Source organism: Glycine max, chromosome 4 (genome assembly GCF_000004515.6).
Source record: "Glycine max cultivar Williams 82 chromosome 4, Glycine_max_v4.0, whole genome shotgun sequence".
Classification (NCBI taxonomy): domain Eukaryota; kingdom Viridiplantae; phylum Streptophyta; class Magnoliopsida; order Fabales; family Fabaceae; genus Glycine; species Glycine max.
The window spans coordinates 5,495,843-5,567,245 of record NC_016091.4 but is presented as its reverse complement, the minus strand read 5'-3'; the positions used below and the strand labels follow the sequence as shown (position 1 = coordinate 5,567,245).

The following is a 71,403-nucleotide window of genomic DNA, read 5'->3' as shown; positions in this document are numbered from 1 at the left end:
TTCTTATATCCAGCACACCTAAACTTTTTGGTTGCATAAAAGACCACACTTTGACTTGGGAGAGTAATTAATAGCTACAAATGTCTGTGCATTTTTTTTATACAATAATCAATCATTCTTAATTACAGGTATTTATAAGAACACACAAGACATAGACAGAACCCAGGACCGTGCACGGCCATAGGCAAATGAGCCAAGACAAATAGCCTAATAATGCTCCCATGTCACCTATGGCCACAAGAAAAATTTATACCTTTAATAAGTTTTGCTAATTATTAATTTAAGTTATTGAGTAATAAATTTTATTAAAGCTGATTTTGCATTCAGTTTTCTTTTGTTATTTTAAAATTAATTTATCATCAACATAACTATCTATTTAATGAGATTTTGAAATTTAAGAAAATGCCAGATGAGCAAAATTCAGAAGAGGGGCAATTTGGTTCATATATTTAAAAACAAGGGAGATATTCAGAGTTGTGTAAACTATGGTATGGAGGAATAAAACTTATGAGTCGCACCATCAAATTATAGGAAAAGGTGATTGAGCGATAATTTAAGAGAAAAGATACGATTTTGGAGAATCAATTTGGTTTCATGTTAGGAAGGTATACAACAAGTCATTTATCTTTTCTGAGACTTGATAAAAATGTATCAAAACAAACAAAGAAAAGACTTAGATATGGTTTTTATTGATAGGAAAAAACATATGATGGAATGCCAAGAAAAGTGTCCGTTTCTTGACTTATGTTAAGGCTACACAAGACATGTATGATGGGGTAATTACTAGTGTTAGAACTCCTTGGAGGTGAGACAAAGGACTTTCCTATAAGGATAGGTTTATATTAGGGCTCAGCCTTGAGTGCTTTTTTAATCCAGTAGAAAAAAGAATATGCATTGCAATTTTATCAAAAAAGCAAGATGAAAATGACTTGGAAGGTAAAAATGAGAAAAGGCATCGGAGGTATATGTTAGGACTTTCCTATAAGGATAGGTTTATATTAGGACTTTCCTATAAGGATATGTTAAGGCACTATAATCGCTGCTACTGCTGAAAGAAACTTCTCAAAATTACAATTATTTAAATCCTATTTGAGATAATTTATCTACTAAGATGCATTAAATGAATTAGTCATATATTATATATTGAGAAGAAATATTAGAATTTCCTAAATAAAATAATTTTGCAATTCAGAAGGCTAGCAAAATGAGAATTGATGGGTTATATTAGACTGAATGTCAGATATAGATTTAGTCTAAAGCCCTAGAATTTCTACTCAGTTTCCTCAGACTATTGATGGAATGAAGTGGAAACCGTGAGAAAAGAGCTTCAATCATCAGTGATTGCTCTTTCCAAATTAGTTCAGAAGGATAAAAGATTGTTGTATGCTCTGATTATTTGAAACCACATAAATATGTGGGTGAGTCAATGTGTACACATCTGTGCATGTGTGCATCCCTCAACATAGTAACAGAAAATGCATTACATATGAATTTAAAAAAATAAGATAATAATTAGGCAGAGTACACATAGAGAGCTTGCATGCAATCACACAGACAGGTACACACACACAAACATATAGAAACTTACCTTTTTTAACTCCACCCTAGGAGGAGGAGGCTCCTGGTAGAAGCTTGGCATTGGAGTTGCTTTAAATCCTAGACTTTTTCGAAGCATCTTAATCTCAGCTTCTTGGGTCTCCTATAAAAAAGGTGAAAGGTTGGTGTGATTAAATGGCAATATCTGCAATTTACATTTCATCCTACATATCAAATATTATCACCTTGGTTTTTGCTTGCAGGTTACTCTCCTCCACTTCCTTAGCATGAATCTTTTCCTCAAGCTTAGTGTAGAACTGGCCACCAAAATAACATTTTTTTAAAACTGAGTTTATCCAAAAGAAACCCTCATGTAACACAAAAGGCAGAAGCAAGTAATAATTATTTACCTCTTTTCTTCTCTCAGCTCGCTCATCACACTTGAAACTGAATCCATATTTTGGAAGTGCTCCCACCCTGCGAGGTTTGGCATCTTCTGCGGTAGGACTTACAAGTGGATTAAGGATAAACCATAAATACACTGTGCCACTCTCAGTAACAAACTTATAATATAAATATAAATAAATCCATATTAGATCCCCATTGCCTCTCACCACAAGAAACAATGCTCAACCAGGAAAAAAAAAGGATACGAAGAAGATTCTGTTTCTCCTTGAAGATTATCAAGGGGCTCTTTCTTCAATAATCGTGGTCTAGACTTCTCCCTGTATCCAATAAATAAATTACAGCCCACGAGTCAAATAATTAAGATGAGGATTCTTTATACCCTATTGTTTCTTCAACTAATTTACGATGAAACATTCAAACACAAATGCTAAGCATAACATACATTGATTCTTCAGAAGTTGCTGCATTAGACTTTCCAGGGTGCTGAAAGTGTAAAATGTAAAAACAATCAGGGAATGCCAAAACTTAAATTTTTGCTACTCAAAACAAAAAGAAAAAAAGAAACAAAGGGAGCACAGCTATTTGAATGCCTGACCACCTATGTCAAATTTCATAAGCAAACAAAGATAACAACAAATTTAACCTTGGACAATCGAGCCTGCTTGTCACTCAATGATCTGTTTTTAATTGGCTGTCTTGGGTGAGAGTCTAAAGCAAAAGTACCATTTGAAACAGCAGATGCTACCTCTTCATCTTTTCCATCTTTGTTCTTTTTAACTGAACTTACATGACTGCCTCTGGGGCTTGGTGGCTTTGCATTCTTATTCTTGGCAGGACCTTTGCCTACTTTTAATTGCCCTGTCCGATCTATGATTTTTGCTTCCTCTTCCTAGAATTGAGAAAATACATGAGATGAGATACTCGATTTGAATAATATTAATAAATTAATTAAACCAATTCAAGGAAAATAAACCTCTCACCTTGGAAATGGTGACATTGTTAACATCTATGTTATCGTTTGATCCTTCCTTGGACGAGTAATCAGTTGCAGTGCTATCATACTGGATGAAATTTTCAAAATTTCCATTTGTAGCGGCAGTTTCTATAATTTTGGTAACACCAGGGTCTACATTGGAGGCAATATCATCCTTTCCAGAATTAGACAGTTCGTCATGAACACCATTTTGGTGGACTTCTTCAAGTCCATCAGCTGGCAAAAGGTTGCTTGGATCCATCATCAAGCTAAGCTACAATTTACATGGAACCAATGATCAGCAACTTAGATAATCTAACACGAGTGAAACAAAAATTTGTAATCTTACAGAACAAGTTTTACCCTTCATATGTTGTTTATTTGAAAATTTCATCTTTAGCCTTGTTAGCCAGAATGATTTAAAAAAATATCTAGAAAATCCTCATAATTTTCTTTACTATCCAAAGAACCAAAAGGGATTGTTTCCAATGTTTCTGAAAACAAAATTTTCCAGCCTTTGTATCTAACGGCAAGGCAACTTACCCACTTGAAGAAAGAAAGATGGGAGTGATATGTAAAAACAGCATACCAGTCAGGTGGTGTCATGAGTTTACATACCAGTCAAAATGGTGAAAGCAACATAACACAAGATGAAATGCAATATACAATAAAGATTATAAACAGGGCACATCAAAGTCATGGACATTAGGGAATAATGTGGAACACTCTAGGTAGATAAAAAAATGCATCTAATCTCCACTTGGTGGCCAAGTGCATGAAGACAAATTAGAAAGAGGGACCAAATTGACTTGCTTATAAAGCACTTCTTAGGTCTAACGTCTAAGCAACCAAATTGAAAAAAAAAAAATACTTAGCTATGAACTAACATCATCAAAATAGGAAGAGTGGAACTGAGCAAATCAAATCAGGGGATAGTGAAACAAGCAAGATTGGCATTCTCCACAGCACTACCATTTCCAAGAACAAAACTTTCATCCCAAAAGAGTGCCACCCAATGAGGAACAATTAAGAAAACTCCATTTTGCAGCAGAAAACAAATCAAGACCAACAACAACAACTACTTCACTACCATCTTAACTGAAGCCCAAGACTTGACACGGGGAGAGAAAGAAAAAAGAGATTTTGACGAGTTCCCAGAAATTGTCACCTGAGGTGTCACTGTCAAGAGCCGAATGGCATCGTGGGTTCAGAGATCTGAGGAATGGGGGATCCGAGTCCGACCAACAAGATCCGAAAGATTCAAACTGTGGTAGAAGATGTTGCTGATGCTGATGCTTTATCTATTATTTTTTATTCTTAAAAATGAAATAAAATATAAATAATAATAGGAAAACAGAGAGAAGGTTGAGACTTGAGAGAGTGTGAAGTGTGGTATTGGAGACAACGGTTTCATTTCAAATCCAAATGCTGAATTTCAATTTCCAGGTCAGGTCAAGTCGCTTTCTCTGCAGTACTCACATTTTACGGTTACATCAAGTTATAAGCTTATCACCAAAACACGTATTATTAGCTAAGTGCTAATCAAGAGCGTTTATACATCAAATCAACAGCGTTTAGGGTCAGTTTCTTTTAGAATAAAAAATTTAAAAAAATAAGTGATTTACATCTAGCATGTAAATCAATTAGTGGCAGAATTATTCTAATTTAATTATTAATTTTAAATTTAAGTCTTTTATATATATAGTTGTATTAAATAATTAAAAGATAAATTTTTATCATCTCACACGTGATCATATTCAATTTAAATAGGATTGTGTCTAGTTGCATGTAATATATATATTTTTTTAGTGTCTGATTATTTTGAAATTTTGCAACAAACACATAAAAATCTTTTTTTAACATATAAAAACCTTAATTATTTTTTACAATAAATGATTCTTTGATTAAAAAAACCTCAAACAACCTTTTTTTATGATATTAATATGAAATTGTTTTAGTAACTTATTTTTTTATCGAAAATCATAAATACACCCTTTGTATGTGTATATATATATGGACCCGTCAAGATTTAAACTTTTAATTCCTTTATTAAGATATGTAAGTATTATTATTTGTGTGAAACATTATTAATTAAACAATGTAGATAATGGTTTTTAGAAGTTTATAATTAGGTCCAAATTATTGAGAAAATATTTTTTATCGGATTCGTATTTAAACTTATGTCAAGATTTCGTTAAATAGGTCATCTTAATTGAAAATGTAAAAGTTGTTAGGTCCCGAAACATTTGAAATTTTATAATTGCGTACCTCTACTTAATTAACAAAAACTTGTTTCATCGTTAATATTTTTTATATGTTTTTTAAGTGAAAATTTTTAATCATTAATATTTGCTGTAATTGGAGAAGCATCATAAATTATTATAAAAGCAATTATATACAAAATAAATAATAAAAGGTGATGGGACAAATTTTCTTTCTCCTTCTAAAAAGGTATTTTAGAATACCTCTCTTGGTACCACTCATAGATTAGATGCTAGATGCCTCATCAAACTCACCTCTAATGGTTTTAGATGATGATATTTGCAAACCACAAAGCTGCAGGCTAGGGAAGTGAATATATTGCGTTTGAAAGAGAAAAAAAAAAAAAAAAGCTAATGTAGATCAATGATTATTTATTCCTTCAATATTTTCATTATATTTTTTTTTTCAATCAAATGTAGTAAAAAATATATGATTGAAAAGAAAACCCAACACAATTAAACAACAGGTCCTGCTTTAAAAAAAAAACTTTAGGTCCAAAATATCGTAAAATGTTTTTTGTTAGATTCCTAATTGAACTTATGTCAAAGTTTCAGTAAGTGCATGATCTTAATTAAAAATGGTGAGGGAACAGAGAATCAAGGACTTGGTCCCAAAATATTTGAAATTTTGCAATTATATACCTTTACTTAATTAACAGAACCCTCATTGACACTTGGTCATCATTAATATTATATATTTCTATATGTTTTTAAGTAATAATACCTAATTAATAATATTGTTGTAGTTGGAGATAGACCATGAGTTATGAATGAAATTATTTACAAATTAAATAATAAAAAAACCTTTGGGCGAAATCTTTATATTTCTCACTCCCTCCTCATTTTTCAAACTAGGTGTAAAATCTCTTGTTTAATTACTGACTGAATGATCGTTACCACTCTCAAACCTACGCTCTGATGGTTTTAGATTATGTTTATAAATCACAAAGTCATGGGTGAAAGTTGTGACACCCTGTATCCCTCACATATATACTAATAAGGAAAAATAAAATTCAAATATTAATTAAAAGTATTTTTAAAACATTTTTTTTACAAGTCTTTCAAAGGGGAAAAAGGCTCACATTCATTTTCTTCTACATCATATTCAAACTTGTCCAAATAAATAATAAAGTATTCTCGACTCAAACAAAGTCGTCTAAACTTCATACAATTAATATAGAACCTATATCATAATGTCACATCCTATCATAGGATTGTGTTCCCGTGTCTTCTAGCATGAGGTTCTTCATAGTCATCCACCTATTCATCTGCTCCCCCAAACACAAGTTTAAGATCATCACAGGATCCAAACACAACAACAAACAGGGGTGAGTTATCACATTCCTAGCTAATAGAGAAACAAGACAATTAAATATACATATTATATAAATGAGATATCACTTGCTTAAACATAGCTCGCGTAACTTCACCACTTCGTCATTCAAAATTCACTTTTCAATCATCAATCACATTACACAAGAATCTCACACTTCGATCAAGATATAATAACACATCAATTAGCAAGCATATGCAACAGTTATGCTAAGACTCAATCCTATATGCAATGTGGTACCATGTCAATGAAAAATCACCTTGGGGCGCTTAGGAGTACATAACAAGACATACCACACCATGGGTTTGCAGGTCACTCTCACTAAGTAAGATCATAGGGAGACCAGTCAGGGTCACGATGTTTTGCGAGAATGTTTCAACCATATGGGATCAACATAGGCTTAAAAAAGCACTCAAACCCGGTGACCCCCAAGGCCTACACTCCGAAGAGTCCGTCAGGGTCTCTCCCTCCTGATTCAGGTTCAACCCCTAACATAATTTTTGCATGCAGACACTGCTCATGAATTATACAATACCCACGACCTTACACTCGTGTTTTAAACACGTTCAACACAATTGCGCTACGATTTAACACTGGTTCCTAAATAGGAAACCTACATTTTCTCTTTAACACTGCGCATCAACGCTTTTCTCAAGATAACGCTGGTCGGGTTATTGTACAATTCATAGCTTACAACACAAGTGATTTCACATCAAGTGTTAACTGCACACTTATCCACAACTAGAACTCATTCACAATTTCACATCTCATATTGTCACAATCCACTATCACATGTTTACACGTATCTCACAAATTAACACATGTTCAACTTTACACTTATACTCAATTTCAATAACAATATTATAATCTCAAAGCAACATGTTATTCTACAATTCATCACATACTCACAATTTGAATCATCATTTCATATCCTCAATATAACAATTTATATAAAAGACTATCACAACATGAGGACTAAAACCCCTCAAATAATATTACACAATTATATCAAAATCATAGGTCGAAATATACAAATATCAAGAACACAATTTATCAAGCAATTTTCATTAGGACATCAATATTTTATTTATAATCATAAAGGAAAAATTGCAATTTAACAAACATCCCAAAATAAAATCCCAATTTAATTCTCTAAGGATCCCTACACATGTTCTCACTAATTCCCAACTGAATAACTCATCCCTTACCTCTAAGCGGACTCACGTGTCTTCCGATAGCGATAGCAGCATCTCTAGCAGTTCCCTAAGATTCCTCCAGTTTCTCCTCCGACTGCTCCGATAGAGTTCCCAAACGTCAAAGAAACGTAGAAGGAATTGAAGCCTCCATTTGGACTATCTTCATGCGATTCCTTTTTCTCTCTCCACGACCATCATCTTGCAAATCCCAACGGTCAAAGCGTGCGCAATTGAATTTCGAACAACATATCCAAATTTCACAACAATCCAACGGTTAATGAAACCGGGATCGTAGTTTTACCAAGACAGCTCTGGGTTTCTACGGGAAAGAAAAAGGCTACAATGTGAAGGGTATTTCTCTCAGTTCAGACATAATATCGAAATTACCAACGGTGATAATGCTCAGAATTGGGTTGCGAACGTGGTGCTCAAATTTCACGACGATCCAACGGTGAATGAGTCCGAGATCGTCGTTTTTCTGAGACAAGTTTGGTGGCCTACAGGAAAAAATAAAGGGTTTTGAGAGGAGAAAGGAAAAAACGGAAATGAGGGAAAGAAGAGACAACGTGAAAACTAACCTAACACTATTTATAGCTAGGTTTACTTTATATATTTATTATTTTATAAAAAATAAACTCTATTTTATTCTCTATCAAACAAATAAATAAAATACCCTTTTTATTTTCTCTCAAATCATTATTTTAATTAATAATTACATCTCCTTATTTATTTATTTATAGAATCTCGTCATTTTTCTAAAACTCTATTTATTTATAAATAAAAATTATTTTTTTAAATTAGCTTAAAAAAATGGGATGTTACAAAAGTGACAGTATTGTATTTGAAAACATTCTTAACATAAATAAATGTTTATTTATTCTACTACTATTTTCAAAATTTATTTTTATTTTCATTCAAATATAGTTAAAGATATATATTTAATTAAAATGGTTAGACAATTAAATTAAACAGGACTGATTGAACTAATTAATGGATAATATTATCAAGCAAATATCTTTTTATTTAGATGAATTAGATTGTTGCATATTAGATCAGCGTTAATTTGTTTTTGTTTTCACTTTAATCATATATCTTTTAAAAATTTTATTTTTTTATGTTTTTAAAATGGTTCAAAACAATTTTCCTGTTGTCAATGTAGATTTAACACCATTAATAATATAAACATATTATCACTACGTAAAATATATTTTTGTAAATAGCTTGGTACTATAATTAACAAAATAGTGACAATTTTTTTAACTGTCACTGTAATATTTTTAAATTAAAAAAAATGTTTTAACCCCCTAGAATCCAGAACATCCACAACCCAAAATAACATTGCAACCACCCACAAGAACATTCAGATATTTGCATTTAAACGAAATCCAAACACAAATACAAGAAAGAGGGAAACTAAATAAACATAAAAAAGGTGCAAATGAAGTTCAAGAAGATGCTTTTATGAACCTTGACTTTTTTTTCAATTTTATTTTACACAACTGAAGCAACAACTCTTAAAATCAGTTGAAGGCTTTTAAAGTGCATATCTTAACGAGCAAAACCTGAACACAATCTTAGTTTTTGGTTCAAAAAATTGAGAGAGTTTACAAGTCATATGTATTCGCGATTTTTGGAAAGAAAGAAACATTACAATTCATGCTTCAGTCTTCACCTACAACATTTTCCAAAACAACATCATTCACATAACATATGCAAACACAAAATTCAATTCAATTCTCATAGGGTCATTTGGGAAGAGATCGAGTGAAGCTGGAAATCCGAACATGACGAGTGATTGGCTGAGATATTTAGCGTAATGCTCCAAATTTCCCTGCACTGTCAATAGAAGCTACTAATAAAAAAAAAAGCAACACATCAAGTTTAATCAACCTATTTCCTTCTTGTTGCCGTTAGCATCGACCTCCTCCAATGGAGGCATGTTAGCATCAACATCCTATTGATCCTGTTTCCAAAGGTCAAGGCTAAAGCCATAATAAGTGAGAAGAATAGTCTCAAATAGCAAGAGCACAAGGTCCTTCACAAATTTGAATGGCAATGTTGGTTTTTAGATCTAAACTTTGAGCTATTAAGTTGTGCACAAATTTGAAAGAGGAATAAAATCTTGAATGAAGAGAGCTGAGAGACAAAAGAGAAAGTTTAAAATTAAAATAATCATTAACGGTTTAAATTTGTTTTTTATTTTTTTTTAAAAAAAGTATTTTAGAATACCTCATTTATTGATTGGTACTATTCATTCACTTGATGTCTCTCTCGAATTCACCTTCTTATGGTTTCAAATCATATCTGGAAACCATGAGTGAAAGTGACAATATTATATTTAAAGAAATTGTTAATATAAATTAATGATTATTTATTCCATCATTTTTATTATTTTCATTCAAATACAGTTAAAAGTGTCTATATTTAATTAAAATGAAAAGACAATTAAGTTAAAAAGGACACGTTGAACCAATTAATGGATAATATTAGGTAAAACAAATACCTTTTTTATTTAGATGAGCAATTAGATTATTGTGTGTTAGACTAATGTCAATTTTTTTATTTTCATTAATATATTTTATATTTAATCAATTAAATTAATTTATTCACATAATTAATGTTTTAATTTTGTAACTGACTACATGGTAATTTTTTTTTAGAGACAACTACATGATACGTTATGTTCAACATGTCATTGAATTGGGTAATTGTTATTCCACCAAAAAAAAAAAAGCTGGGTAATTGTTTTCCTTTTAAAAAAAAAAAATATACCGAGTGGGGCTACGTTCAAAAACCACACACAAATACTACGGGCCGAAGGCAGCCCCGTATCAACTAAATATCACTCAAGTTTAACTACAATTAAATTTGCATGGTATTCTTTTATTTAGTTAAATGAATCTGCAAGTTCTTAAACTATCTTAGAATTAGGTCCTTATTTTTTAAAAAGCTTATAATTAAGTCCAAAATATCATCAAGTGCTTTTTATTAAATTCGTAACTGAACTTATCTTAAAGTTCTAGTAAGCACATGATCTTAATTTAAAATATAAAAATTGGTAAGGGATAAGTGGTTCAAGGACTAGGTAACAAAATACTTGGCATTTTTGTAATTATATACCTTTACTTAATTAACAGATCCCTAACAGAAAATTATTCATAATTAGTATTAATTCCTCCGTTTCTAGTTATAAAACCATTTCAAATAATTCACCTTAAGAAAAAATAGTTAATTTAATTAATCACATTAAAATTGTCAATTATTTATACTAACATTATGAAATTATCTTTTTTTTATCTCTCTATCCATTTAATTATTTTTCATTAATATTTAGAGAGAGGATAATTAAGTAAGTATATATGGAAAAAAAATTAATGCATCTAAAAATTAAAAAAAGATCTTATAAAAAGACAAAAACAATTTTTATATGTTTCTTAAGTGATAATCCCTAGTCAATAATATTCCTTTTGTAATTGAACATGGCCATGAGTTATGAAAGGAATTCTTTATAAATAAATAATACAAATGCGTTCGGTTGTGTTTAAAACTTAAAAGAACTTTGCTCATACAAAAATTGTTCCATGTGTCACTCAAGCCTTCACACTTCAAATTTAAACGACTTTCGCATGGAGTTTATTGGCCCTGAATGCACATACTTCGTAGGTTGATTTTTTAAGGGGTAGTAGATCTTGATGTTCAAACATTTTAATAAAACACCCAAAACTTCATGGCAACTGTGCATAAACACTGTTAGAAAGTCAATAAAAATGCAAGTTGCCCCTTCAGTGGAAGTTGGAACATTCAACTCCTGAATTTATAAGCTATTCCACCCACACCAGAATTCACCAGCTTGACATACGCATTTTTGAAATCTTCAAAGAACAGATTCTCACTGTCTGCGTATTTTTTAATCCATCTGTTCAATCAATGGAACTCTCTTAAGTTATGCACACCAAGGAACATATAATTAGCAGAAACATGCACATGCGGTGCACCGGGATATGTAACATGCAATTGAATTTTTAGACATCAATAAGATATAATACAATGGTCCAGCTAAAAAGTTTTGTTAAATTTTTCCCCTCCTAAAGTACATGATTGATGGGAGTTTTTGATAGACAATACTGACTCAAGTTTACTTAAAAAGACAATATTCTTTTCAGCACGTCATTGTTTGCTTACATGGACAAAAAGAATCAAAATGAGTCCTCAGACCAACAAACAACTATAATACAAGCATTTGAACAGGAGCACGCGTTAGGCTCAGGATCATGACCTAAATGTTTAAAAATTGATGTTTCACTATTGTGTGTAAAGTGTAAGCTAGTACTCCAGAAACAAGGACATGGTTTACTATGGCAAGACACGTTGAATCACAAATGATAGTGTCAGACAAATCTAACGAACATAACTTATTCATTACCAATCGATATGCAGTTGTTACTTGTTTCCAATTGATGGATTATTTGCGTTACCTGTTATTTTATAGAATTCTGAAAAATAAGAAAACGATATGCTTCGTATTTTAATTGTTTTATCTGTTCAGATAACTTCAAATTATTTAAAGGATTTACCACTTTTGTACTAAAATTTTAGTGCTAGCTTAGCCAATAAATAAAAAAAGTGGGGGCCAATTTCATATCAAGAGTAGCATAAGAGAAAGAGATAAAGAACCTTAAGCATTCATCATCCTCAACAAGAGCGTGATCTGAAGGAAGGCCAATCATACTCGACATACCACCTGCATAAAAGAGAACCGGCAGATGAGAATTATACAAATTATTAAAAAAAGAAAGACAAAAACAAACCAATAATTATGTTGGGTCTATCCAGAAAAATGAGCATGCAACCAGAGTAGAGTTGTTGATTTGGCCCTAAGCCTATGCATTAACCCACTTGAGCCGCTATACCAGATATTAATGTCATTTATAGTAGTTTATTGGAAGGCACAACTGATGGCAAAGAAACTGAAAAACTTGATTGGAACATTAAGATCCAGAGCAGACTGGACATAAATTATGTGATAATCTAGTGGCTAAGCTTAACATAGTGACATGCATTCAACTCCTGCATTTCCTTTTTTTTTTTTTTTGGTATTCATTTCCTTGTTGTTTTTGTTCTAAGAGAACTGCTTCAGAAAACAATGATTGGCAGCAAGTTTACAAAAAATATAAAAACGATGTTTAGATGAAATAAGCTGTTAACTTACCTGAAGACGTCCAGGGCTTCTCCAAAAGAACCTTATAATATGAATTTTCAAAAGAAATTGAGCTTCCAAAACCTTTACTTCCAATAGTGTGGGCTCCAGACAAAGCCACAAGTTCTTGTGTTCTATAAAAGAAAAGCTCCAAATGATAAGGATGCATAAGCAAAACTAATTCAAGTAAAATACGTTGAAAATTTTAAACAATAACTAATAAGCTTATTACCAGTGATTTTTTGGTCAGTAAATCACAATATTTCTTGCCTTGTTAGTCTGGTTTAGAATCGGGACTTTATCACAATATTTCTTGCTTCTGTAATGTTAAGATTCTCATGTTAAGTTATGGACAATCAGACAGCTTCTAGATGATGTATAGCTGCACTAGTCTAAACTATAAAATAGGTGTTGTTCTCATACTCACAAAAAGCCTTTGCTCTGGAAACATTTCTTCAAACCAGAAGCATTGAGAGATTCCTCAGGAAGTCTCCCTTCTGGATCATGCACCCTATCATTAAAATGAATGCAAATAGCATCTGACTGAAGACAAAACCAGATTTCATGTGTTATGCGAAAACCAATGAGTTAAGTTCCCATGGAGGATTTTTTTTTTTCTCTGCAAAATGGTTGATCATTCATTAAACAACAGATTGGACAAAATTCAGTAATTGGTTAAAAAACATTTTCACAGAACCTAATGCACCAAAACTAACATATAACTGCTTGTTTGTCATCCTGTTAAGAAAAACCAGTTTCTTGTCACGTCATACGTACTAACTCGAGAACATGTCAACCAGAAACCAAGCATCTTACAATGTATCTAATCTACCCGGTGAAACTTGGATAGGTGGACCTCCACATACTTCAACTGCTTCAGCTCCAGCCACAGCAATATTCATGTCCGCCCAAGATACTAATAAAGATAAGCAAAAATTTGTTGGTCTGGACCAAATTATCGCTTACCATTAGCAGCAGTTACCAGATAGAAGAATATTTGGTTGGATAACATCTATCTGAGTCTTTGCTTGTTGCAGAACCTAAAAAATATGTGATACGTCCACTGAGATATTAGCTGGCAGTTAAAATGTAAGATATTTGTCTTAATGATCTTCAAATAGTACTAGAAAGAGAGGTGACAGAAGGGAAACGAGAAAATAGTGAGACAGAGCATGCCTTTACTGATTTTCAACCGTGATGATGTCAAACCATTTCAAACAATTGATTTACTTTCATTTTACAAGAGAGCCAAATTCCATTGGCTTTTGCTAGAAAGGCAGAAGGACTGTGAAAATTGAAAAAAAACAGAAACTTGGAGTCCCTCAGATGAGATAAAAGTATTATACCTGTACTGTCATCGATGTCAAAGGTTCCGGCATCGAGGAAAACCAATCGAAGCACGCCAGCAGCCTTTCCCTTTGACAAGACCTTCCTCACCTCTTCTTTAATGAGAAGATATTCCTTTGTACCTGGCCTTCAATCACCACAATGTATGTATGTATGTATTCAAGACATGAATGAATGTAATAGTACTACTACTAGGTATATAATATATGGTTGTGATTCTGAATATTTTTATTCTATACGTATTAGCCCTCCCACTAATTTCGTTATTTTAATATAAGAAATTTCAAATTATACTTGATTATTGATAGATACAATTTTTTTTTTTAAAAATAATCTTTTATTTTTATATATAAACATTTTTAAAATTAAATAAAATAGTTTTCTATCATCATATTTTTATATTCACAAATCATTTTATTTTCTTTTATAAATCATAAACTTAACTTGCAACCTTCTTTTATTCATGCCATTGCTTTTATTTATACAGATAGATAGACAGCAAATCTGCATAAAGCTTTAAATATATTATATTATAATTTGTTTTTGAAAAATACAAATTTTCCAAGATTAGAATGACAAAATGATATTTTAAATGGGAAATAGGCTGCAAGTGTACTTTTTTTAATAAAACATAGTATGTATTTGCTTTTGTGAATGGATATAGTTGGTCCACATTATTTACTTTTTTTTTCTACTTCCTGTTCATTCAAACTTCCAAAAAAAAATTGACATATTGTTCTATTTTTACAATACACTTCTTGAAGGGAAGTGTCTTGTACGCAAAGTGACTTGAGTAGAAGAAGGCTAGCCGTGAGCCACAAGTGCCTTGTGTGCAAAGTGGTTTGAATAAAAGGTGGACGGTGACATAAATCTGGAGGCTACACATTACCTGATAACGAAATGGCTTGAATAGAAGGCCAAAACATGTCATGATATAGGAGGGTACAATTTCTAACCTAAAAGTCATAAAAAAAAATTCCATTTGAGCCTATCACTGATAAGTCATCAATATCATCACTCTTGACCCAGACAGCATCTTTTGATTAATAAAAATTTGGAATTCTCATGTCATAGTACAACTGTAAAAAGAAAGTGCAACTTTTCTTTTTTAGGAATAAGGTTATCCTACTGATGATTGGAAATGAATCTCTTCTGAAAAGAGAAAACCTATCAACTATATTAGCTTTTGTAGGTTAATAATGTATAGGAAATAAAAGAGAAAGAAAGAAATGCAGGATGGTTATGAATAGCTATTTATATTACAAAATTTGAGGAACTTGAACAAAATGTACAAGAGCGGGGGGAAGAATGAAAACCCCACACAATCCAGAGTAGCTCTGCTGTATTACATACTAATTTACTCAACAATACAACACACAAAAGAGACAGGTATCGTTATCTAGGTCCTGAAAGGCGAACCGCGGAGAGATAAGCATCACTGTTACAGTCTGAGGGAGCAGAAGAGGTGGCCCCTTCTTCACTGGAGGATTTGAACATAGTGGCATAAAGGCGAGAACCCAAGGAAGAACTAGTTGGTGGCTTAGGAACAATACAAATACCCTCCAACATTTGGACAACCCTGGTCATAGATGGCCTCATTGACATGTCTTCCTGAATGCACCACAATGCAACTTTGATAGCACATTGAAACCTATCATCATTCTCATCAATTTCCAACTCCGAGTCAAAAATATCTCTCAGCTTCCCTTCTTCCATCATCTTAAATGCATAAGTTGGGAAATGGGATTTCTCTGAACTCTCTCTAGGATCATAGTTTTTCCTTCCCCCAATGATCTCTAGTAGCACCATGCCATAGCTATAGACATCACTTTTCTCTGATATAGCATAGTTTGTTATCCACTCCGGTGCAAGATAGCCCCTGGTGCCCCTCAGTGTTGTGAAAACATGGCTTTGTTCTCGGTTCATGAGCTTAGCCAGTCCGAAATCCGAAACCTTGGCCATGAAGTGGTCATCCAGAAGCACGTTTTCCGGCTTGATGTCACAATGAACAATCTTAGAGTCGCAATCTTCATGAAGGTAAGCAAGTCCTTTTGCTGTTCCCAGAGCTATATTGAACCTAGTATCCCAATCCAACAGAAACTCACCTTTGTTTTTCTTGAATATCCATTTATCCAAGGAGCCATTAGACAAGTACTCATAAGCAAGGAGCCTATGAGTTCCATCAGCACAGAATCCCCTAAGCCTAACCAAATGAAGATGATGAATGCTTCCAATGATGCTAACTTCGGCCCTGAATTCTTTCTTCCCTTGTCCAATACCTTCCAACTTCTTCACTGCTAATTGAGTCCCATCTGGTAGAGCTCCTTTATACACTGACCCAAAACCCCCTTGCCCAAGCTTGACAGAGAAGTTATTAGTGGCAGTTTCAAGGTCCTTGTAGCTGTAACGGATTGGCATACCAGTTAAATTCTCCAAGAAATTGTCCTCTTCTGAACCATCTCTAGGAGACTCGGGCAACCTTTGCTTTCTTCTGTGGTATCTAACTCCCCCAAAGACCAGACCACAAATGACAAGCAAGGTTATTATGACAATGACCACAACAACTATGGTGTGCTTATTGCCACCTCCACTGCCCCCAGAACCCGTGCCAGCACCTCCAACCGTCGAGACCTTGATGTAAGAAACATAACCAGAATCAGAATCAGGTTTCTGAAAGCTTCCTACACTGTTCAAAAGGAAACAGTCCCCTGAACTTATGTGGAAGAACAAAGCAAGGCATGAACAATTTCCACGGCAAGAAGATTGGCAACCAGCCAAATCGGTTATCGAAAAAGGTTGAAGGAATTGAAGCGCAAAGTAATCGAGTCCATCATCAGCTTTAACCAACTGAATGGACTTTTCTGAGTCACCACCACAAGGAGAGTCAAAACCAGGTTTGCAACTAGGAATAACAGAAGGGCAACTACACCTTTGGTTACCTGTGCATATGGTGTATGCATCACAAGGTTCCGGTGTAGCACAAGAATCTTGGGGTATTCTTTGAGAAGCAGCATTTGACTCTCCACCGTTGAGGTTTGAGAAAGTAATGAAGCCATCACTCCCCAAAACAGCAATCCAAGTCGCATTTGTGCCTTGGTCTGTAGAGAAAATGAATTGCCACAACAGTGATTTGCTTTTGCCATAGAACCTCCATGAGTTTCCACTAATGTTTGCTGAAGCCACCGCATCACCGTCCTTATTAATGACTTTGCGGTTGTCCTTCTGCATAGTCCAATAAGGCTGCAAGGTTCGAAAACCTGCGGTGAGAACAACATTACCAGACTTGATCTCAAGAAAATGGGTCAGGTTGTTCGTGCTAGGATCACTGATGAGTTTCATTCCCTCAGTGAACTCCTGAGTTGGCAACAAAGTATCTGTTGGATGGTTGAAACTCTGCCAAATCACTGTACTATTATCACTCCCAAGCAAAACCAAGTTCCCTGTGTCAAGCAATTCCATTGAAGAAACCCCTTTGTTACTTGTGTTTGTGGACCAAACCAAGGTTCCATCTTTCTCTAAGAAAGCGTTGCCCTTTTCATCAAACACAAAATTGTCTGAGTTAGCAACAGGAACTGCTCTATTGGCGGTCCAAATTACCCTTTCAGTGGCCACGTGGACGATTGCAAGAAGAAACTTGGTGGAGTCATTTGCAGTGGCGACAAAGGCAAAGGCAAATTGTCCCTCTTTTGAGACAAGGAACTTGCCATCTCTGTCAATCCAATTCATTTGAGAACCATTTATTATTCCGGGTGAGACACTTCCAGAATATTGAATTCCGGCTAAACAAACTTTGCACAAAAGGAAAAGGGTACCCGTAATATGGAAGAAAGGCCAATGTATTTCCATGTTCACAAATGTAGATCAAACGCACATGGAAGAAACAGAATTCATCTGAAGAAAAAAAGGCAAAAAAAAAAGAAAAAAATACAACAACTCAGAAATCTAACTGCTAGGCACTATGAGACCATTATTGAAAATGGAGGAATTTCTTAATTGTGAAACGGAAGGGTTGATGCGGTTAGTTTGTGGTTGTGGGAGAGAAAAGAAGAGAGAAGCAACTGTGGAAAAAGTCAACAAAGACAACTGGGCAAAGTACTCTTCATTTGACCATGAGTCTATCTGTCTAAGTGTCAGTGGCACGTGAAAGGAGATCAAGTTGCAAAAGGAAGAAGAAGAAGTGCGTTGGGTATGGCAATGAATGAATGAAGGTGGAGAAAGCAGAGAATTTGCGTTTGTATAAGCGCGGTAGAAGATGGTTTCAGACTGGATCTGACTTTGGTTGGCTTTTTTACTTTACAGCTAACTCAAGGTTCTTGGAGCCGTGAAACGCATTTAAGGGACTTGTCTTCCTCCCTTTTTTAAATACTATTTTTTTTTTTTTATGGATTCACGAATTCACTCGCTGAAGAACCTTCTTTTTTATTATTTTTTTAACAGGCTTGTGGTATTTATTTATTTTTTTGAAATTAAGGTTGGATAAAATTGTCATTGCCATGGATGATAAAATTTTATTTCTAAATATTTAATATTTTCTAAAATAAAAAGTATCAATTAGTTTTAACAACATTCTCATTATTAGTATTTTACCTAAATAATTAAATAAATTTTTAATTATATTCTAGTATTTTAATAAATATTAAAAATGTAATTTATCTTAATAACTTATATAATATATACTGTTTTGAGAAATGTGTATTATAAACGCGAGACAAGAGTATTGGATTATACAGAGTGTATAAAAAAAGAGATAAAAAATGGAGATCTCATTAGATAATAAGTTAATTTTTTAGATAAAGATTAATAATTGAGAAAACAAATACATAATATTAAAAACGAAAATCACACATTAGAAACAGCATGTCAGATTCATCAATCATACGTACGTATTTGCCAGTAAAAGCGTCAGCAATAATCAGTTCTTTTATTTATTTATTTACTGCCAATGCAAATGCAGCCAGAAAACATGCAGAGTATAATAAAATAAGAGTGTGATTTGAATAGTGCAACCTGGCTTGTAACTTCTGTTTTGTTCTCTCCTTCCCCTGTTTTTAATAACATTTGATTGCTAGCTGGCGGCTTAATATGTTATAGTTTTGGTGGTAGTAGTTTAAAAAATCTATATTTGAAGAAGTACTGTAAAGTATTAAATTGTTTTTATATTTCTAGTAGTTATTGTAATTGGTCTTTAAATAAATATTTTTTTAATCTTATAAAAAAAATTATTAAAACCTAACGTAAAATAAATAAAACTTAATGAGCGGATTCGCTTACTTGTTTGGTTTATATTAATGCAAAGTTGGACGAACGTGAGGAAAGCGTCAAAGATTGTGCAACAAATGCAAGTTGAAATGCCAAGTAGGTCCCTTTTTCTGTTGTAACTTTGTAATTCAACTTAAACTTTTAAGATTTGATTGTCATGACTTTATGATGATCAAACAAGCGCTTAAAGGATTTGACTTGATTTTTATAAAGATTTCATTAAAGAATAAATGTTAAAACAAATGATCGTGGAAATTAGCCTTTAAATGTTTTTTTAATATCATTAAATAATTTAAAGAGAAAAATGGTTATACGTGTAAAAATTACAATGACAAAAGCTAGCTTGTTTGGAAAAACTAGTTTGGAAGCTAGCCGGAAATTAGAAAGTTTGAAAACTGAAAGTTAAAAAAATAAATTATTAAATTATAAATGTTCGATAAAATTAATTCTTAAAATAACTGAAAAATGTAAAATGAAAAAAATAAAATAAAATTATTATTTATTTAAAAATTATAATTAGAAAATTAGATAAATATATTGAAGATAAAAATAAAAGAAAATATTAAAAGTTAAAAGTTAATATTTTCTTAAACATTACTTAAAGTAACGTTTCAAACAAATTTGAAGTTACTAAAAAAATTTATTTATCAAACAGTTAAATAAATTTTTCATAGTAGAAAAATATAAAAATTAATTGAAATATCTTATCAAATATAACCAAAATAATCGCTTAAGATATATTAATTTAATTTTATGATAATTATTTAAAAAAATAAATTACATTAACATTTCTTGATATTTTTCCTAATTACACTAATACTCTCATTGTTTACAATAATTTTTCTTATAGAAGTGCCAATGTAATATTTAAGGGATGTGAATGAAATATTTTCAAACATTAAAATGAGTTAGTATAATATTTTGAAATATTAAGGAGATTAATAAATGAATAAAAAGTAGTATTATATACAGTTTAAAAAAATTACAAGTGTAATTTACTCTTTTAAAAATGATACATAACATGATTTTTAACTAGTTATTAATATAAGAAATTTTATATTAATAACATATGGAAATAAAATTCATTGTAGATTTATTTGATTTTTAAAAAATCAAATATTAAACAAATTTTTTAATATCCAGATGAACTAACTTGAGATACACTTGACTCTATCATAAAATTAAAGTTAAACTAAAAATAATTATTTTTTTAAAGTCAAAATAGCTCTTATTTTATTGTTATGTTTTTTTACTTCAATAAATCAAACCTATGAATTAATTGGCAGCTTAATCAGATATCTCGAATTCAAGTTTTGTATATATTTTAAGAAAAAAATTTACCATTCATAATAATCTTATTTGATTTCTAATAAAAGATATTTGTAGTCTAAAAAAATCTTAATTAATAAAAATCTTAGTTATATGGTCAGAAATAGCTCTAGATATTTTTATCCATCTAGTATTTTTTTAAAGTTCGTGTGAAAATTCACTTTTAAAACTCAAACTCCTATCACGGGAATTTGGTTTAGAATTAGTCGTTGGTTAGAAAGATCCTTAATTTTTTTGGGGGGTAGAGAAAGAAAGATCCTTAATTTGTCTCTGGTAAATTTGTGCGGAAAGTTAATTAATTGATTGATTAGGTATGGAGCACATAAAAAAAATGCAACCAAATAACCCACACAGAGAGCGAGTGGTAAAGTCCATCGCCTATTAGCTGTGTGATACCACCATTAATAGTTTAATGCGAGCAGGGAAAGGAAAAACGTAAGGGTTCTGACAAGAGTGTGTCCAAGTTTTCAAAAAGACAACAAAGTAGTTTACTTTAACCTATGATTCAAACACATTTCTAAAGTCGCGATAATAATTTATTAACATGATAGTAAAATTCAGACCTTTTCTTCGGCGGTCGGTAGAATTATGTAACATATTTCTTCCACGATACTTCTAAATAACTAGTAATTGAGATATTATTTTGACTAGTATCGTAGTATTACTAATTAGGCATTTGGCTCATGTAGTTTTCGAGGATGGTGACTATAATACATTAAAATGATTAGATATAAGTTATGGTAAATTACTAGTACTATTGTTTACTATTTATAAACGGATAATAATAACAATAATAAATGTTTATTAGTTTATATGACATCTTTTACTCTGAAATATATATATATAAGAAAAATAAATATAAAAAATTAAAATTTAATTAAATCAATTTTATTCAAATCACTTAAATAAATTCACGTAAGTAAAAAGGTCACATTTATTTTATTGTTATCAAATAAAACTTATTAAAAATATCTCCAGCTCAAAACAAGATCATCCAAAATTTTAAAGAATAAATAAAGACTCAACATGTGAAACAAAATGATAAAAATTACATGTCCAGAATTTCATGTAATTAATAGAGAACCTCATATTCCAATGTCACATCTTATCAGAGCATTGTGTTTCAGCGTCCTCTAGCATGAGGTTTCGTAGCCATCTACCTAATCATCTGCTCCCACGAATACAAAGTTCAAAACTATCACAAGATCCAAACACAAACAGTATACAAGGAATGAGTTATCACATTCCTAACTAATAGAGAGAAACGAGATGACATAGATACATATATCATATAAATGAAATACAACTTACTTTAACACAACTCATGTCATTCCATCACTTATTGTGTAACATCACATCTCAACATTACATGTCTCACACATTTTCACATCATTCACGTACTCAATGATCAAAACACAATATCACTTAACCAATCAATATCGATCAATATACAAGCGTTATGCAACAAATATACTAAGACTCAATCTTATATGCAATGTGGCACCACGTCAATGAAAATATACTAAGACTCAATCTTATATGCAATGTGGTACCATGAGTACATGACAAGACAGACCACATACTGGTAAATCAAGTCACTCTCACTAAGAAAAATCATAAGGAGATCAGTCAGGGTCACTTTGTTTTACGAACATACTCCAATCATATGGGATCAGCATAGGCTTCAAGGAACATTCAAATTGAGTGTATTTACTCCCAAGGCCTACACTCCGAAGAGTTCGTCAAGGTCTTTCCCTCTTGATTCAGGTTCAATCCGAAAAATATTTTAGCATGCAGGTTTTATCTATGAATTGTACAAAACACATGACTCCTCAATTATTCTCAAAATAATTTTAACTCGTCGTGCCTCAAAGTGATTAAACTCGTCGGGTTTCCACAGTGGATCCCATCACAATACTCGTCGCACATTAACTCGCCGCTCTTAAAGGATCTTGCAGTCGTATAATTTTATGGTTCATAACTCACAACTCAATGTATACAACATCTTAATACACGTGTGTGATCTCACAATTTTAACACATACTCAATTTGTCACTTATGCATAATTCATCACACTTCCATAATCTCAAGACAATACGTTATCACGGCTCATGCATTATATACATGTCACACAATAATAATATTAATATGTTATATTCATATGATTAAATCTCTCAAACAATTTCACATAGTCATATCAAAATCAAAGAAATCAAAATCATGAGTCAAAAACATGAAAACACTAAGAGCACTTAATTTTATCAATTAATTCGCATCAGAGCATCAATTGGCCCGTCAAACACAGCAATCTCGTAATTATAATCATAAAGAAAGAATCACAATACAGTAAATATCCCAAAATAAATCTCAATTTGATCCTCTAAGGATTCATACACATGTTTATTCTAACCTCAATTGCGATAAAATCATCCTTTACCTCTAAGTGGGCTCACATGTGTAGTTTGGTAGTGATAGCGGCATCATATCCCTTAAGCCTTTCCTTTGGTTGCTCTGCTCGAGTTTCCAAGTATTAGAGAGAAGGAAAAAGAATTGGAGCCTCAATTTTACTGTCTCCGTGCGAGGAAAATTTATCTCACTGTAGTCATTATTTAGAAAATCCCAATGGTGAGGATGTGCGAGACTGAGTTTCGAACTTGATGTTCAAATTTCACGACAATTCAATGGTTGAAGAGTTTGAGATTGTAGTTTTACTGAGACGGATTTGAGTATAAACAGGAAAAAGATAGTCACGTGCGAGGGACAATTCTCTCACCATAGACATTTTTTCACAAATCCTAATGGTAGGGATGTGGGAAAATGAGTTTCAAACTTAGTGTTCAAATTTCGAAATGATCCAATAGTTAACGAATCCGAAATCGTAGTTTTACTATTATATGTTTGAGTGTATGTAGGAGAAAAAGAAGGTTTTAGAAAAGAGGGAAGGAAAAATGAACTTGAGAGAAAAGAAAGTAAAAATATATCGTAAATATAAAAATTGGTCTAATATATTTCTATCTATAGTTAAGATATTCTCAACTTATCATTTATTTTATTTTTTCAATGATTTTATAAAAAAAATAATTTTATTTTACTTTCTATCAAATCAATAAATAAAACATTTTTTTATTTTCTAATAATATATATTTATCTTTAAACCATTATTCTAATTGATAAAATTATTTTCCCTTATTTATTTAATTAAAAAATCTCATTATTTTTTTAAAATTTTATTTATTTTTAAATAAAATCCTTTTTAATTTATTTTAAGAAAAATGATATGTTACCGTTTAAACTAAGTAGTAAACGACAATAACACCCACTCAATTGTATTTTTACTAGTTATTTAGTATTATCTCATATATGATATATTTTTTCAGAGAAATAGAACTATTAAGCTATAATTACGTTATCACTTAAATAAATCATATTAGTTTTAAAAAAAAACTCATGATTTATGTGTTTTTGATTTTGGTCATTAATATTTTAGCTCTCTATATCTGGTATGTTTTGTTTATTCGTTAATGCATGAGCGGTGAAAGAAGTTAATATTAATAATACAATCAAGATTAATTAACTTTTGAGTTTTTAAATTTTCTTAAAATTTAATTTTTAGTCACCTAATAAAAGTTTTACCTGCCGTGGTTGTTCAACTATTTTTCTAAGGTTTGTTATTCCTAAACAAAAATTTGACTAATCAAAATTTTAAATGTTTTAAAAGTTTAGTTTTTAATTCTTAAAATCTCATTAAATAAATAAATAATAATAAGGTTCAAATATTTGTTTAGGAATTAAAAATCTTTAAGGTGAGAGATAATAAAAATTGTTGACACAAGTGGTTCAATACTTAAATCATTTAATTATGTATGAAGTTTAATCCTAGTTTAGATATGAAATTATAATTGAATATATCACTTTATCCCAAAATGAAATTGATTAGGTAAGTGAAAGATTAATTGGATATCAATTGACAATTACAAACAAAATTCTAAAGAGATAATTACACGCAAATAATGTTTGATCGAGATACAACAAGTGTATCCATGTGATTGAGAATAGAGTCCCTGTTTTTTTTCTTATTGATCAATAATAGTGTTACATTAGTTTATACAACAACAATAAACTCTAAACTTATGATAAAATATTTACCAAATCACACATATATCGTACTACAGGGGTCTTTGTCCCTTGCACCCCCAACCCACATCGTTGTAACCCAACAACAGTTGAACCAAGCCCAAGGGACAAATGCTTCCGCTCCACTACACTTCAACATATGTTTACCTATAACAAGTGCCAAATAAGAAGCATTGGAACCTCATGATTAGACAAAAAAGAAAAAAAGTTAAATCATTGATCAGTCAAACTTTTATTCAATGATTAAAAAAATAAATTTTAAACTATAAACTTATTAATCCTACCATCAAATATGAATCACTAAAATTATTTTTAATTATTTTAAATCTTGAATGGATATCAATTCGGTTCAATTTTCGTTCACCAAAAACTGTTTTTAATTATAAAGCAAACTAACCAATTAATTTTCGATTTTTTTTTATTATCTAAAAGCAGCCAGCTAGGTGACAACTTTTCATGCATGCTTGAACTTATTGAAATGCTAATGCTACATTCGACCACTGATTCTTCCCTTTGGCATTTGCTACCCACAGCAATACCTCGATGACTCGATCATAACCTTAATAACATCAAAAGTTCACACAATGTGGAATCTCAATATTTCTTCGTACAACTAACAATGCAAAGTGACAGCAGGGCCTTTCTAGATAGTAGTAATTAACTCGATCTCATAGCTACATTAATAATTGCGCTACCTCTACTCGGATCTGCCATTCTCTCAAAATTTAATTCCAGCTTAAATATTTCTTTTCTTTTATTAACATGTGTTTATTTGTTTAAGTCAGATGCTAATCGATATCTTACGGATATTGGTTAATGAATTTAAAATATAAATATTTTTATTGAGAAGTAAAAAATCATGTTATTTATGATTTTTTTTTTATATTTTTGTATGATCTACATAATAAATATTTTTTTAAATCAATGTTTTTAGTGCACTAATTAGGAAAAAAAACCTTTTGTTTATTTCTAATTTTAAGGTCTCCAATAGAATATATGATATGAAGTTTTGATGATGTTAAAGATAAGTGCGATTCAAGTCAAGAATTTAGAAATATAAGAGAAACAATATATTTAATTGATAGGATCTTAAAAAAAATTTCTTAATTGATGCTGCACAGGTTTGGTTAAAGAAAATATTTTACAAATTTTTTTTAAGAACAATTATCTTTTCAAAGATATGATATTTCCTAATCAATCACAGGATGTAATTGATTACCAGTGACTAAATTGATTTTTAAAATAATTTGTAAATTTTGAATTTGAATTTAAAAGTCTATAATCAATTACACAAGGTATGTAATCGATTATTAGTAAGGAATTTTCAAAAATAACTCCTAAGAGTCACAACTGTTCAAGACATTTTTGAATGGTCATTAAAGGCCTATAAATAGATGATTTGGGATACGAAATTCTTTAAAGTTTTTATGAACAACTTGTCTTATCCTCTCAAAACCAAATTGTCTTATCACTCTCAAAATATTTCTTGACCAAAACACTTGCAAATTCAATAAGTAATCTTGATCAATCTTTAGTTGTAATATCATTCTCTTAAAGAGAGAAAATTCTTCTTCTTATTCAAAGAGACCTGTTTAAGAGACCAAGAGTCTCTTAAGTTATAAGGATATCTGAACACAAGGGAAGGGTATCCATGTGTGGTTCAGGGTTTGTAAAAAACTTTTTACAATAGAAATTTCAAGCAAGTTGCTTGAAGACTAGACGTAGGTACAAAGGGTGATCGAACCAGTATAAAATCTGAGTTTGCATTCTTTCTTCTCTTAAACTTCTTTTATTTATTGTTATTTATCTTTTGTTTTAAAGAAGTTTATTTTTTAATTATCTTTTGAGTAATTCATATTAAGGGTGCATTGTTAAGTCAAAAAGAGAATTATGTAATTAAGAATAATTTTTGTATATTAATTTAACTCCCCCTTCTTAAGATAATTGAGGTCACTTGTTTAACACTTATTTAACACAATAATTTTTTTTTGTTTATTACTTATAAGCTTTTTATCAATTGTGTGTAAGGATAATTGTGTGTTGAGTTTGTGTCATGTAATAATCTCTAGATTAATAGGGGACCAGAACTCTAAATTATCTCCTGGGGTATGATTTGTGTTTTTCTAGGTATATTGTGCTTATAGCTGCACATGTTTAATGGTTTCTTGGTTTTAGCCGGTCTTTTGAGTAGTCTTGATAAATTTAAGATGTTTTTACACGTGTTATTCCTTCTTAACCAAGTTCTCATGTGTTTTAGCGTTGGTAATTAATCTTAAAGCAACTAATTAAGGTGGTTTGAGGGAAGGAAAAGTTCGTGGAATCTAGAAGGGAAAAAAACATTATGATTGTTCATCCCTCGAGCATTTAATTAGTGTATGCTTAAACACTCCTTAGACGTAAAATTTAGTACTCTGCCATCAGCTAAAAGTTACTCATATTGCTTAAAAAGAAAAGGAGCACATTCTTAATTTGAACTACGATATTCGCTGGAGCGGTCAGAAAAGCTTGGCCAAGTAGTAATATTTTTGTTACATAAATAGTTTAGTCTAACCTAATGTGACTAGCTAGTAGCTAGAGAAAACAACTAATCTTTGGAGGAACAATCACTGCAAAAATATTTTTTTCGGTGAGAATATTAAAAAAGAAAATTAATGTACATCAATGAAGATCACTTTTACGTACACCATCACAAAATGAAAGATCTAAAGAGCACATGTTATAAATTTTTTTTTTTGAAACCGACACATGTTATAATTTTGTTCACCGAATAATTGAATATTTTTATATCGATCGGATCTTTTCACAAGCCTCGACATTAAATGCGTGTGTACTCGATCAATTTTTTTAGAAGAACTTGATCAAATTGCGTATATATTCTCTTAATTTTGTATTTTTTTTTAAATGCACATTTTAAAAAAATAATTATATAAAACAATTACTTAAATAACTTTGTTTGCCAAAGCTACCATTATTAAAAGAGTAATAGCATAGTTGTAAATTTCTTTTAGGTGATAAACCAATAAATGAGGGTTTTATTAAAAAATAATGAATATTTTCTTAATTTTTTAATGTGACACAATTATTTCAAGACAAATTTAAAATACATAAAGAGACATAATATGAAAAGGAGAAAATGTACAAGTAATTGATTTAAGTGGTATGTGTTTGATTTTTCTTAAACAAGACATGCATATATATAAAAATAAAAATAAAACTCTTCTAGAAAAGCTATACTATGAATGTTGTCAGTCCTGGTATAATTATCTTTAAAATCATATTATAAGTGATTGAAAATAAAATAAAATAAATCATGTAACATCTTTAAAAAAAGACGTGTAACTTAAGTGATTATATATCACTATAAAATATGTGACTCATAATTGCCTTTTCATACTCACTAAAAAAAACTTTATATATAGAGATAGATAGATTGTTAATAGACATTCACTTAAAAATTAGAAGGTTTATATTATTACTCAATATCTTTTCACTTAAAAATCATTCTTTCTTTATTTAACATCGTCCAGAATAAAGGATAAATATTTACTTTTATGTTTTTAAAAAAATACAAAACATGAAAACCCTTTTTCTCTTTCACACGATCATAGATCTTGTTGGCGTCCTGCTATCTGTTGCAATTTTCTTAGACTTTCATTTTTTATGGCTTTTTGAGACTTTCACGGATCAGATGATACTTTCAAGTGCAGATCTGGGAGGCGAAGTCTTTTCGGACTGCACTTTTTTTTTACATATAAAATTATTAATTACTGGACTTAGTTGAATTTAGGAAGAAAGTTTAAGTTCAACTGGTAAGTTTATTCATGTTTGTTAAGGATGCCACAATGGAGAACCACAAAAATGTCTCTCCCACCAACGATTAATCCAAAATCAAATTTCAGAAACTCAATCATGTGACCTAGGCAACTCTCCAAATTACCTTAAATTTGTACACTCCAATAAACCAAGTGTTGCTGCATTAATCTCCAATTTACCTTCAATTTCTGCTTCTAGTACCTTTGTAGTCTTTTTAGAGAAATTAAATTGCTCAACGACTTAACAAGAAGGAAGCCGAGAAAGACATGATGGGAAAGAGAAAAATAGATTTTGAGTTATTTTTATTTGTAAAGAATGGAGTAAGATTCCGTAAGTATTTTTTAATTTATGTTAGTATAAATCAAGTGACTTTTTTTTTTCAAATAAAAGGTGTTAAATGCTAGCATACACATTCTAACTTTTAAGTAGGTTTATTTTTATGAAATTCACATCTTTTACACTTTAATTATAAAAAAATATTTTATTTTTACTCTCTATTTTCATCCTCATAATCAAACAACCCAGATGAGAAATCGTTGTAGCAAAGAAAAACTAAAATGAAACAAATGCACAAAAGAGTGTTTAATAAAAGAGAAAAAAAAAATCTATTGTCCTATGAAGTCATCATTGCATCAGACTGGGACCGGGGAAAACAATCACATTAAATTTCTCTGGGATAGTAAACAGCGACATGACGAGATTCCTTAGCCCAGAGCTGTGAGTAGACTATACATATGTTCCAATAGTCATAACCATTAATTATAACAATATCATAATCATAATATATGAAAGTCATGCCTTGTGTGAAAATGAAGTGCTTTCATTAACAATTAAATTTGGCCAAATTATGGTACTTCATCAAGTCATTCTATTAATTAAATTGTGGGGGCATGAATTATAAGCACTATTAGGCCGACTGACATGATTATGCTAGTGTGCGTGAAGTAATGTAAATTTATTACTTGTGCTTGTTAGGTGTTGAAAATAGACATGGTTGGGGTTTCCTTTCGTGCTATAATATTTAAATTTCAAACACCAGCAGTAATGAATGGGGTATGTTTCAAAAGGCATTAATAACCTTTTTACTTTAAAGAATGCGTTAGGTATAATATCGCGCCAACTTAGAGATATCAACAATATCCAACTATGTGAATTCATCTCTCCTTTCCTCTCATGTTATCAAAGAAAAAAAATTAATAAAAAAACATAATTATTATTTATGTCCCTTTTATTAATTTATCTCCCCTTTCGTCCCATGCTATTATATTTTTCTATTGATATTTATGTAAAACTTAGTAATGTTTTTTTCCCTTTTTTCTTCTCGTAATATGAGAAAATAAAAATCTAAAATAATAATACGAGATAACCTAAATTCTTTATTTGCCCACGCACAAAGGGTTGAAAAAATAGAAAATAAAACCCAAATAGTCAAAATTGGCTGGACATTTATGTGCCCATGTCAATTGCAGCCGTCGAGTATGCCGCAAGGCAAATTGATAGATAGCCCTTCTAGACATTAACATTTATAAGAGGTTTTTTCGTACAATCACACATTTGTTTTGTTGTTTTGGTGTTTGGATTGTATATTACACTAAAAGCCTTTTTTTTTTTTACACACACTGAGAGGTGGTTTGATTCAAGAGAGAAATTTACTGTTTAATAATAAATTTTCAAAAATAGCATGGGTTTCATTTTTTTTTCTACTTTAATTTAAATATTTTTTTTATTTTGTTTTATTCTTTTCTCTATTACACAATCAAATACTTAAGTGTATTATTCAATGAAAACAAATCATTCTAACGGTTAAATTTAAATTTGCAAAACAAATCCAAATCGTCTTTTAACTAGATTGAGTTTTCAAGATAAATTTTAATGTACAAACATATTTTTTAGAGCAATCAACATGTCAAAAAATTGAGTAATACCTGACCGTGAAATTTAGATTTAATTGATAATCAATTTTTACTGAGAATTATTAGAATTCATTTATTTTACTGTTATTTTTAATGGAATAATAAGAAATTTAATATTATGTTAATTTTTTTACTAGTAGGATTCAAAAGAAAAAAATTATAAATACTTTAGAAGAAAATTGAGACAAACACTTAAGAAAAAGTTAAAGATTGGGACGGCTCGTTTAGCGCACAAGACATGTCTAGTGTCGTCTCGCTTAGCGCGAAGAAGGTTTACGAAGAAGCCCAAAGGCGCGCTTAGTGTGTGATCACCGTTATACTCGCTAAACTCAGAAGGTCCGTTTAGCGCGAGGTCGCGTGAATTTTAAGCTACTTTAAGTCTGCCTATAAAAGGAGTATGAAACAAATGAGAAAGACACATCCAGACTCATAATTCTCTAATAAATGTATCCAAAGCCTGAGCATCTATAATAGAAGAAACCCTCCTTCTATAGTCATTCCCCCCTTCTCTTCATTTATCCATCCCTCTTCTTTTTCCATTCACATCAATCCCTAAGTGTAAAGTCTCTCATGATAATAAGAGGTAAATGCAATGCCAATTTTTATTATTTCTTTCCTGCACTTTATTGGCATTGGGAAATGTTTAATTTTTGAAGAACCGGAAAAAAGACATCTAAAGGAATAATTACAAGGGATATGGTCATATTGTTTAGCCTATGCATACATCTTTAAACTTCATACAATTTACTGTTTTATCTCTACAAAGGAATTTGAAAAAAAAAATAGATAAATTAGGCTTTTCATGGTGAGAGATCAGGGTCAAGTATCATAGCAGATGTGGATGGAAATTAGAATAGTATTAAATAGAGAAACATATTAATATTACATTCAGGACATTTAGGCATGCTAGACCCCAACATATTTAACTTTTGAAGTCTTCTTTTGTATTCAAACTTGTTTACTTTTCTTGTCTTTTATCTTTTATTTTTTTCTTTCAAATTTTCCACTTATAATTTCTTATCTTTTCTATCAATTGCTTGAAAATTGAATTTGTACTAATCTAAGTACAAGCAAAATTCCTTGTGAATTCAACACTTATACTTCCATTTTATTTTATTTTGTTACAATTTAATACAATTGTCAATTAATTAACAATACATCAAACACAAAATTAAACATAACTGTGAAAGTAAAGTAACGAAAAATTGTTGACACCAGTAATTCAATACTTATATTCCTTATTTGGGATTTAATCCCTAACTTAGTTATGGAGTTAAAAAAAAACTTAATATTAAATTTAACGAATTTCTTTTGTCTCTCTAATTGTAGTGTTGGTAAAATTTAGTCATGATTTTTTTTATAAATTACATATTGATTGTTTTATTTTTGTTTTTAATAATATATCTCTATAATTATTGTTAGGACTCCCACAAGTGTACTGTACAAATAATAAAGTGGATAATAATAATAATGTTGTTGCCAAGATTATAAGTTAATTATTAGTTTGTACAATTTGTTACTATTTGAACTAATCAATATGATCAAGTTTCTCAAAATTTTAATTAAATCAAATTATTTTTTAGGGGTTAAATCAAATTAATTAATATCCAGTTAGTCTTTATATTTAATCTTGATCCTGTGTCGATATATAGAATTTTAATGCCACGCTTTTGACAAAAAAAGTTGTAATGCCACCACGCTAACGTTACATGAAATTAACTAACAAAAAATAGAGAAGATTCAATTTTGAATAAAACTATTAATTTAATTATAAAAATGTTGTAATTTTTTTTGGCAATTTAAAACAATCAACACCATATATTATCAATTAGCATAATTAAATGAATATGCGATAAATAAATGTTGGATAGCAATATGATGCATACCAATAAAAAATAAAAGAGTATTGTACCTTTTGGCATTACAATACTGAAGTTGAATAAATCACGAGTATCTAAATAATAGTGGGTACATGACAGTGAAATTAACTCATACAAAACAAAATACATGTAAAAAAGTGGGAGAAACTACTCCATACCCTATGACTGTGACTGTTTATGGGTATGGGTCGATTTAGATCGATTTTGGGAGAAAATAAATTTTAAATTAATTAATTTTCATTAGTCTGAATTGGTTTTGAATTTTTCAAAAGTTTTTTACAATTCAAATCAAACCAACCCAATTAAGATTGGATCAAACGAGCCTCTGATATACAAAAATGGAAAATTTTATTTTGAAAAAAAAAATACATGATTTTATCTTAAAATTCATACATAACCTTGTTGTTAATTAGAAGGGTGCAAATAAGATATTTTGTTGTAATTGTTTTTTTTTTGTTCGTTTAAAAAAATACAAAGAAAATCAACCTAAGAATCCTTAGATAGGAGAGTCCTTAGTTGAGGGGAGGGAGAGTCCCATTCCACCATAGATTGGGATTGACCAACCCCAGGACTAGAAAGAAAATGAGCTACATTATTAGCCTCTCTACTAACACGGGAAAGGCAAAGACCACTTCTTATTCATATGCTCTATGATCATGCGAATAAGGCTTGCAAGTTTATGAAAACAAAGAGAATACCTAGATGACAAGATATTGTAATTGGCTTAAACCAACTAAATAATGGCAAAAAAAATAATTAAAGATACTAATAATAATTTCACACGTTTGGCTCAAATTAATTCAGTACCAACCTCATATCCCGAACCAAAAGTAGAAGATATTTTAGTTGGTTAGTACCAACCTCGTATGAAAGAAAACAAAATAAAAAGAAGTTAAAACTTTTTAAAGTAAAAATATAAATTTTGAATAATACTTTTTTATAGAATGGATTTTTCTCTTATAATATAAAAAGTATAATGCAAAGTTGTAACAAATAGTGTGGTCGCTGTTTGCAGCAAATGAAGATGTACAGGTTGCAACAAATGAAATGAGACGGGAAGTAGCCCAATATATGGACAATTCTGTTATTTTACGTAAATGATTAGTAGTGTTTCTTTCCTTCTTCCATCCGAATTGGAAGGAACACAATTTTGTTGTGGAATCTATTTATCTTTTCCTTCCTTCACTTGAAAAAGAGGTTTCAAAATGGAAGTAATTACTTTTGGTTTCTTTTCCTTTATTCCTTCGTCATTTCTTCCAAAATCTATCATTTATGCCTAACATGGTGTTAATGTGATTTCATTACATATCACTTTATTATATACATTTTCATCAATTTAAATATAACCCAATCAAGAATATATGCTCTAATAGATATAGTCGTTGTATTCGAAGCTAATAGATAAAAATGACTATATTCTCAAACATTCTTTGGTTATGGAATATGGACGGAGTATCACTACCATGGAGAGAAACTATCTAGTACAACTAAATTGAAGGAGAAAAAGAAAAACATCTATAGGTCCGTGCCTCTGAGGAGTGAAGCATTCATAATGATGACTCTTTTTATGCACAAAGGCAAATACATGTATGTATTGTCTTAACGTTTCGTTAGCTCTTAGGGTTTCCAAAATACATAGCCAGCCCAACATGTCCAATTGAATGCAACTCCTTACTGTTATTGGTCTAAAGGTTTAAGATGAATACCACATTATTTAATTGGCCACGAATAATACATTAACATTACTCAAACGTAATCATCACATTTTTTTATGCTGATAGTACATGCCTGTGTGTGATTACCAATTAGTAGCACTCTGTTTACGGGGTACGTGTGCTGCAAATGCTGATAGTAATGTAACGTTGACACACGTTGTTGTTGGATCCATTTGCAATTCACAGCCCAATGGTGTGGTAAACCCGATACCTTTTAAAATAAACCCGATTCGGATTACGAAAAGGCAGATAAGGTTTTTTCACATAATAAAAAATATACAAATACTGTACTGGTTACGCTTTATTTCTGGACAGCATTTTATCATGAGAGAAATTGAAAAAAGTGACAAAATATTTAATGCAATAAAAAACAAAATTATAAAACAATAAAAAAAATGATACAACTAATATAACAAAAAATAATAAAAAGTTATTGATAAGCACAAAGTTCCAAATTGCTTAAGAATCGATACAAATATCATATTATCTTAATTCATCAAAATACTTTTTATAAAGACGAAATTTTAATAACTACCTAACACCTAAACAGACAATACCCTAGATCAATAAATCTTAATCCTAATGCATGACCAACATTCTAACTAGACTTAAGAATTTGAATTCACGGCAAATACCAATAGTATAAACATTATATTATAACAATCTAATCGAACTTTTCTTATTATTACTCTCTTCCCCCGCGCTGGCTGGGAACTAATTTTATAATTAGGCTAACATTAATTAGTGTAGTTAAGTCACTAATTAAAGAATTAAAAATAAAATCATTTAATAAAATATGTAAAATTATATTATTTTATAAGCAAAATTATATTTTTGGTCTCCGGTTTTTGGTCCTATTTTGTAAAATCGTGTAATATTGATCTTCCATATCACGATTGGACGTTTACCGTTAACAAATGATGTTGATTGTCATGTGTCACGTTCTTGTTGGATGATGACGGTCACGTGTGTGATGTTCTGATTGATCAATGAAAACAAAGCATTTTATTTTTTAAGGAGTTGACATCTAATCACAACATGACAGTCATCCAATAAGAACATGATGCATGAAAGTGAACATCACTTATTAACGGTCACCATTGAATTGTGTCCTAAGGGATCAAAATTATACGATTTTACATGATAAGAGAACCAAATTCGAAACTAAAAATAAATTGGAGACCAAATTTGAATTTTGCTTATTTTATAATTTTTTTTTACGTTCATTTTCACATTACTCTTATAATTAGTATGAAAAAATCATAAATTTTTTATACTTCCATTAGAAAAGGAGAAAAAAAGTTATTAAGGGAGCCAATTTAATGTTTCTCTTGAAAGGTGAGGCTGAAGTGTTAGTTCTGACAAGCACGATAGAAGAAGTGGGTGAATTTGTGTCAGATTTTAATTTGAAAAGGTAAAGGGTTGACGTGTCTGGCTCTTCACCAACCGAGTCTTTGCTTTGCAAATTATCCATCCATGTCGCATCACTGTGCCAAGTATGAACACACATTAAACAATCACTACCTACCCGCTTAAACTCAATTCCGTTTCATCGACAATTTCACAGTATTTAAGTCCAGAACGTTCCTTTTAAGCCTTGCTTCTTGTTTTTTTTCTGGGTTTGATTAACCCTTGATTTTACGAAAGCGAATAACCGCCGCATTTAAACTAAAGAAAAAATGTCATGCGCAGACCACGGTATACTTTACAATCTGATCACAACTTATCATATTTTAAATTTATTGACTTTTAAAATAATTATTTTAAGATTAACTAACAAAATAAAAATATTTTATACAATTAATATATAATCATCAAACTCTTTAAACTATATGAAAATAATGCATAAATTAACAAATATAATATAATACGATTAACAAATAATTTTATTTTTTAACCATAAAATCTTAAAGTTAATTATTTTACATGAGAGTTGTATTAGTTTTAGGTATTCTCACGGAGAAATTTAACCTAATCATGATCATATGCTAAATATAAACGTCATCTAATCATTTTATGGGTATTAATCCCTTCTCTAGATTGAAATTTTATTAATCTAGTAAAGAGTTTCAATTAAAGTTATCAAGATTATGTTTCAAAAAAAATAATTGATAAATTAACTAAAAGATGAAAAAATATATTTAACTAAAATTTATTAAACTAACTTTTTGAAATATAAGTATTTAATTAAATTACTTGTGGACTATCTAGTACATATTTTTTTCCCGTTAAAACCTTGGTTGCACAAATTCCAATGCATCTAAACGGCTATTTGTGCATTTGAAGACAACAAAAACAGAATTGACTCCTTTGTTATTTTTGAAAGAACGCCAATTACGTTCAACGTAATTGATTCCCAAACACAACACTAATAGTTAAAAGTGACATTTCAGTAAAAATAAAATAAAATTAAAAGATACATAAAATATATATTCATGCAATGTAATTTTTTCATTGAGAACAAAAATATTTTTTAGGTTGTCATAGTTTTAAATTCCAGTAACCATTAAATTGATGTTGTTTTTTATTTAATGACCAAATATTTTGTTAAATTTTAAATTAAACAGTGTAATATTAAAACCATGATAAATGAATTTTTTTTATTAAAGTAATGAGGATAATTTTTTTTAAAAAAAAGTTATTAGTTTAAATGAATTTTTTTCCGCGCCATTTTGGCATCTAACTGGAGTTATATTCGTTGTGGCTCCGAACTTAAACGATCGGAAACAGTGGCCAGCTTTTTGCATCCCATTTGCGGCTTATTTGGCGATCCAGAAATTAATGGTGCGGTTTTTAACGACAAAGTGTACGTGGACTCCTTGGATTCCCATCATCAACATGACATTCATAGAGTGTTCCCAGCACCCAGCACTATCAGGCAATGCAGAAACATTAAATGGAACCACTTCGAGATAGAAGCACAATTAGCAACCTCGACAAGGCTATGGAGGTCTTATTAAGGTTAAATGTTGATTGGTTACTCCAGCTGTTTGATTCCTTTTTAGAGTGTTTACACAAATATTTATAATGCTGTTTGATTCTAGATAAAAAAATCATTTAAATCAAACACAAAATTAAAATACGGTTCGATTTGGTTTAATTTAAATATAATATCAAATTTAAATCAAATAAAATCAATTTTTTACGGGTTAGTTTCATACGATTTCGTGATTATTTTTAATTTATTATCATAATTTAAATTTATAAGCTAAATTACATAATTATTATAGATTTAAATATATTTTTAGTCCTTTAAAAAATAATTTATTTTTACTAGTCCCTTAAATTTTTAAAAGACTATTTTTAATCTCTCTCATTCTTTACATTAATAATATTATAATTTATTATGATTTGTCACCGTCAAAAATATATTTTTATTTTGTTTTCTTTAAAAACCATTTGTGATAGTTTAAAATCGTTAAAATTTGTAAAAAAATCATGATAATTCTACATCAATCTTTTTATTTTCTTTCTTAAGTCATGCAGAGTAGAGTGTGTAAAACGATAATCAAATCATACAAATAAAATATTTTGACTATTTTAGATCTTTAGAAGTCATTTTTATAAAAAATAAAAATAAATTTTGATAGTTAAAAATCATTATAAATTATGAAACCATTGAACAAAGAGGAACTAAAGTAAATTTTCAAAAAATTTGAGGGATTAATAAAAATAAATTATTTTTCTAAGGACTAAAAAAAATACTTACCCAACTTTAAAGGACTAAACAATTCTCATTTTAATTCTTAAAATTATAAATATTTATTACTTTAATATTTAGTGTTTGATTTAATAAAATGTGGTTTACTTTACTCTTATTATACTTCAATTATTTTTTTTATTGTCATTAAAGAATAAAATAAATGTTATTTAAATGAAATAATCATTAAAGGGACTACTGATATTTTAAACTATAAAATTTTGTAAAATGAAGAGTATAAATAAAATAATAAAGATCAACATTGGTTGACACACATAATAATAGTTAATTTGTATCCTTTAAATAAATTATTCAGGGTTTAAATTATGATTTCAAATATGAAATAAAAAATATTTACTTTTATGTGCTCATAATTTTAAACAAACTCATATTTTTAAACAAAAATTGGTCAATACTTTTAATGGTGAATAATTTATACCAATATTTTAGGGGGGAAATGATAAATAACAAATTAGGATCTGTTTGGTAGAGAAAATATGATAATTATTATATTATATTATAATTCGTTACGTTAATAAAATATAATAATATTATCCTATTGCTTATCCCATTATATTGTTTTAGTGTGTTTTTTATTCTAACGAAAAGTTGGATTACAATAAAATAAGATAAAAACTTTTTTTTTTCTTTCTCTCTATATAATATTTTTATGCAAAAAAAAAAGATTAAAACTTATTTTGTTTTGATTATACTCTATTCCTTATAACAAATATCTTAATCTATTCTATTATGGTCACGAAACGAATCCATTGGCGAACAAAAGGAGTATTTACAAATATTCAATAAGCAAGCGTGTGTTCATAATAAAATAAATGAAATATCGTGATAATATATAAATCGTGAAGACTGTGGCGGTCCTTTGACACGGAAATATGGAAACTGAGAAACTGTGACTCATTCCTCTTTGACTCCGACTCCCCATAGCATTGTGTTACACTCTCCCTCTTTTCTTTCTTCTATCATTCGTCTTTTCAAAACCTTAAACCCATCCATGGTTTCTTCCTCCGACCAAACACAACTTTGAGCTAATTAAGATAAGACGGAACGATGCCGCCGATGAAGTGCTGGGTCACGAGGTTGTCGGGGAAGCCCAACAAACAACAACACGCCGTGAAGCTGACCCAATTGAAGCTCGAATTAGGCCTCTTCGGAGCCAGGCTCGGCGCCGCAAACGACAGGATCGCATTTGAAATTACGGGGATTGCCACCAAGAAAGAAACGACACCTCTCCCACTCGTTCCCTTTTCCAAACGACGATACACTCACAGTCACACCACATGCTCCCGCAGATTCCTCAGTTCCAAATCACCCTCTCTCGCATGGGAAGCACGCGACCTATGCGGTTTTCATCTCCTCCTCAAAGACCACTCCCTCGATGTTTGCGACATCGCATTTCATGTCTTATATGTAAGAACAACAATAACTTCTTCTGTTCTGTCACTAACATTATATATTTGTTAATTTATTTATTATGTGTGTTTTAATAAAAATTGTTTGAAAATGAAATGTAGGGAGAGGGAAATGCGGGAGAATCGAAAGCGAAAATGACGGCGGTCGGAAAAGCGGAAATGAGCGTTGCGGTGGCAGAATTGGTGGTGAGGAAGGAGAAGAAGACGCAGTTCACTTCTCATCATGACTTTCAAAGAAGGCTTCCAATCAAATTAAAGGTCAATGGTTTATGCATAGAAGCTACCCTTTTGGTACGCTCCATTTTCATTTTCTTTTCTGTTTTTATTTTAATTTTAAAAAACTTATTAATATAATTTATTATATGTGCCTTTTGGCCTTAGTTAGTCAAACCCCTTTCATAAGCACATACAGCAAAAGTGAAAAGTAATTAACACTTGGCTATTTTGTTGAAATTTTCTATGTATGTGTGGATGCAAACTCATGAAACAAATTACTAATGTCATATTTTGTTGTTTGAACTCATGACTCTCGTCTATCACTCGGTCATTTCTTGTGGCAATTCACTTTCAAAATAACGTAATCTGACCGTGATTAAGGAAAGAACTTGTCTTTTCTTTTTGTTTTTACTTTTTAATAATATGTATGTGTCAGAAATATTACTAATCTACATTTTATATATTTTTTCAATTTTTTTTATCATGCATTTAATTTCTATAAAACTGTGACATTCAACTAATTATTTATTTTTGTTAAGTTTAATTTTAAAAATAATTATTATAAAATTAATACTTATAATTTGTGGTTCACAGCCAAAATGCATTTAGATTAACTTCTTTTACTATTTAGAGAATTATCAAGTATGAACTGAAATGCATAACTTGTATGTATCTACTTTGTGTTAATAAGAATTAATATATGAATCCAACTAATTAGAAATAAAATTTTGAAAAAGAAGTGTGGAATCTTTGTTAATAACTGTTATTATAATTGTTGGATCTTTTCTTTCTAGCAAACGTAATTTGACAACCTCATCTAGCATAGAAAATTACACAAATGTGGAAAAAAGATTACAATTTCTCAGTGGGTAACGAAAACTTTTTAACAGGTCTCTATGAGATTATTGAAGTTGAGGGATTCTAATGGTGACTCAGCAGGACCCTTTGGAAAAAACTGGGTCCAGTCAGAGAAGAAACGAGGGATTATAAAGGAAGTGAAGTACTTGGCAAGCTTGGGAAAGAAAAACAAAGGCAAGTTTGATGAATCGGAACAAACGAGTCCTCATGACTCGGATAGATCCCCCGTGTTTGACTCGGATGACTCGTACGATTCCACCACAAGCAGTGGCAGCAGTAGCAACAGCGGTGGAATCCCCAACGCACGGTCAACACTCTCAAACGGGTCTGAGAGCTTTACAACCTCGGAGACAGCAAAGACTCGTTTGTCCCACTTGCCACGGAATAGAAGCCTCAATACTCAAACCTCCTATCCTGCTCCTTTCACGGTTAGTTGTTACCTCATCTTTTATGTTACCCCTTCATTATTATTGTAGGTCACTTTTTTTTGTAGACTAATTAGACAATTTTCTTGTTAAGTTATTGCAGAAATCAGATAAACTTTCTCCACAATTATTATACCAAAAAGGCAATTCAAGAAGCTGGGAATACAAGGACTTTTCAAGTAGAGATGGGCAAACAAAGCTCAAAACCAATGTGTTTTTTGCTTCCTTTGACCAAATGAGTGAACGAGCCTCCGGTGAGAGTGCGTGCACGGTTTTAGTTGCACTCATAGCGCACTGGCTCCATACCAACCACGGTATGCCAACAAGAGCACAATTTGAGAGACTCATCACACAAGGTTCATCTGAATGGAGAAGGCTATGCAACAGTGATGACTACTCAAAGCTCTTCCCAGATAAGCATTTCGATCTAGAGACAGTCATAGAAGCCAATCTCAGACCTCTTGTTGTTCTCCCTCAGAAATCTTACACGGGTTTTTTCTCCCCTGAGAAGTTCCAGTGCTTGAAAGGAGCCATGTCCTTTGATGAAATTTGGAACGAGATAAAGAGCAAGGTGGGTGATAAGGAGTCAAGAGTTTACATAGTGAGTTGGAACGACCATTTCTTTGTGTTGAAGGTAGAAGCGGATGCTTACTACATCATTGACTCTTTGGGGGAGAGACTTTATGAGGGGTGTCAACAAGCATTCATACTCAAGTTTGATGATTCGAGTGTGATGTATGGGAAAATAGACAAAGCGAAAGAGGTCCCAATTAGTGGTGCAAGCCGTGAGAAAATTTGCCGTGGAAAAGAGTGTTGTAAAGAGTTCATCAAACGGTTTCTTGCTGCAATACCACTTTGGCAACTAGAGAAGGAGGAGAAGGAGGAGAAGAAATGGAGTGTTTCAAGTCCCTATCTTCACCGGCAATTGCAGATTGATTTCCATTATAGCTCTTCATCATCCTCATCTGCTTCAGCTGATTCTTTGTGGTCTCTCTTAGAAAGTGGTTCTTTAGAAGCCTAACTACGTAGCCAGTTAGGTAGGCACATTCATCAGGGCCTTGTGAGTCGTCACCCAATGAACATGTGCAGAATCTTTGAAATTTGAACGTGTATATGATCAATGCTTTAAACCTTGGGGTTATATCGCAATCTTAGGTAGATATGCTGGGCCAGAGAAAAATTGCATCTCCACATCAAATTGGTGCAAGGAATGTTTTCTGCTGGTTGACCTTGAGCAATTGTTACCACCAGAAAATGCTAATTCACAAGAAATCCAGTTTTTAGCGGCTGTGCCGCTGTTTGCTGACAACTTCTGACCATGTGATCGATTTTTTTACTGAAATTGATGATCAAGAATATTATATGAGCATCATTAGTTCATAGAGTAGGCATCCTTTCGGGATTGATCCTTATTTGGTGAAAAACGAAAGGAGTGTTTGTAGAGATGCCATGTACTTGTTCTTGCCCACTATATTTCCTTTTTTTTTCAATCAATTTTTAAAGGTAAAAAAATTAGCACCATTTCACCCCACTTATACCTCATTTTTTTTCTATCTTCCATCCTCTTTGTTTCTCATTCTATCATTTGTTACATAAATTATTATTTTTTCTTTTATTGTTTCTCTCTATCTCTCTTATTTCTACTCATACATCCAAAAGTAGAGCATATGTTTATCATTGGTCTACCGTATACCATGATTTTTATCTTTCACTTATTATTTTGTTTATCTTATATATACTTGTACAGATGAAAATAAGATGAATGCAACTCTCTTGACAAAAGTTGAAGTGTATAAATTAATTTTGAGAGAATGTGTTTTATTATTCTTTCTCTTTAGTAATTAATTTCAACTATATCATTTTCCATTCCTTATCAATCAAGTGTGTGTTTGAAAAAAAGTTTCCCTTAACATAAACGGGTGTTTACTCAATGATAGGTGAGTGTTACTTGTATGTTTAATCTATGAAACCTTTACATTTCTCAACTTGTACGACATATAACGTCATAAATGGTTCAAGACGTGAGCAATTGAAATTTTAAGACGATACCCGAATTTAAAATCATTATATTTTATCAATTAAATCAATCACTAACTTATATTCGCCAATAAAAGTATAGATAATTATTTTTGTCGGCATCATCCAATTCAAGAGTACCTTCACATGTACCAAGAAATGTTTCATTGCGAGGTCACCATCTTGTTACTATTAAACCTGAAATAATAAATTTGCCTTCATAATAAAAAAATAGTACTAATTTTCTTTCTTAACAGTCACCAGATAATTCCACTGTCACTAGTCACTACATTGCATTCACAGGGGAAGCCATGTTCATCTAGTTGGTAAGACGTGAACATTGATATTGCACAAGTTACCTAACGTGGAAATGACGCATTTTACTACAGTAGAGGACCCACCATTTAAAGTGTCTGGTTTATGCAAAACCAATTTCGTTAGAAATCGAGCATGATAATTTATACAAAACCAAACACACTAACAAAACGTGAATAATTTACTCAAAACTAAACACATGCTAATCCACGGTTATACTTCTGATAGTAGTTGTTATTTACATAACCCATTAGTAGTAACACATGCCTAGGCTTTCCAAGAAGCATAGCAAATCACACACTAGAGATCACAGTTTTCTCAAAGTTAGTACACACTATCTTAGGCTTCAAGCAAAACATCTAAAATCTGCGTTCAGTTAATTGTACCGTTGTTGGTTGCATTCTCACATAATTGTCCTTGAAGCTCCAACTTTTTACCGTTCTGAGAGGTCCGAACAAATTAGATTGTTTCTAACTTCAGTTTCCTGAATCTGACCATTTTCAAAACTAGGGGTCGATGGTACATTAAGGGGGTCCTAACCTCAATGATAGATCACATTTTCTTGTGCATGGATTCTCAAAATCCCCATTAATAATGAATGATTGGGATCCCCCATTTGAAGAATTTTTTAAGTTATGGGCTAGTAGATTCCTAGCACCATCACCACCCACAAGGGCAGGTCCACCAGTGTGAGAAACAGATACATGTGATACTTTGAACCCATGATGATGTTGTGAATTGCCAAGTTGGATGTTGTTGTTGTTCCCATAGTACAGAGGATAAACTGAAAACAATTTTGGTGGCGGTTGGTGTTCCACGCATTGCTTTTTACTAGCTGAAGGTACATTCTCGGACACACATTGAGACCTTGTGTTATTATGATCCTTCGTATTTGCGGTATTATGCAACGTGCCATAAGAAAGTTTTGGAACCTCTTCAGTGCTGCGACTTAAGTAACATCGTTGGTTGTTGCGTTGACTCCTTGTGGCTTTTGTTAAGGAGCAACCCAAACTTAGAGCAGCTGAACCATATCAAACGAAGAAGGAAAAACACCATAGCATATATATGTATCAAACACTTCTCACCAATTAGTGCATTTTTAGATATTGGAAAGTGGAAAAATTTATACTTTCGTTAAATAAAATGTTTTGTTTTTATCCGTTTTCCGATGATTACTTATTTTAATATTTTAGAGCACTGCTAGACTACACGATTTTTTTTTTCGTACGACGTCTTCACAATGCATGTGTAAATCATGGTACACTGTTTTCTTACATGATTTCGTCCGAAAAAATCGTACCAACGGCATTTTCGTTCTCTTACATTTGATTCCCAGAAGAAGGTAGAAGAAAAGAAATTAGTATTTTTTGAGATGTCTTAGACAAGAGAAAATGAAAAGAAATAAAAGTAAAATTTAATCCGTTTATTTGACTGGATAAAAAAAAGAAAAACATATATTTATAAAATAATATAAAAACTCTAATAAATACACATATACAAAATAGGTTGAACTAAACAGCTCGGTCTGAACTTCTCTTATAAAACGTATGATTTCAATTTTAAGGCCAAATTAAACTCGGGCCGTTTTAGCCAATCCGATCCTGGCTCAATGGGGTTTTGGTATGCAAAAACCTGCCAATAGCTTTAAAAAAGTTAAATTCAAGTTTTTTTCCACCCAACCTTCTATAGTGCCCAACCTGCATTGAACCAACTGGGGTGTAGAGCAGCACATTTTACCACCTCTACATAAATGATACTAGTCCTTTTAATTTAATCTAAAAATGCTAGTCTTCCTCTTTTTCTACCATATTGGGAGAAAGACATTTTAAGACAGGACTCAAAAAACATAAACACTCTTTCCTCTCTAATCAGAAAACCAAGCAAGAAAAGTGCTTTTTCTATACTTTTCTTTTAAAGTTCCTTCTAATTCTATTCATACCAAACAAAGTGTTAAAAGAAAGCATTTTTTTACACTACTTAATTTTTATAGTACTACCTACCAAGTTCAATTTCACCCGTTGGTGCAGGAAAAGAAAAGATTTTCCTGCTCTATTTTTAGCATGAAATAATGGGTGCACGGAGATCGTAAAAACTGAAGACTGAAAACGTTTTTCTCCTTTTTATTTGTTAATTCTTGATATGAATGAACAAAAGTTGCAACCTTTGTTGTTATTTTTTTTCTCTTAAGTTGCTACTCCTTTGGTTAAATGAAACAAACTAAACAGAAATGGCGCAACTTGATATAATAAGAGTTGAGTAAAGTAAAATACTACCTTCGATGCAAGGGCGCAAATACTCTCCAGTTTCTGTATGCTCATCACGTCGAATTATTGTATCAATAGCATCATTTGTTCTTTCCAAAAGTGTTGTAAGGTCCATGTATTCAGCCTACCCAAAAAAACAAATTTATTATTTATTAAACACTAAAAAAGTTTTTTTTAATCCTCGTGATATTTCTCTTTCCACCTCCTCAAGAAATAAAATAACCCTCAAGTCATTTTTATTTTCCTTTTTTGTTTTGCAAACCATAAAATAAAATAGTTGAGTACACAAGCAAGCAAGCAAGAAACGAAGAAGAAGGAAGATTACCTCGGAATTGGCTTTAGAGTAAATAATTTCCTCTGCCCTGAGCACAACAACGGGTAGCTTCTCTTGGTACTCTTTGTTCTTCTTAGTAGAAGACCCATGTATCTCGTTGACAACCCTATTATTATTCAACAATAAAAAATAAAAAGATTAAAGTGAGAAACAAAAGGAAGAAGCTTTTTTTATTTAATTATTTTATTTCTGGGTGTGTGTGTTTTGGGGAGAGAGGGTTGACCTGAAAATTTCTTGAATGAGAGTTCCTCTGATGGGTTGGTGTATTTCACTGTGCCAAGCTCTTTTGACGCAATCGTAAGGTTTGGGACCTGGGCGGGGCATGATGGGCACTATGGGAGAGAAAGAGAAACAGAGTGCTCTGTTTCATGAAGAGAGACAAACCCCAAATGTGGCTCACATTATTATTAATTATTTGTGGGTGGGTAAGTAATAAGAAGGAAGTGTAACCTACAAATGTTTCTCAAGTGGGTTTCCAAACTTATTGGTAATTTGAGGATGTTGTTGCGTGATGATCTATAAATAAATATGTTTATAAACACTCAATAAGTCTAAATATGTCCTAATCTTATTTAATTCTTAAGATCCATTTCACTTAAATTTTTCTATTGGATAAAGTCTGTGCATAGAAATTAAAAAAAAAAAAAAAACGTAACTTAACTTGTACTCTAGATTTTGCTTTTTGTTAATTACTTCTCGACTTCCAAAATTGCTGAACACTGTCAGCAGTGAGCACAATGGGATACCATCAAATCTATTTTACCTTTTTTTTCTTCTTTTCTTTCAAGTACTATCACTCGTGAAGAAATTCAACAAATGGTAGTAACAAATATTCTTTAATATTGAATAAAAAATGCTTTTTTTAACATTGTTATTTGTTATCTTGAAATTAGTTGACAAATAAGTGTTTAATCTTCAATATTTCTTGAATATCACTCAATGGTTTAATTGATTTAAATAGTTTTATATTTCGTTTAATAAAAATATTTCAGTTAAAAATCATGTTAATAAAATATTAATCAAAAAAGTATTTATTAGTACTATTATCAGTTGGCTAAATTGTAGTGAAAAAAAACCAGTGGTTATGAAGAAAAGTTAAGGACTGGGGGAGATTGAAGAGTTTGGTTAGGATATGTACCCTACTAATCCACATGCTTGCTTCCCGTAGCCCCAAGAGTCTTTTTCTCCATTGGTCCCTTGTCTTCCTTTATCTCTAAAGTCATAACTATTTGACCTTTCATCAGATTATCACTGTCGGTGACCCCAAAGTAACCCCAACCTCTATCAACCAATAGATCAAAACGGCACAATGTCTACTTTTACTAATAAAAATTGCATCATGATTTTATTTTTTTCAAACCGCTTTTTATTTTCCATTATTTTGCAATTCATATTTAAAAAAAAATTATTTTCACTGTCTTTCAAATTTATCAAATAACCCAACCTCTCCCCCTCTAATTTCTCTCTTAACAAACAGGCTATAAGTAATCAAACTCAAAATTGATCAAGAAAAAAGAACTCTGATTCAGCTGGACAACATGCGGGACATGTCATTCAATCATAGTGTATGCAGAGTGATGATATTAGCAAGAAGCCACGTGTCGAACTCTCATGGGATGGGACATAATCATATAGCATCACGCGACACACTCGAAAGAACTCTTTAATAATCAACCTTGATTCCATTGGACGGCTGATATATGCCAAACACTCAAAATTACTATCTCACCAAGAAAATTTATTAGGGTTGGTTTAGTAGCAAAAACTGTAATGAGAATAAACAACAAAGGCAAATTTTCGAATTTATATTGTTCATAGTTACCTAATTAACCTTTTTAACTATAAATTTGGCAGAAGTTTTTGTGCGTTTTTCCCAAATAAATACTACTACTAGTTGAAAGTATTTAACTCGTAAAAGCAGGGATCCAGAGTTGTTCAATAATTATTACTGCTGCTTTTGCGTGCCATCCCAATATTTTTCTGTTCAATTCGAAGTGCACATGTTTTTCCTAAATTAAAAAAAAAAAAGGTTTTTCGAGACAATGCATTGTATTTTCTGCCTTTTAATTAAAAAAAAAAAAAACAAAGCAGAGTTATTCCTCTCCTAGCTAGGAGCCCACTACCAGTTTTAGCTAGGCCGCCATTCCGATTTTTAAAAGCCCACTGCTGTTACAGAAGTATATATATAAAAAAATATTCTTATTGGATAATAGGGTAGTTATAGACTTAATTTTAGGGGGAAAAAAATGAAAGGGGGGGGTATATTTATAAATTTAGGGAGGAGGTTTATTTAATATTTGCATAGACTTGAATTTACGCAAAGCCCAAACTCTTCTTGGTGTTCTCTATTACTGAAAGCCCATCCCTCGTAGCTTCAAGCGTGAGAAGTGCGATTCAACAAACCATTTCGTTTTCCTCTGGACCCAAAATAGAGAACCCTTTCCTAGAAGTAGAACAGATAAGGGTGGGACAGATGACCTAACAAAGAAAGTTGCAGTTGACCTTTCAATGCTTATCTATCATATCAACTTCATTTTCTAAATTCTTTCGGACCTTAGCAATTTCGACTCCATTTTGTGCTAAGTTCGCCCCTTACATCTTTTAAAACTTTCTTACAAAAATATCATGGAAATATGTCTGTTATGAAGACTTTCTGTTGTGTTATACGGGTCACATTACATATATACGTAAAACATTTTAATAATAGAGGAACTAAGTTGAACAAATTAAAAAAAAATAGAGGGACCAAAAAAATAATTTAACCTAAAATAAATATTATATATAGTATAAGTTATACATGCAAATAAGTGGAAGAAGAGAAACAAAAAAAATAATGAAACCCTATTTTTGTCACTTATTTGAGTTATAAGTAATAATTAAGGATAAATAACAATGTTGAAAATGCCTTGTTAAAGTTATAGCAAGTAGCCTCACGCCCTGACCACTATATAAAGGAAAAAGTAATGGCAACTAAATTAGTGTAGTTAGTAAGGAGTAAAGTCGTGTGTGTATTATAATTTTATAATTTAACAAAATGTAAAATACCATTTAATGACTTCAAGATATGAATATAAAGTTATTAAAATGTTAGTATTATTCTTTCTTAAAAAAAGAAACCAAAAGGTAGCCATGGAAAAGAAAAGCACGGGCAAGAAAGCATCGAGCGAGGTCAAGCTCTCGTTTTTAATTTATGTGGCCATGGGTGTAAAGGAAGGAAAACGGTGGGGTTATGATGCCAAAAGCTGAGTTTTCGCGAAACATCGAACTAGTGCTTTGCACAGTTTGTGCATTACAAGTATGATCTTTCCATTCAAAATGCTAAGTTATAAAATCGAAGCAGAAACTCCTTTTGGTTTCTTCGTTAGTGGGGCATGAATATCTTAATTTAATAGTGTTTGGCAACCGGTATCACCATTACCATTGTGTTTAAAGTCATCATAATAAAAAAGTTATATAAAATAAAGAGGGTATAACTGTAAACTTACTGGAAGAGTTCAATGCATGAGAATCCTATGTGTATGGTGGAAAAAGATATATTTATTTTCTCGGCTTCATCCACAGGCCGTCTTGTACAGATAATCAACGAAATCTAGTTGGGAAATGGGAACAACAAAAAAACAAACTAGACGGACAAGTCCATAAAACTGAGTTCTAAAACTAAAACCAAGCTTTCAGCCATTTTCTCAAATATTAGTTGCGATGCTAAATAATTTGGAAGATGAGATTCTCACTTTTCTAAACTATTTATTCCTTTCAATTTACTCTTTTTTATCTCTAAATTAATTTCACTATTTTTTAAAATTACCAATAATTAAAAGTAATCTTATATCATAAACTTTCTTGGTTTTTTATGAACTTGTATAAAAGAACTTGGGAAATCATAAGTTCAATTATGCTTCTTCCAAAATGCTTTAATATGATTTTTACCCATTATCTAGAGTTCTTGTGACATATTCAAACACAACTTCGTTTAACATTATCATCATGTCGACTCCAATGACTAATGAGAGCTGATACTTTTACTAAATCAATTTTACTAAATGGCTAAACTGTAATTTTAACCCTTTTTCATTCTTGATGAGTGATTGTGGTCCTCCTTTTTTTTCCCGCGATTTTGATTCTGTTTTAGAAAATCCACGATTTAATCCAATTCTCAACTATGCATAATTTATTTGTTTTATTTTAGTCTCATTTAACCCTAAATCTAACATATTAATTAAAGTATCATAAAAAATAATTTAATTAATTAAAATATAATAAAGAAATTAGTGTATGCAAAATTAAGGATGAAATCAAAATTGTGAATTTTATAAAATAATGGGACGAAAATTAAAATTTAATACTACTGTTGAATCATGAATTGTCACATAATATATGAGCATATAATTGAACGATCATATTACAGTAACAATTAATCTCAACTTTATGCATGAGTACATAAGCAGACAAACTATATATAGCAAAGAAAAGCCCCCCCACATGCCACAACGCCACGAGCTAACAAACACATAGGAAAGCTCTACTTTTTCTTAACCCAACCCAAAAGCTTGAAGAGAGAAACTATATTACTGTATCCAAAACACATGTATCGTCTACAGCTTACAATGACAGACGGTTTACCTGTCTTCACTCACCATTTAGACAATCTTCACCAAATAGTCGAAAATAATAGTTTCAAGATTCAAATTGAATAGTTGTTAACGATAGGAACTGAAGAGTATGGGACAACTATATTGTTAATGAAAAGACCCAATCATATAACTTGAATGCCATAAGAGATGTTGCTTGACATCCCTAGATAACATTAATGATGATGTAGTTAAATTCGGTGACCAAAGGTAAGACAAGGAAAAATAACCGGATTGAAAACTTACTTCCTATTCCTAATGTCAAACCCAGCAACTTACTAATACATCTAACTCCACCCTAAAGGAACCACTTCCCGAGTACCTATAGTAAAGTTTAAGAATAGGCAGTCAAGGCTGCTCCCACAAGATGGAAATATCATTTGGTATAACCAATAGTGTTCATCAGTACCAGCATTTAATAAAATTTACAGTAGTTAATCGTTTGTTTTTAAGGTGCAAGAATCACTTGGAAGTACAAAATCGGGAAGAAAATGCTAATATTACAAAATACAGAGAGATATCACAAATGAGTTACACATCTCCCAGCATCAAAACCCAACAAGAATTTGTCTCTTCAACCCAGTCTCCTTAGCAACCCCGTTGTACTAATGTGCAGATCTCAAGAATAAGATGACATCATTTGAAACCAAGCCAAACACTATGTCGTAGTAAAAAATAAACGAAACAACCTATAGATGTGACACAGAAAAGAAAAAAAAGGTGAAAGGGGTATCAGTAAGGAGTGTGATAATACCCGGTTGGAGGCCCCATTCCATTGACTGGGGGCATTCCATAAGGCATCATGGGCATAGGACCTCCGGCATAGTATCCAGCGCCATTCAGTTTGGCCAAGCTAGATTGACCTTGCATCCCATCCCTAGCATACTGATGCCACACCTGCTGCTCCTGCACAAGCAAGTGCTGCTTCTTCTCCATATCAGCCATTTGGACATAGGACGGTGGTGGAACACTCAGCGATGCGGCAAATGGATCCTGATTAACTGGCTGCACGGATCCATCCGGGGCGGGGAGAGCCAACACAGGGGTTGTAGTCTTCCCAGGTCCTGGCAATGCCACACTGCTTGCACTCCCTCCACTCAGTTGGGTAGTGCTGACATGCTGCCTCACCATTCCTTGATCATACATGCCAGTCAACAATAGAGGATCAAACCCACCACCTAAAGTTGCCTTCTGCTTTGACAAATTGCTAGCAGTCTCTACCAATGCCAATTCCCAATCAGCTTTCCCGGGCTCTGCAGCTGGGGTTTGCCAGGCTGAAGTCACTTCTGGCTGTCCATTTGATGGGAAGGCTTCCCATGATCCATTTACATTATTAGCAGGTGCACCAGCAAAGAGTGCCAAAGCCAATTTATTTCCCTGATCATCTGCAGTAACTGCATCGTCTCTCAGATTCACCAAATCCTCCGTAACCTGTGGCTGCGGCTTAGGCTCTGGCTCAGGCGGAGGAGGTGGGATATAATTCTCTGGTGGTGGCAGTGCCTTGATTTCATTCATATCCGGGGCCGGCTCCTCCTCTACCTTCTCCACCGGCGGAACCTCCTCTTTCCTCTCCGGACTCTTTGGCCTCTTGGCCCTATCCCTCACAAACTCCTCCAATGTCTCAAGCAACTTATTGGTAATCCTCTGAACCTCAGGGTACTCCGAGGACCTCGCCACACCGGTATCCTTACACCAATTGTAAAATGCAACCAACTCATCAATTTGTTTAGCCGCACTAGAATAAGCATCAAAAGCCTTCACACAATCAGCATAGTCCATATCAAAGAACTTATCAAGCAACACAGCCAAAACCTCACATATATCAGCATACAACTGAAAACTCTCCTTAACCACAGGATACAGCGCAATCAAAACCATCCTGCTATTCTTAGCCAACCCAGTAGGCCTACAAGCCAAAAACCGATCCAACAACTTCTGCAAATGTCCCATCTTCCCGAAAACCCTCTCTGGCGTCATATCCCTCAGCGGAGTCACACTCACAACCCTCTTCTCTTCCCCTCTCCCCACCGATTCACTCATGTCCCCATACGATCTCGTCTTCCTCATCCCATTCCCATAGCCGCCTTCCCCTCTAAATTCACCACCACCGCCGTACTCATACGGCGGTGACTGGAAATTGTCTCTTCCGCCAAATCTATCATCACTGCCGCCACCGCCAACACTACCCGCACCGCCACCATAGGAGGCGGCGGTGCTTTTTCTATCAAAGAGCATCAAGTCAAGCCTCTGATCTAGATACATAGCATAGGTCCTCACAAAAGCGGAGTGATCCCAGGAGCTGGAGTGAGCCTCATCTCTGAAATCAGACATGTTGAGGAGCCTGGTTCCCCTGCGGGTGGCGAAGAGGATTTCCTCCTGGAACAGCGGCGGGCCCTCGTTCATGAGCCTGTGCACGAGCATCAGCGCCTTGAGCGCCACAATCCAGTCGCGCGTCTTCCCCAAACGCTTGGACACGGCGGTGACACACGCGTGGACGTAGCCACGCGAGTGGGACATGAGGTTCAAGATCTCCCTTATGTACTTCTCGCTCGCGGGGTCGTCGTCATGGCTCGTCGCCTTCACAATCGCGACCTCCATCTCCGGCGCCATGTTGCTCGAAACCTTCGCTATCCCGATGCTTGTCTGGTCCTTCACCACCCCAATCGCCTTCCGGATCGTGGTCGGAGCCATCGCAAACCCCCCAACAACAACCTTATTCACTCACACACTAAACCCTAGCTGAATTAATCAACTAAATTTCAAAAAGAAGAAAACCGTTGAAATTCAACCGATAACAATTGAAAATTCCTCGGGGATTACCTGAGCTCCTAGATCCGCGCGAAAACGGGTATGGAGGGTCCGGTCGGTGCTAGATTATAGGTGCGGCGTATTCGGGGGAATGACCAATGGAGAGAAGGGTCAAAAAGCGTTAACCCTGTGATCTGTGTTTCAGATCTATGGCAATGAGAGAGAGAGAGAGAGAGGTGAAATAATAAAAAGGTGTTGTAATGTTAATAGCTACCGTCTACCGAAACTCTCTGTCTGAAGGGAGGGTGGGATTGGATGTGTCGCGGGTTTATTTTAGTGCAATACGACGCGTACGGGTTACGGTGACGTCGACGGGTTTTCTCCTTCTTGATAGCGATCTTCTTTCTGATCCTTGCTGTTGCGATGTGGACACGTGGAGACGGATGGTGCGGTGATGAGGTGGGGCCCGCTTGAAGTACACAAACTAAGTGTGATTTTTAATTCATTAAAGCATCTGTGTGATTGGAATTTTTGAACTTTCCCGAAGCCTCGAGCCAGAAGAAGGCGTCGTCGGTGGGAGAGTTAAAATTGAAATGCTTTGGATTCATGGAAAGCAACGAATTATTTGTCTTGTGTGTTTGCCTTTTCTGCTTATTTTTTCTCTTCCTTCCTTCTTTACCTTTTCTTCTTCTTCTTCTTCTTTCTTTTCTACTCCTTATTGGCGTTTAAGTGGGATGTTGTACTTCCATTTTCATTTGTTTATGTTGCCTTGATTGCCTTCTTTTACTTAAATAATATTAGTTTATGTTATCTTGATGCAAATGGCCTTTTAACGTGTTACACAATTACATGAAAAAAAAAATGGAAAGAAGTTACTTTTCTATTTTGTTAAGCGGGTTTATAAAGGATGATAAAATGAGAAAATAATGGAATTATATGTTTGGATTCTTCTGGATTTTAGGTCAAATTTCGTAATTATCATACATTAAATTACATACATCAATCATACCATAAATAATGGATTAATCAATCATATATTAGATCTAGATTTTTGTCAATCAATGCTTAAAATATGTTTAATGTGACAATCTATTCTGAATATGTGAATTGATCCCTAATTTGCCTCACTTAATTAATGGCATTCTCTTGTGTGTAGACTTATCCACAATAATAAAGTAGATATTGTTGAATTTGGAACAAGCTTACTGTCGAAGACTTAACATTGACTGAAAATTTGGTATCCACTATGAGTGTGGTAACTTTGATTTTTAATTGTGTCCAATGATGTAAGTTATGTGATTCACATAGTCAATTTTACTTAAGATAAAACTTTTACAAAGCTCTATATAATAACAATAACTACAAAAGCTGATAAATATAAAATGATATAAAGAAAAATGTAATTAATTGATTGATTAAAAGATAAAAAAAACAAGTAAATTAATGAGGATAAAAATAAAAATAAAAATAAAATATTAGTTTTTAAGCTAATCCCTGCAGGCATTTTTCATTTCAGTTATAGATCTTCCACCCTCAACCCTAAATATATCCCATATTGTCCTTAGACGCGGATGGAGATGAAAAGAGTAAAATTCACTTTAACTCACTCCATTGGCATGATCTAGGACATAAGGAAATAAAAATAATATATTGTTGATTTGTTAGTCACTTTAAGTTGTGTCTTTTTTATTGAAAAAATAGGTCATGGACCGAAAGTCAAAGCATGATCATTATTTTTTTTTGAAAGAAATAAATTAAAAAAAAATATTTACACCTAATATTACTTCTCATATAAGAAAATATTACGTTAGATTTTTTTTTTCGTATAAACTAAAAAAAAATGTGTACTAAATGTAATTAGGAACCAATGTAATTTTCTTATGTGGACAAAAAAATGAAATATATATTTTTTATGGGAATTAAAATAAAAAAACAACTTGGCGTTTAGCAAACAACACACTTGCCAGCTCAAAAACGAGAGGAAATGATATTTTTATTTGGTATTATAGTTGTAACGACAAAGAGAAGAGAAGTGCATCTATATCACACACAGCTGACCCTGAACTAGTAATTAGCTGTTGAATCACTAATCCAACGCATGCTTTGAATTCTACATTGACCCTTTAAACCATTTCTTTCGTCGTCGATCTAAGTTATTCAACAAAAAAATGTAGACTTCAAATTGGGTTAGTTCTTTTTCAACCATCCTAGATCCATCTGTGCTGCGGATACAAACTGGAAACAATCAACCCAAGCTTCCAAGCCCCATCAGATTCAAAGACTTTTTCTACTTTCAAAATATGGTTTTCATTTTATTTTGTTTTATATTTACTTTTAAATAAGACGCTACATAAAAATAAAATAGTTTGTTATAATTATTAATAAGAAAATAAATTACCTTTTAAAAACAAACATATTTTTTTTGTTTAATATAAGGCTTTAGATTTATATATTTGAAATTAAAATTTTATTTTAAAGGTTTGAGTTAAAAACTTTAAAAGTTTGACGCTGTGCGAAAAATAAAAGTATATTTCTATCATAAAGTCTTTAAAAGAAGTTTTAATTTTTAATAAGCCTTTGAACAATATCTTTTATGTATTTACTTTAACACTTGCATGTTAAGTGTTAAGTTGAAAATAACTTTTAATATTTTGAACCTGACCTTTTTTATTAAACAAAATTTCAAGTCTTAATCTACTTTAGTGGCTAAGTTAGGTTGCCGGCCAATGAACCACCACTTAGTCCTGTACTTGTAGATGTTTTTTTCAATTAATGTAGACTTTGCGCCCCATTTTAATTTTGTTACTATAAAATTATGATTATTAGAACCCTATCAAATACCAAGCATTGGTCGCGTGGCCTAATGGATAAGGCGCTCGCCTCCGGAGCGGGAGATTGTGGGTTCGAGTCCCACCGTGATCGTGTTAATTAAATAATACATTTTTATTTTTAATTATTCGCAATAAATTAAATTCGACCAGTTTTCAAATGTCAACTGAAACTACTTGGGGAATATTCAACAAAATTTCAACAGAAGATAAAACGGTGTTCAAAACGGTTGTTTTTGAATTTACTAACAACCAAATTTCACTAAACTTTTGAACTTAGAAAGGGATGTTAAGGAACAAACTCGCAGTCAACTAAGACAAAATTATTCAACACTTGACCAAGAAATCAGAGGAAGATATCAGTGTGTCATTTAATTTTTCTTGTTTCATCTATTAACTTCCTATTTTAGCAAAAAAAAACTTAACAGCATTTCGAGAAATATGATAGAGTCAAAGAGACTTGAAAATAAGGAAAAATATAGAATTGCTGTTGATTGAAAAATGAGGAAAACAATGTAAATAAGCATAATCCTGTCAACATCTATCAATTAACTTCAAATAGCTATGATTAATCATTTAACTCACACTAACTTCCAAAGCAATTCAACTACTAATATCTATAACACAGTCGTGTTAAATTAAAATCATAGTCAGCTATAAATATCTATACCAGTGAGCGAAGTGGGTCCTTAAAAATACATGACAGGGTACCTGAATCTCCTCAATTGCACTGGAAGCTGGAAGTATCAAAATATGGTGAGCCAGGTGAGGATTATACACAATTCGAGTTATTTCACACTTCAGACTTCAGAGATGGTGATACATTATAGTTCAGCTTGCTCATGATTTTTAGTAATAACCTTTAGTTTATTGATTCCTTAACTAGGTTTAATAATAAGACCCAAATGAATTTGATCTTTATGGCATTCAATGTGATTCAACCTTGTTTGAGAACTAGGCAAAAACTTATTTTCGCTTGTTTCTCACATCCATTCACATCCTAACAAAAGCAGATTATCCTATACTATTGTTTATCACAAGAAGAGGCCCATATTAATTCAATAGTGTCGGCATAGGAGGTTAGATAGTTTACACAAAGTTTTAGATTTAAACTTTATTGTCTTCATTGTATTGAAGAAAAAAAAACCAAACCCATGTTGCATTTGTCCTGTTGAGACTACAATACTAGTAGTTTTGACTTTTGAACAGGATCCGTTAGGGCCGATGTCAAGTTTGTCCATTACAGGTAATCCCATAACCCGCTCTATTGCATATATATGTCACATTTAGAATTAAATGAACTTGGGAATTCTGCTGCATTATTAATTATCTTGAATAAAATTTCATGGAATTCCACTTTTCATGAAAATGCAAGAGTGAAGAAGTCAAGCATATAATTAATCCATCCGTTATCAAATATAAGAAGAAAAAAAAAATACATTTTTCTTGGTTTTAAATATAAAAAAATTTCAACTAACTTTATCCAATTTAATGTTATTATTTTTAAAACATCATTTAATGAGAGTTTTTAGTTCCAATGACTTATTTATATTGTTAATACCAAATTCCAATGGATAAGTTAAAAAAAATTAAAATTTTAATTGAGATTGATGCAATTAGATGTGGTTAACTAATTTTATTAGTTTGCATGAATCCATTTTTTTTTCTGTTAGATTTGAGAAGAGAGGGAGCAGTAGATGAATGTATTCAATGAGGCCAGCGTGCATAAGGAAATTATGTCTCCAGAACCAGCTAGAACAATAGATGAGAACTGAAAAGGTGGATATAAAGTTAGATATTACAGCTCAACGGTAGTTACATGCTCTAGAGTGACAAGTCAGAGAAGAATTTATTGCAACTAAATTTGAGGTGATTTTAAGGGTATCATCGCTCAGTTTTAAGGGCAAACTGAAAAGAGAAACCAAAATTTCATAGTAGTACTACTTTTTAGGGGAAGTTAAGGTTTAGACATGAAATTCAATATAGAGCAAGAGCTTTTACCCAAGAGCATGAGCTTTCATGATATTAGAGTATTATTATTAACTAACTGACCAGGAATTTGACCATTGCTTCTGAAAAATTAGTTTAGGATGGGATTGGTCCTTGACACACAGGATTTAATTTAGTTAACAAATATACATAATCAACTCCTTTGAATTGTGAGTGAAAGCATGACTAGTTAGTTTTTTTGGTAAGCTTTGAGCTTGATCAGAGAGGAGTCGGGACCAACGAAATTCTGATATGTAAATATGACAAGGTTCATATAAATTATTAAACCAAAGACTCTATTATTACAAGGTCAAAGTAAGGCTTTGATTAGTTCATGCTTTCTTCATGTACAGCCACATCCTTATTATAAGCCCCCACCAACCACTTAATTATAGCTATAAATTGCCTTGCAGATTACTTAACAAGTACAAGTGAACCATTGCTCTCAATTTCACGATCATGGGCAAATTTCGCTGATTATTTTGGCAGATGCTGACATTTGAAAGTTCGATCAGGTTACTTGTGATTGAAACAATACAAAATTATTAAAAAGAATCAAAGCTGAAGCAAGTTATTTGTAATCCGACTCTTTCATACTTTGCTTTTGCTTTCTACAACCTATTCAAGCTAATACTCTTTTCCCGAACCGACACCATAAACAACATCAGAGCACAGATAAAAATCTGTGTCAAATAGTTTCACTTCCATTCCTCAGTATCACTAAACGCCGCACAGTACCTATAAAGGATCTGCAAATCAAGAAAATGTTTTTCTTTAGATACCTTACCAATAATAATAATAATATTCCTAAAGTTTCTCTCTTTTTTAATTTTTTCTCCAAGGAATGAATTGTCCTTAAAGTTTCCGTGGCATAAAGTAGTCAATGGAAGTATGTAATCAATGTATATATAAAATATGCACATACTGCCATGGAACATGTCCTACTTGCAGCCATTCCCCTTGTTCGTTTTGAAAGGTGAGCGTGTAACTTTCTCCAACTTCCTCAAATTTTTGGTCTGTTCAAATATAACATGTATAGACCAAATCAAAAATCAAATCCACTGCATACATCTCACAACAAACTCAAAAGAAAAAAGAAATGTAGAACCATTCACTTACATTTAGCAAACATGCTGATCAAGCTGCTTGTGAGTGTCTGATAAGAATTGAAAAGCCTCAAATTGATTTTCCTTCCTATGGCTACCCCTTCCATGTTAACCTTGACATATAAAGAGTTTGGTCCTCTACTTTGATTTTCATTAGCTTGAATCCTATCGTTCCTAATTCGGCCTCTCGCAGGATGCTGCTGATGGAGTTCTTTCCTCCTCCATGATTTAACTGGTGGCCACCCCACCAAATGGTTTTCTTCATCACCATTCCTGTATGAACACCATCAAAGTAAGTAAGATAACCTTCTTTTAATAGCTTATCATTACAGAAGTTCTAGTTGTCCTTTACTAAGAACAAAACTTACATGTAGTTCTATAGGTACTTCTTATACTGGTATTAAATCAGAATTAGAGTTTTACTTTGGTAGTCTAAATTAACATTTTATAGAAACCTTTATTACGCAAATTAACGAGATAAACCTCTAAGTACCATAAAAGAATAACATAAAAAATGCACATATATATGATCAAAATGTCAATTATTACTTTACTAGTTAGTTTTAGAAGGGTAAGCAAACATACATATGGAGAACATAGTAAGTGGAGACACAACTTACTTGTTTGGTATGTGAATGTTTCTTTGCACCTTTTCACTGCGGTCATCTTCTTCATTTGGCTGTCCACTCCAAACTAGTAAAGGCAAAGGTTTCAAAAAATGTCCAAAGGACTCTTCGAAGCTGCGCTTATTGTGTTTGACACGTTTTTCGCTTTCTGAACCGCAACTGGCTCTCCATAACTGTAAACTCACTATCTGTTTCGACTTGTTAAGCTTGAATTCCTCAACGGAATTTTGAGTGGGGAGAGCAAGAACTAAGTCAACTTCCATGTATGTAATGTAAGAACTAAGAAGCTAACTATAGGATATGTTGCAATAGGCAAAGTAGAACATGTATATTGGGCAAATTTTCAAAGTTAGATATAGCTCTCTAGCTAGCTTTCTCAAAGTTATTGGGATTATTTGCCCTTTGGGACTTGTACTAAGCATATATATATATATATATATATGCGCGCGCGTTTGTGCATGAGTGAGTGAGGCAAAGGAACGAAAAGGATTATTGTCTTGTGAAACAAGGATAGTTTGAGACAGCATGGAAGTTGGGTCGGCTAAAAGAGAAGCAGCATTATAAGCTAGTTGAGGAATGAGAGCACCAACGTGCCACAGCCACTTTACCCGTTTTCTTTTAGTTGTCTCAATTTTACTGCCATGTGTCCCCACCTATACATTTATTCTCTTTCTCTCTCTAGCTTCTTTTTTTTTCATTGCTTGGGTTTATTTATTATATACTACTACTTAATATAAAGTATATATTAATAATGTATTAATGTTTTAGGGAATTGTCATATTCATTAACACCATAATTTGGTGAAGATGATCATTCTGAAAAGACTACGGATTAGGTTCATCAACAGCAGGGAGAATCTAATCTTGAAAACAATGTGTTGATCCATTTAAAGATAAATAAGACACAGACATATAAATATATATATAATGTTTATTTATCAAGCGGAACAACTTGTATTTGTTTATGATACGATTGGCCATCCACTTTTTTTCTTCTTCTTCCTTTTCTAATGGAATCTCTTTATAGCCAACTTCGTGTGTCAAATTTTGTGTCGCCACCAGAGTAGCTTCTGATTCTGATAAATCATGTATGCTGAACTTGTATATCAAACTCTTGAGCCTCTAATCATAAATGCCCCGCTTGACCATGTATCAAACAAAACACTATTAGTTTAACCTAGTTTATTATGAAAGAGTTAGCTAGCTTCCAAACAAACAAAAGAAAAAACAAAGAAACTAGGAGTTCATGCATGCACCTGTTGATATTGTTTGCTAATATGTCCAATGTGTCGGCTGATGCCCGTCAAACGTATCATGATTTTAGAACTCACACAACTTCCTTGTTTCCACTTAGCTAGTAGGAAATATTCGCTTCACCTTAGTTGATTATTTGATTACAATAACATTTTCAATTAATTAATGAATGAATTAATTAATTAATTAATCCCCTATAGCTACCTTGTAACATGTTTCTCTTAGAAATTAAACAACTAATTAATAATGTTTGTTTCAATTGGGTTTGTTTGTGTGTGTTTTTATTCCACACTATTGATTCTAGTCCATGTATAGTGAAAGTTGTGCTCGACATATAGTATGGTTAGGTACATGGTCCAAAATGGTAGTGTTGGGTTAGGAATAGAGCAAAATGGAGTGCTGGTCCAGAGGTGTAGACCTTGTGAAGGCCACGTGATGGTGCAAGGGAAATGGGAACTTATGCTATTCACTGAACCCCGCACGACCACTGGAACCAGGGTCTATCATTTAGTTCTCGTGCGGTGAAGGTTGCAAACTCAACTAGTAGGACCCCAAAAATATGATAGGTCCAATTCATTGCTTGCCCTTTACCTGGCATTGATTACTGCTCCCACACCCTACAACTCACCACATCCAGCACTTGGTTTTTGCATCAGTGTTGACAAGTGCCATGCTTGTCTATATTCAAAATTACTTTGGAGGATAACGTAATTAATTCGTCAAGAAATAAAGTTAAACTCAAACATGTGATCAGTTTCGATCTTCAAATCTATTTGCATGCCAGAAAAAGAACACTTGTTGAGAAAGTTTAATTTCTTAAATGGATTACATTACATTTTATTTGCCTCAATATCAAGTATTTTTCACAGGAGATAATTCTATAAGATTATTATAGATAATAAAATTTTTCTTCTAAATATTTAACATAGCTATATATATATAAGGCTCAAATTAAGATTTCTACTTTAACTAAAATAATCCTACATCATTGATTCACACGCTTTTTCGTTTGGATCACGATACATGAATTAACCTTTTGAGTTTATCTTCAAGCATTTGCTTTTATAATCAGTAGAGTTTATGTCAAGAAAAGAAAAAGTGATATGATTCACTTTTGGTTACTTATCCTCTTCTTGATGGCTAAAAATAAAGTTTGATGTATAATTTTTACTTTTAATCTGAGTAAAAATGTAAACTGATGGATAGGATGTCACTCTCGAATCTTGATGGTGGAAAGATATGCAAAGCAAAGCGTGGCAAGGTTCTGTTCTCTAGTTTAATGGATGGCCCACTTCAAGGAAGCGATATGCATCAACGCACTATGGTTTAAGTTCCCAGAGAAAGCTTGGCTAACTTAACCATGGATTGGAGGATAAGAAAACTTTGGTCTTATCGTTAAAAGTGCTTATTATCCATGTTAGTTTAAGTACATTAACTTATAACTGTGTGAAGAGTAATAATGCATTATCTTTAACTCGTTTAAAATGTATTATTGAAATCATGTGTAACATTTTCATTATGTAAGTTATTAATGTCTTCCATTATCTTTTTAATCTATCAATCATAAATAATTACAAAATACAAACATTTGAAATTACAAAATAGGAATCCGTTGCGGGCACCAAAAAGATGTAAATTATTAATGGAGTATCATCATTTATGCACAAGTCTTTTGCAGATTTTTTACCATCTCAGTTGACAGAGAACAAAATATTAAACTCCTATTTTATATTCCTTCACCCATCGTAATTAGTTTTGAGGTTTGATAAACTAGCGTGAAACCCGTACATTACACGGGTTTTGAAAAAAAAAGTGAAAGATAATATAATGAGTAAAATTAAAATAATTTTTTTTAAAAAAGTTGTCAAATTCCCGACACGTGACAGTGATTGAAAAGTTTTAATATAGATATAAATTACTTAAAAAAATTCAAAATGTTTTTTCATTAAAAATTGTTAAAGTTAATTTATTGAATTAATAGTATTATTTGATAACATTATTTGTTAAACTAATTAATAATAATAAAAGTTATATAAAACTATAAAAGATATATTTATATAACGTTTTTTATGAGTTATTTTATAGACGAAGATCTGTTTTTAGGTATTACGTTTTGTTTTTTAAATTAATATTAATAAGTTTTTTTTAATTGTTAGATCAAATGTTTATTAAAAATTAATAATGAATAACAATCTATAGTGTAATAATTTATACAAATAGTATTTAAATAAAATAGTATAATATTAAATGGGAAAATGAAAAAAATTAAAATATTAATGATAAAATAAAATAAATAACAATAAATTATAAATTCCAACATCACTTCAAATAACATTAAAAATGTTATAAATCAATAACATTTAAAATTTGATAAACCAATAAAAAAAAAAGTATGTTTGTTAAGTTTATAAGATAGTGTATAAACTATAGGCCAATAAAAAAACAGCTTGGCAATTACCTCTCAAACACATAAAATACTTTTATACTTGATTTCCTTTGGATGTTTAACAATTTGATAATGTGAAAGCACAGTCAGCCAAAGCATAAATTGAAATCACCACTGATTGTCAAGTTGTCAATTGCATTGACTATGGTAATGTAAAATCAAAATTTTTAAATGTAACCGTAATTATTGTGTGCAAATCATGATTACTCGGTTTAATTTCTCATAACAATCCAGAACAACTTCCTTTTTAGAGGAAACAAAGTAAAGACATTTCTGATCTTTCTTTTACGCGTTGTCTAACTAAACTGCTACAAAATGTGGCAACGTTAGAGCTCTCTCTTATTATTATTGTAGATGAAAATTGAAGGGAGACAAGGAAGTCCTTCAAAATAAAATTTATAGATTAGAAAAAAAAAAGCACATAAAAAATCACTACCATGCGTAAAATTTATGATATTCTGATTTATTTTTTGATGGTAATCTTCTGATTTCTGAGATACACGAAGCCGGCAACATATTTTCTGTTTGAAAATGTTAGGTATACAGTCCATTTTAGAGTGAAAGCAAGTGAAATGAAGAAGAAAGTAATATATATGGTAACTTGGTAAGTAACATTACAGAAAAGAAAAAGAAATGAGATGAAAGGAAGAAGAAAGTAATATATATGGTAACTTGGTAAGTAACATGACAGAAAAGAAAAAGAAATGAGAAAACAATGAGGTGAGGAAAAAGATGGAAAAAAATGTATAAATATAATTATTCTTAATTCATTACATTACTATACATGTGACCTAATGTTCTTAGGTTTAATTAATCCTTTTGATTTTTAAAGTTATAATATTTTTTTCTTTTAGATTTTATAGTTTAAAATATATCATTTTAGTTCCTAGTTATGATTTTTTTTATCTTATCAATCAAAATTGTTAATATATGTTATTAGTCAACCTCATGTTCGTTTTTGAATTGATTTGATTATTATTTTATTTTTTTAATTTATTTTTTAAGTTTAATTTAACTTTCTTAATTTTAAATATTTAATTTAGTCTTTTAATTTATTTATTAGGCTCAATTTAGGTTTTTATTTTAAATTAAATTTTTTATTTTTTAGAATGAGTTTACCTCATTTAAAATCAAGCTCGTTTTCATTTTTTTAAAAATGATGAAAGGTGGAGGTGACGAAAGAAAATAAAATAATATTTATTTTAGAAAATAAAGGACATAATTAAACCTTTAAAAAAATTAAACTTAATAAATAAATTAAACATTTTTAAAAATAAAAACTAAATTGAACCTAAAAAAATGAATTAGTGGACCAAAATAAATAACGATTAAGCCTTTTTTTAACATGATTGTCTCTATTTTATTTTTCTTCCTTAGATCATTTATTTCATCTCACAATTCTCTCTTCTCTTCTTATTAATTAATTTACTTAATGTAAAAAAGTTTATACTGGTACTAGAATATTGGCGTAAAAAATAATAATTTGTCATCTCTCTTTCACCAATCAGTAAGTTTAAGGATCTGAATCGGAGCAGAGAGAGACGCCGGCGGGTTTGGACAGTGAGTCACGAGTTAGGAATCGTGACACTCAGACGTTGAGAACCGCGGAATGCCTCTGAAGCCGTCGTATTCGTCGGAGAATCTGATGCTTCCGGTATCGGATCCTCCTAACGACGAAGACCGAGAGTGGCTTTTGAAAGCCGACAATAACAAGACCTTCCAAACACGAAGGATTTATACTGCCATCTCTTACATGTCATGTGCAGGTTCCACTCCAATTTTTGCTTCATTTTATTTTAATTCTCCAATTAAACTAATTGTTGAAACTCTCTCATTCACTGCGCGTGTTTAGGCTTTCATAAATCACTTGTTAATCTGTTTTTTTTTTGTCTTGTAGTGCTCTTTCGTCTTTTCACTTCCCATCTGCAGGTGTCATCACGCTTCTTCAGGTTCATCCACATTTTCATTTTTATTATTATTATTTCGGTGAAAGTTATAGTTCTCCTGTCTGAGCAATACGCCATTATGCTCATGATATGTTTGACGTAGTCAATGATCTCTCCAAATTTATTTGGCATTCAAATAGGTCTTTTCATGTTACTCACATGGTTCAAACGAGACAAGCCTACACGTGCCACTACTTTGTTGTAGTAAGAATTTCAGGCACTACTTACTCAAAATTGTAAACCGAAATAACTTTGTTCTTCGCCATTCTTAAAAGCAAGAATGCGAATGATAAATATCTTTCAAGGGATAGAATTGATGTCGAGATTCTTTGGAAGACCAAAATGATGACTGTTGTGGCTTTAGTTTACGGTATGTTTGGTAGTGGATCTTTAGGGGGGAAAGGGAAGAGAGGACAAATTTAGTACTTAATTAGAATGCATGGACAGTGTAAAGGTTTTTACACCGTCATCCAATCACATATTGACATACACTTAAATCCAATCATAGATTGCCATGCAGTAATCCAATCATAGATTGTTATGTAAGATAAACATGTTGACTTTTTTAATAATTATTTTAAAAGTCATGTCTAAGATTATTTCTGATTGATTTACAATATAAAAGTTTACACTGAGGGCACGAAAATCAAACTCTCAAGTTTATGAGTAAATAATATACGCATTGATTGTAAAAGATTTTTATACTGTCACCCAATTACAAATCATCACATATGATAAGTTTGTTGAGTTTTATTATAATAATCTTAAAAGTCATTTCGACAATGATTTCTGATCGGTAGACCATGCAAACTTTTTTACATTGAAAATGCATAGTTTTAAAATTTGATCAAATTTACAAAAATTTGTTAGAAATGGAAAATGTCCTCCCTTCCCCACGAAACCCAACTACCAAACATACCTTTTGAGGATTACAGTAAAGGTTATATCTATAAATTGATAGTGCCTACAGTAAACTTGCAATCTTTTTTCTTTTTCTGATTCTCTGTCCCTCTCTTTCCCAGTCTGCTACTGCGCCTTATCTTCCTCCTGTTTTACTCTTCCAATGCTCTTGAGCATCTTTCTCAACTGAAACTTAGGTGTTCTTACAATCAAACAGAATCCCTGTAAGAGTTGAAGTTCTTCAAACTCAAATACTCAATTATTAGGGATTATCCAAATTAGTTAAAGCAACAATGCAAAAGTTATATTTCATACATTTGTGATAGAAAGTAATGATATCAACAACAACAACAACAACAACGCCTTATCCCACTAGGTGGGGTCAGCTACATGGATCAACTTCCGCCATAATGTTCTATCAAGTACCATACTTCTATCCAAACCATTAATTTTGAGATCCTTTTTGATAACCTCTCTTATAGTCTTTTTGGGTCTTCCTCTGCCTCGAATTGTTTGTCTTCTCTCCATCTGGTCTACTCTCCTCACTACAGAGTCTACCGGTCTTCTCTCTACATGCCCAAACCACCTAAGTCTATTTTCCACCATCTTCTCTACAATAGGCGCTACTCCAACCCTCTCTCTAATAGCTTCGTTTCTAATTTTATCCTGTCGAGTCTTACCACACATCCACCGCAACATCCTCATCTCCGCTACACCTACTTTATTCTCATGTTGGCTCTTGACCGCCCAACATTCTGTTCCGTACAAAATCGCCGGTCTTACCGCAGTCCGATAAAACTTTCCCTTTAGCTTGATCGGTACCTTTGCATCACATAACACCCCCGATGCTTTTCTCCATTTCATCCATCCTGCTTGAATGCGATGATTCACATCCCCTTCAATTTCCCCATCATCCTGTATTACAGACCCAAGATATTTAAACCGTATGACTTGAGGGATAATATGGTCTCCTATTTTCACCTCTGAGTTAGAAACCCTCCTTCTTTTGTTGAACTTACATTCCATATACTCCGATTTGCTTCTGCTTAGGCGAAAGCCATGTGTTTCTAGAGCTCGTCTCCAAGTTTCCAACCTCTCATTCAACTCCTCCCTCGACTCTCCAAGGAGGACTATGTCATCTGCAAAAAGCATGCATCTCGGCGCTATCTCTTGGATTTGTTCCGTGAGGACATCCAGAATTAAGGTAAAAAGGTAGGGGCTAAGGGTTGACCCTTGATGTAAACCAATTGTGATGGGAAAATCGTCTGACTCTCCACCCTGTGTCCTAACACTAGTCGATACCCTATCATACATATCTTGGATAGCTCGAATATATGCAACCCTAACCCCTTTCTTCTCTAGAGCTTTCCACAAAATCTCTCTAGGCACTCTATCATACGCTTTCTCCAAGTCAATAAAAATCAAGTGCAAGTCTTGTTGGGCCATGCGATATTGCTCCATCACCCGCCGTAATAAATAAATCGCTTCCATGGTCGACCTTCCCGGCATGAAACCAAATTGATTCTCAGTAACTTGAGTCTCCTTTCTTAATCTCCGTTCGATCACTCTTTCCCGTAATTTCATGGTATGACTCATGAGCTTGATTCCCCTATAATTTGCACAATTTTGTATATCCCCATTGTTCTTATAGATTGGCACTAACGTGCTTCTCCTCCATTCCTCCGGCATGCGTTTTGACCTCATAATTTCGTTAAAGAGTTCGGTGAGCCACTCAAGACCTCTATCTCCAAGAGTTTTCCACACTTCAATAGGTATGTGGTCTAGCCCCACCGCCTTACCATTACTCATTCTTTTCAACGCTTCCTTTACTTCCTATTTCTGAATCCGACGATAGTACTTATAGTTCCGGTCCTCTTCTCTTGTGTCTAGACTGCTAGAGTCATATCCATATCCATCATTAAATAAGTTGTGGAAATACGTCTTCCACCTTTCCTTGATATCTTTTTCATGCACTAAGACTTTGCTTTCTTCATCCTTAACACACTTTACTTGATCCAAATCTCTAGTCTTCCTCTCTCTACCCTTAGCAAGCCTATATATAGATCTTTCTCCGTCCCTGGTTCCTAGAGCTTGGTATAGTCCGTCAAAAGCTTGGGCTCTTGCCTCACTCACCGCCTTTTTGGTTTCATTTCTAGCTATCTTATACTTATCCCAAGTTTTAGAATTTCTACACCTAGACCACTCCTTGAAACACTCCTTTTTTTTTTTTTTGTTCAGAATTTCTACACCTAGAATGTAAAATAAAATGTATAGTAAAGTGTGTGGTGTCTATGCCTTGGTTGACCACTTTGGCCTTGCAACTTGAATACCAATCAAATCATCCTGGATCTCCATTAGATCTTTTTCACATTTTTATATATTATTCTATACTTCTTACCACTGCAGATGGTATGTTCATGTTGTTTTCTTTATGTATTGAGGCACTGGAGGATAATTTCTTTCATAGCAGGCGAATCAGTAATTATGGCAGATAACTCAAATGGATTTGTTCCACTGAGGACTTTGAAGCACACTCTTTCTTTGGCAGGAGCTTATTTACTTTACATGGTATGCCCTTCCTTTATTTATAGGACAAATTTTCAACTGTGATTTAATCTCTTCATTTTAGACTAAAGGGTTCGTAAGAGCAACTTCCCTTGCCCCAATCCCTATTAGTTTCTCTTTCTATTTTTTCATGCACTCCTGTTTTTTTCCTGTCAAAAGCTAGTCACCATGGAGTCTGTTCGTGGAGTAAATGTTCCTATGTACACCACCCTTAGGAGGACCACAGTGGTATTTACTATGCTTGTAGAAATTATGCTGGTGGGGCAGAGGTACTCACCTTCTGTCATTTTCAGGTAGATTACTTTCTTTCAATTGCATGATGTGACATACAGATCCATATTGTATTCAAATAAATCTTTGATGACTTAATTGCGTGTGAAATTTTGGTGACATATGTGAAATGTATAATTTAGGTAGACTGGAAAATGTTCCATAGTCTTAGAAATATAATAAAACCATTCATCTGTCCTCCCCTTATAGCTTAACATAACATAGAATTAGACACTCTAAAATCAAATGGTTAGGACTTTGATGATTTTTTTACCCCCATTCCTCTTAATAAAAATAGAATTTTAGCACATGGTTTATTATTTTATTGACTGTACTTATTGTACTTACAAACTTAATATGTGCATTGTAAATATGGTACATTGAACATTTAATTTAAAATAGGCTTAATTACTCATTTGGTCTCTATAGTTATACAAACTTTACCTTTTAGTCCCTTTATTTAAAAATCATCCCTTTTAGTCCTTAATATACATACTATTTTCAATTCCTTCTACTCCCTATGAGTTTAGACTGTAGGGACTAAAGGGATAGAAAATGGTATGTATAAGGACTAAAAATGATATGCATAAGTACGAAAATGGACGATTTTTAAGTATAAGGATTAAAAGGTAAAGTTTGCATAATTATAGGGATTAAATGAGTAATTAAACCTTTAAAATATTTCCAAATGCTCTCCTCCTGCATCCTCTTTTAAATGGGTAAGTTGATGTGCATTCTATTAAAAAATAAAAGAGTAAACCTGCAATTTGATCCTCTAAAATTACGAGTACCATCACATTAGTCTTCCAAAAATTTTGGGCAATAAGTTAGTCCCTCAAAGTTCTTTTTGTTTCATTTTTATCCTCCATTTTAGATCTTTGAGGGACTAAAGTACTGATAGGAAGAATCTTTGGTGGATTAATTTGGTGGCGAGAAATTTTGGAGTACTAATGTGATGTGATGACTCATGGAACTTTGGATGGCTAAATGAGTGTTTACTCAAAAGAAAAAAAAAACTGGTTCTTTGTTCTTTTTGTTATTTCTCTCCCTTTCTTCCATTATGACTGAATGAAGTTAAAGTTCAAATTGTTCTTTGAATGAACATCTCCCTGATTCCTTCATTTAACTGAAATTTGTAAGGTTGTTATCAGTGTTAGCTTGATTGTCTTCGGTGCATTTGTTGTGGGAGCACGAGATTTATCCTTTGATGCCTATGGCTATGCCACTGTATTCCTGTCAAACATCACCACGGCTATATATCTTGCAACCATAGCCCGTGTTGGTCGTATTCCTTGTCTCTCTCATTCCGACACAGTGGAAATTCTATACCTTTTTTCATTGTAGTTGGAGTGCAGTTTCTTACTTATTTGGCATTATGTCTTTTTTCAGGCAAAACTAGTGGCCTTAATAGCTTTGGCCTTATGTGGTGTAATGGTAAGCTGATAGATTGTATCAAATGGCCTATCAGTTGTTTTTTTTTCTTGGTAAAAGAAAGCATGCTTGTTTTTCTTTTTAATCTAATTGTGATTTGAAAGAATTTTTCTATTATGTTATAGGTGTCATATGTGGGCCCTTTTTGCTTTTCTGGACATTAGTTCGGGGTGACTTGAAGATGACACTCAATTTTCCTTACCTTCTTTCACCTAGTTTTATTGTATGTTATGCTTTGGCTTTCTCCTTTTACTAGTTGACAGTTTTGATCCTTAGTTACTTGCCAAAAGATTTCTTTTTCTTCCTATCCTTCAAAGTTAAGTAGGATTCTAAAAGTCTGTCTAGAATAAATCATATAATCTCATCTTTTGCACTTTGTCAGCCTGAGCTATTTTCTGCCACATTTTGATGGAAAGAGGGTTATATGCTTATGTAATAAAGTACATGGGAAAAAGTGAAAACAGGCCAAGCCTGCTTGCTATCACATGTTCCACATGTCTATTCAGTTGACATATCGATGTAAATTTTGGGATGTTAGTATGTTAACAAAGAGGGCGAGCCCTGGTGCAGTGGTAAAGTTGTGCCTTGGTGACTTGTTGGTCATGGGTTCGAATCCGGAAACAGCCTCTTTGCATATGCAAGGGTAAGGCTGCGTACAATATCCCTCCCCCATACCTTCGCATAGCGAAGAGCCTCTGGACAATGGGGTACGAAGTTTTTTTTTAGTATGTTAACAAACTACTGGGGCATTTTGCCGCATTTTAACCTTTTGACCGTAGTCTAAATGGGCCAAATTGTAGGGGGCATTTCATACC

At 32.3% G+C, this 71,403-nt stretch overlaps 7 protein-coding genes, 1 non-coding gene and 1 pseudogene across 24 annotated transcripts in view; 3 read left to right on the top strand and 6 right to left on the bottom strand.

Annotated features, from left to right (window-relative positions):
• LOC100804879 (protein WVD2-like 5) overlaps positions 1-4,346 on the bottom strand; it is a 5,970-nt gene extending 1,624 nt beyond the window's left edge. The window contains exons 1-8 of one of the 5 annotated variants that reach the window (XM_006578084.4): positions 4,086-4,346; positions 2,925-3,186; positions 2,588-2,833; positions 2,387-2,427; positions 2,190-2,261; positions 1,947-2,043; positions 1,782-1,853; positions 1,589-1,699 (exon numbers count right to left, since the gene is read on the bottom strand). In XM_006578084.4, coding sequence (XP_006578147.1) covers positions 1,589-1,699; positions 1,782-1,853; positions 1,947-2,043; positions 2,190-2,261; positions 2,387-2,427; positions 2,588-2,833; positions 2,925-3,182 — 897 coding nt within the window. In that variant the 5' untranslated portion in view covers positions 3,183-3,186; positions 4,086-4,346. Of the gene's footprint in view, positions 1-1,588; positions 1,700-1,781; positions 1,854-1,946; positions 2,044-2,189; positions 2,262-2,386; positions 2,428-2,587; positions 2,834-2,924; positions 3,192-3,460; positions 3,770-3,804; positions 4,041-4,085 lie in introns of those variants that run through there. The other 4 variants (XM_003522565.5, XM_006578083.4, XM_041014843.1 and 1 more) reach the window with 4 other exon arrangements.
• A 6,851-nt stretch (positions 4,347-11,197) lies between these two features.
• On the bottom strand, positions 11,198-14,426 carry LOC100782791 (putative L-ascorbate peroxidase 6). Of its 8 annotated transcripts, none has more exons than XR_005891095.1 (7): positions 14,251-14,425; positions 13,721-13,944; positions 13,332-13,415; positions 13,137-13,223; positions 12,917-13,038; positions 12,382-12,448; positions 11,198-11,623 (listed from the first exon to the last, which is right to left on the bottom strand). XR_005891095.1 is itself a non-coding variant. In XM_014774505.3 (5 exons), exons 2-5 carry the CDS (start codon positions 13,804-13,806, stop codon positions 11,509-11,511), a joined length of 390 nt encoding a protein of 129 aa, XP_014629991.1. In that variant the 5' UTR covers positions 13,807-13,944; positions 14,251-14,417; the 3' UTR covers positions 11,198-11,508. The 8 variants fall into 8 exon arrangements, 1 of the variants encoding a protein (XP_014629991.1); XR_005891096.1 differs by having other exon boundaries at positions 13,871-13,944; XR_003266713.2 differs by having other exon boundaries at positions 13,332-13,523; positions 13,621-13,944; positions 14,251-14,424.
• A 1,043-nt stretch (positions 14,427-15,469) lies between these two features.
• Positions 15,470-18,868, bottom strand: LOC100782258 (G-type lectin S-receptor-like serine/threonine-protein kinase SD2-5). The gene has a single exon (XM_003523641.5). The coding sequence runs from the start codon at positions 18,095-18,097 to the stop codon at positions 15,647-15,649; it is 2,451 nt and encodes an 816-aa protein (XP_003523689.1). The 5' UTR covers positions 18,098-18,868; the 3' UTR covers positions 15,470-15,646.
• Positions 18,869-38,846: 19,978 nt separating this feature from the next.
• Positions 38,847-42,232, top strand: LOC100781723 (uncharacterized). Of its 4 annotated transcripts, none has more exons than XM_014774504.2 (4): positions 38,847-39,422; positions 39,527-39,682; positions 40,531-40,926; positions 41,018-42,232. In XM_014774504.2, the coding sequence occupies exons 1-4, from the start codon at positions 39,063-39,065 to the stop codon at positions 41,942-41,944; spliced, it is 1,839 nt and encodes a 612-aa protein (XP_014629990.1). In that variant the 5' UTR covers positions 38,847-39,062; the 3' UTR covers positions 41,945-42,232. The 4 variants fall into 4 exon arrangements, with proteins under 4 accessions (XP_014629990.1, XP_040870775.1, XP_014629989.1 ...); XM_041014841.1 differs by having other exon boundaries at positions 38,848-39,422; positions 41,027-42,232; XM_014774503.2 differs by having other exon boundaries at positions 38,850-39,422; positions 39,527-39,715.
• A 1,202-nt stretch (positions 42,233-43,434) lies between these two features.
• On the bottom strand, positions 43,435-46,604 carry LOC100803816 (uncharacterized). 2 transcript variants are annotated; one of them, XM_003522563.5, is made up of 4 exons: positions 46,076-46,604; positions 45,844-45,958; positions 45,528-45,642; positions 43,435-44,275 (listed from the first exon to the last, which is right to left on the bottom strand). In XM_003522563.5, the coding sequence occupies exons 1-4, from the start codon at positions 46,174-46,176 to the stop codon at positions 43,779-43,781; spliced, it is 828 nt and encodes a 275-aa protein (XP_003522611.1). In that variant the 5' UTR covers positions 46,177-46,604; the 3' UTR covers positions 43,435-43,778. The 2 variants fall into 2 exon arrangements, with proteins under 2 accessions (XP_003522611.1, XP_006578142.1); XM_006578079.4 differs by having other exon boundaries at positions 43,435-44,242; positions 46,076-46,333.
• Positions 46,605-50,960: 4,356 nt separating this feature from the next.
• On the bottom strand, positions 50,961-53,525 carry LOC100803282 (putative clathrin assembly protein At2g25430). Of its 2 annotated transcripts, none has more exons than XM_006578078.4 (2): positions 53,301-53,525; positions 50,961-53,208 (listed from the first exon to the last, which is right to left on the bottom strand). In XM_006578078.4, the coding sequence occupies exon 2, from the start codon at positions 53,169-53,171 to the stop codon at positions 51,213-51,215; it is 1,959 nt and encodes a 652-aa protein (XP_006578141.1). In that variant the 5' UTR covers positions 53,172-53,208; positions 53,301-53,525; the 3' UTR covers positions 50,961-51,212. The 2 variants fall into 2 exon arrangements, with proteins under 2 accessions (XP_006578141.1, XP_006578140.1); XM_006578077.4 differs by having other exon boundaries at positions 50,961-53,219; positions 53,301-53,511.
• A 2,552-nt stretch (positions 53,526-56,077) lies between these two features.
• TRNAR-CCG (transfer RNA arginine (anticodon CCG)) lies at positions 56,078-56,150 on the top strand. Its single transcript has one exon. It is a non-coding gene; the product is annotated as a tRNA-Arg (tRNA).
• Positions 56,151-58,347: 2,197 nt separating this feature from the next.
• On the bottom strand, positions 58,348-60,122 carry LOC100802759 (auxin-responsive protein IAA29-like). Its single transcript, NM_001255759.2, is given in 4 exon segments — positions 58,348-58,794; positions 58,971-59,061; positions 59,165-59,424; positions 59,772-60,122. Coding segments are annotated over 4 exon segments (681 nt in total). The 5' UTR covers positions 60,041-60,122; the 3' UTR covers positions 58,348-58,733.
• Positions 60,123-65,099: 4,977 nt separating this feature from the next.
• The window catches only part of LOC100802227 (UDP-N-acetylglucosamine transporter UGNT1-like), a 9,061-nt pseudogene continuing 2,757 nt past the window's right edge, over positions 65,100-71,403 (top strand).

Excerpts from the sequence above, each read along its gene's own strand:
- LOC100782791 (XM_014774505.3), bottom strand. The coding sequence starts at position 13,806 with ATGAATATTGCTGTGGCTGGAGCTGAAGCAGTTGAAGTATGTGGAGGT. Across the intron at positions 12,449-12,916 it reads GAAGCCCTGGACGTCTTCAG|GTGGTATGTCGAGTATGATT; the intron begins GTAAGTTAACAG and ends TCTTTTATGCAG. Across the intron at positions 11,624-12,381 it reads GAGGATGATGAATGCTTAAG|ATGGATTAAAAAATACGCAG; the intron begins GTTCTTTATCTC and ends TTGATTGAACAG.
- LOC100782258 (XM_003523641.5), bottom strand. The coding sequence starts at position 18,097 with ATGGAAATACATTGGCCTTTCTTCCATATTACGGGTACCCTTTTCCTT.
- LOC100781723 (XM_014774503.2), top strand. The coding sequence starts at position 39,063 with ATGCCGCCGATGAAGTGCTGGGTCACGAGGTTGTCGGGGAAGCCCAAC. Across the intron at positions 39,716-40,530 it reads GCATAGAAGCTACCCTTTTG|GTCTCTATGAGATTATTGAA; the intron begins GTACGCTCCATT and ends ACTTTTTAACAG. Across the intron at positions 40,927-41,017 it reads CCTATCCTGCTCCTTTCACG|TTATTGCAGAAATCAGATAA; the intron begins GTTAGTTGTTAC and ends TTTCTTGTTAAG.
- LOC100803816 (XM_003522563.5), bottom strand. The coding sequence starts at position 46,176 with ATGCCCCGCCCAGGTCCCAAACCTTACGATTGCGTCAAAAGAGCTTGG. Across the intron at positions 45,959-46,075 it reads CTCATTCAAGAAATTTTCAG|GGTTGTCAACGAGATACATG; the intron begins GTCAACCCTCTC and ends GAATAATAATAG. Across the intron at positions 44,276-45,527 it reads TTTGCGCCCTTGCATCGAAG|CTGCTCTAAGTTTGGGTTGC; the intron begins GTAGTATTTTAC and ends GATATGGTTCAG.
- LOC100803282 (XM_006578078.4), bottom strand. The coding sequence starts at position 53,171 with ATGGCTCCGACCACGATCCGGAAGGCGATTGGGGTGGTGAAGGACCAG.